At 37.7% G+C, this 72,089-nt stretch overlaps 1 long non-coding RNA gene across 2 annotated transcripts; it reads right to left on the bottom strand.

The window, feature by feature from the left end:
- Positions 1-31,328: 31,328 nt before the first annotated feature.
- On the bottom strand, positions 31,329-52,608 carry LOC122422578. 2 transcript variants are annotated; one of them, XR_006263885.1, is made up of 3 exons: positions 52,555-52,608; positions 50,695-50,783; positions 31,329-31,410 (listed from the first exon to the last, which is right to left on the bottom strand). It is a non-coding gene; the product is annotated as an uncharacterized LOC122422578 (long non-coding RNA). The 2 variants fall into 2 exon arrangements; XR_006263886.1 differs by lacking the exon at positions 31,329-31,410 and adding an exon at positions 50,184-50,406.
- Between the last annotated feature and the right edge of the window lie 19,481 nt (positions 52,609-72,089).

Genomic DNA, 72,089 nt, shown 5'->3' with positions numbered 1-72,089 from the left:
TACTGTCACTTATTAACTGATTAAAGAAACTACTAAGTCTTTCTATATCCCCAAACATTTAGATCTCTAAATTTAACAGTTTTCAGGTTGGGGCAATAATAATAGTAATAATAACAAAATATGTGGCCATTCATATAAGACTTCTCTATAATTGATGTTGAACTTCAATGAGATAATAGAGAACATTTAAACCAATTTTTAAAGACAAAAAAAAACCCTGCTTCTCTCTGAATGGCCTCCAAATCCTGAGAAAATCTCATTTTATGGAATAGACATGCTACCAAAATGTTGTTCATAAACCTTTTATTTTTTCTGAGATAATGTTTCCCCACTAAATGATAATTTCTAACTTGCTTTATCTTTGTCCCAAGTAATTCTTCAATTGTCAGAAATGCCTGACAACTTGGTTTTTAGTTTCTTTGTAAAGCACTTGTTCTGTGGTAAATAAATTCTAATTTTTAAAACAAAAGAACCAATAGATATTACTTTTAAGAAAAAAAGGCTTTGTAGTGAATATTTTTATGGTTATAGTCTCATGTAACAGAATGGCAACTCAAAAGACTACTCATTTTACCTTCCAAACTGTATTAGTTAGACTTGGGTAGTCTATGTTACAATAGTAAATAAATCCTCAAGAATCAGTGGGTTAGTATACCAAAGTTAGTTTATCTAACTATTTACATTCTAATAGGTTTCTATTGAGTACATATGTGTGCATGTTTAGATATGCAGGAAATCACTGAATCACATGCATTTGACTGAACACTAAAACTCTCCTACAAATTCTTGTCTTCCCTTGCCATTCCATTAATTGGAAGCTTCTTGTCCTCTTCCATCTCTTTATCTTTCTCTCTTCCATCACTTGTTGCCTAGGAACAGCACCCCACCTCCAACTTGCCCACTTCTTATTTAACCAGAGGGCTGATTCAAGGTGTATCCACCATAGTAGAACTACTTAAAATGCAGGTGACTTAGAAAAGGAGAAAGATGGAAATCATTAACTACCACTCAACACTCAGTTGCCCACTACTATCACTAAGTCTTCCATCCCAATGCTCAGCTTCCTTCCCATATTCTTACCTACCAGTCAACAAAGGAAGGAAAGACAAGAAATAGAAGCTAAGGGATCTTAAGAGAAGAGAGAGAATGTTTCCTGCTTTCTAACAGTTCCAAGAAGAAATAAGACCTAAGGAACAAATAGCTTCATGGTATATCCAGATAGATACATAGTCCTTCAAATGATCCCTATGCTCCAAGTATAGCAATGAAGCAGCAGTAAGCTTCCAGAACTGAAAGAGTCATACATCTGGGAACACATGTCATTGCTAGAACAATGATAAAATAGTCACTGATGCCACACCCACATGCATACCTGGAGAAGACCCCAAAACTTTGGCATAAACCACAGAGAGCTGGAGGAAACACTAGAAGGCATGGAAATTACCTAACTTCCAGCCCCAACCCACTGCAACAGCAGAAATGAATGAAAATTCAAAATGCAAGTGGAGTTATTTCACAGAAAATTAACAATAACAAACTGGGTTTGTAAACAGATCCATATTTGTTAGAGTCATATGCAATTATTTTGAAATATGTGTATACATGTAAATTATAACAGGAAAGAAAAAGCAAAACTAAAACATGCTAACTTCTAGGGATTATGAATGAATCTTATTGTCAAATGTCCCTTTAATGTAGTTTTAATAAGCCAACAATGCATACTTGCTTAAACTACAAATGACAATATGGTTGTACAGCTCCCAAGATAGGAAGACAATTTTGAGAAATCTATTAAAATATTTAAGATAATGTTAGCCAATATTTAGTAGCCAAAATTAAATTATAGATTGAATACTTGAAAATAAATTAAAAATGTTCCCAAGGATCTGATTGTGTCTATTCTGTTTAGTAAAACTTCCAATGGAACGATCTAAGCAGGCCCTTTTGAAAGTTGCCACCATTATTAAGTTTTAAAAGCTGACTTCCTAATCCTATTTAAATTTATAGTGGTTTTCTTTTATCTTTATATCTACCGGGCTTCCCTTGTGGCTCAGCTGGTAAAGAATCTGCCTGCAATGTGGGAGACCTGGATTCAATCCCTGGGTTGGGAAGATCCCCTGGAGAAGGGAAAGGCTATCCACTCCAGTATTCTGGCCTGGAGAATTCCATGGACTGTATAGTCCATGGGGTCGTGAAGAGTCAGACACAACTGAGTGACTTTCACTTCACCTAATGTCATAATTAATTCATGGCTGAACTAGGAGCTCAAAAAATTTAAATATTTTGTTAACTGTCTACAATTGTTGATCTTATTCTCAGGTGTTTTATATTTTTACCAGTTTTAAAGCATTTTGATTATTCCTACTGGTGGGCTTCCCTGGTGGCTCAGTCGGTAAAAGAATCCGCCTGCAGTGCGGAACACCCAAGTTCAATCCCTGGGTCGGGAAGATCCCCTGGCAGAAGGCATGGCAATCCACTCCAGCATTCTTGCCTGGGGAATCCCACGGACAGAGGAGCCTGATAGGCTGCAGTCCGTGGGGTCAACAAAGAGCTGGACACGACTGAGCGACTCAGCAATGAAGCAATAGGCATTCTAATGAGCAAACATTATAAGTATTTGAGGCATAAACAAAATTAGTGCTGAACTGAGAATGGAACCTTGGTAAAGAGATGGGAGTATAGATCACCTTACCTGTATCCTAAGAAACCTGTATGCAGGTCAAGAAGCAACAGTTAAAATGAATATGGAACAATAAGACTGGTTCAAAATTGGGAAAGGAATATGTCAAAGCTATATATCATCACCCTGCTTATTTAATACAGAGTACATCATGCGAAATGCTGGGCTGAATGAACCACAAGCTGGAATCAACTTTGCCGAGAGAAATATCAATAATCTAAGATATGCAGATGACAGCACTCTAATGGCAGAAAGTGAAGAGGAACTTAAAAAATCTCTTGATGAGGGTGAAAGAGGAGAATTAAAAGCTGGCTTAAAATGGAACATTAAAAAAACTAAGAACATGGCATCTGATCCCATCACTTTATGAAAATAGATGGGGCAAAGTGGAAACAGTGACAGATTTTGTTTTTCTGGGCTCCAAAATCACTATGGACAGTGACTGCAGCCATGAAATTAAGACACTTGCTCCTTGGAAGGGAAACTATGGCAAACCTAGACAGCATATTAAAAAGCAGATGTGAAGAACTGACTTCTTGGAAAAGACCCTGATGCTGGGAAAGATTGAAAGTGGGAGGAGAAGGGGACAACAGAGGATGAGATGGTTGCATGGCATCACCAACACTATGGACATCTGTTTGAGTAAGCTCCGGGAGTTGGTGATAGACAAGGAAGCCTAGCATGCTGCGGTCCATGCGGTCACAAAGAGTCAGGCATGACTGAGCTACTGAACTGAACACATCAGAATTTAAAGACCCTCAAAAAAGGATGCACGTACTTCAATAATTTTGTATTGATTACATGTTGAAATTATAATATTTGTATATATAGAGTTAAATGAAATAACACCATTAAAATGAATTCTACCTACAAAAAAAAAAAAAAGCAGAGACATCACTTTGCCAACAAAGGTCCATATAGTCAAAGCTTTCCAGCAGTCATGTACAGATATGAGAGTTGGACCATAAAGAAGGCTGAGCACTGAAAAACTGATGCTTCCAAATTGTGGTGCTGGAGAAGACACTTGTGTCTCTTAGACTGCAAAGAGATCATACCAGTCAATCCTAAAGGAGATCGACCCTGAATATTCAATAGAAGGACTGATGATGCTAAAGCTCCAACACTTCGGCCACCTGAAGTAAAGAGCTGACTCATTGGAAAAGACCCTGATGCTAGGAAAGGTGGAGGGCAGGAGGAGAAGGGATGACAGGATGAGATGGTTGGATGGCATCACCGACTCAGTGGGATTTGAGTTTGAAAAAGCTTCAGGAGATGGTGAAGAACAGGGAAGCCTGGCACGCTGCAGTCTATGGGGTCGCAGAGAGTTGAATACTGCCTAGCATCTAAACAACAGCACAAAGAATGGGTCCCTGGTAAATATTAACAGTAAAATTTGTATCAGTAAGGAGAACTATTTTATTCCTTGATAAATAGTGAAGAAAAGGTGAAGAAAAAAAAGTATAGCTAGTTGAAGCAGTAATTCAGTTTCCCGACACAAAAACATTGAGAAACCAATGATAAGCATGACTACTTCATGAGTATCTTCTCCTGCAAGGGTCCTTTGAATTTCTCATTAAATATTGCTTCTGGAAAGTGAAGTGAAAGTGAAAGTTTCTCAGTCATGCCCAACTCTTTGGGACCCCATGGACTATACAGTCCATGGAATTCTCTAGGCCAAAATACCAGAGTGGGTAGCCTTTCCCTTCTCCAGGGGATCTTCCCAACCCAGGGATGGGACTCAGGTCTCCCTCATTGCAGGCAGATTCTTTACCACCTGAGCCACATGGGAAGCCCAAGAATACTGGAGTGGTAGCCTATCCCTTCTCCAGCGGATCTTCCTGACCCAGGAATCAAACCGGGGTCTCCTGCATCACAGGCAGATTCTTTACCAACTGAGATATCAGGGAAGTCATGGCTTCTGGAAGTTACATGAAAACTTTAAAGTACTTTCTCTACTGAAAATAGAGGATTTTTCTGCCTGTTGTAAATAATTTTGTTGCAACATATCATTTAGTGAGGCAAGTAAAATGTGGCTCTTGCTGTCATTTAGTGAAGTAAAGGTAGCTATTAAAAGAAAAAGACAGCTTGTAATCTGAATTGCTTCCAGCTGACCAGTCATCCTCTGGGCAGATACTATGCAAATGATACTCCATTTCCTGCATTACTCTGCACTTAATATCAATAGTTTTACCTTTAAAATCTTGACACTGAAAAAAAATTCTAATTAAAAATTGTACAATGCAACTACAAGTAAGGTGAGATATTTCTGCTTAATCCAATAAAATATAGTATTTCATTATAGTTAACATTATTTTTCTGTAATTTTGCAAATTCCAAGGTAAAAACAGTCTTCTAAAGTTTGAAAAAATCTTCATTCTACAAGAAATTGTGTAATAAAATCATAAGCAAAACATTCAATTTGTCAAACATCCTGAATGGTCACTGGTAAGTGCTTTGAAGTCCTTTGAAATCATATGGACCTGGATTTGCATCCTAGTTCTAACACATTTTTATGACCCCGGACAATGTATTGCACTCATTAAACCTTAGTTCCTCATATGTACAGTAGAAATAATAATCCCTAATTCACAAGGTAGTTAAGAAATTTAAAGGAAGTTATAGACTTTTAAGTACTCATCAAGGTGCTTGGAACAGTACATGCCCAAAAAGTGATTATCTATTACTATTCTTATAATGTACACTATGCAGAAGATTCCCTGGAAGAAGTCATGGCAACCCACTCCAAGATTCTTACCCGAAGAATCCCATAAACAGAGGGGCTTGGCAGGCTACAGTTCATAGGGTTGCAAAGAGTTGGATACAACTGAAGCAACTTAGCACACATGCATAAGCATAGTGTCAAAAATCAAGTAAAAGAGGATCATTTTAAGCTTTGAAAAGTCAGGCTTAGTAAAATTCCTTATTCATAGAAGCTTTGAGGTGAAAAGAACAAAAAGTTGGTTTCATTAAAAAAAATTGATTTCATAGCATGGTATGTATAGGAGAAAACCTCTTAGTTCAATGTTGTGTCCTTATTTTACATATTTGGAAAGAAATCATGTTTTGCAATTATATAAAAACTGCTGTCTTTGCTCAAAATCTTGCTTAAAAGATGTCAATCCTACAAAGCAAGCAGAAATTGGAGAGTGGATGAAGACTCTTTTTAGAAGAGCAGCAAAAAAAGAGAAATCCATATCTCCCTGGAGTTTCTCTGAAACACATTCCCAGTTTGTACTGTGCATAAATGACAGAGTTCAAGCAGGACGTGACAGCCTTATTTTGCTGCAAAGTGGGAGTGATAGGTCAAAGTGCAAGGTTGATCAAGCAGATGAAAATTGAAAAGAGAAACTGTAGACATGAGGGAGTTCCAGAGGGGTCAGTCCTAAACTGTATACAAATATCTGCAAAATCTTTGAATGAGTTCTAAATTTTAGAATGTAAGTTGAGATTTCAGGGATCTTGCTGGAAGACTAAAAATTGCTTAGCAAAGGTATCAGTAGTTGACTGTTTCTGGAAAGACAAGATTTGAGTTCAAGTTCAACCAAATTAAATAGGATTCACTTTCCATCAAAACTCAATAAGTGTCAGCCTTACAAATTATGACTATATCCCAAGACCAAGCACTACACTCTTGGATTAAAGGTAAAATGAAAACAAACCATCCTAATGGAGTTTAAATAAATCCTCTACAGGACCAATGTGATTTGCCTGTGATTTAAGTGCTTGAAATTCGACACTCCTAAGAGCAAGAGAACAGTATCAATTGTCCACAATGTATTACCAATGATGTTTAATGTTAGACATGCAAAGTGAAGTGAAGTGAAGTCACTCAGTTGTGTCCGACTCTTTGCAACCCCGTGGACTGTAGCCTACCATACCACGCTCCTCCGTCCATGGGATTCTCCAGGCAAGAATACAGAGGCAGACAAAATTGACCCAAAATCCAAAAAAGGCATCAATAGAAGTATAGCCACAAACAACCAAGATGTTAGAATTAGTATATAAGAACTATATAATATAAACATGATTAAGGAAACTGTAGAAGATGGATGCAATGACTAAAGTGATGAGGAATATCAAGAGAGATTTTAAAATTCTGATTACTAGATGGAACTAGTAACTAGATGGGAATTCTAGAACTAGAAAATATAACATATAAATTATAAAATTTATAGGATTAATGGCAGATTGGACTCTGCAAAAGAAATGAACAGTGACTGTGAAGATGATTGATAACACAGAGGAAAACGGTAAAAACAAATGCTGAATTGAAACTACAAGATAATCAGTTCATTTCACTTCAGGCACTCAGTCGTGTCTGACTCTTTGTGACCTCATGGACTGCAGCACGCCAGGCTTCCCTGTCCATCACCAACTTCTGAAGCCTGCTCAAACTCATGTCCATCGAGTTGGTGATGCCATCCAACCATCTCATCCTCTGTCATTCCCTTCTCCTTCCACCTTCAATCTTTCCCAGCATCGGGGTCTTTTCCAATGAGTCAGTTCTTCATATTAGGTGGCCAAAGTTTTGGAGTTTCAACTTCAGCATCAGTCCTTCCAATGAATATTCGGGACTGATTTCCTTTAGGATGGACTGGTTGGATCTCCTTGCAGTCCAAGGGACCCTCAAGAGTCTTCTCCAACACCACAGTTCAAAAGCATCAATTTTTCAGTGCTCAGCTTTCTTTATAGTCCAACTCCCACACCCATACATGACTACTGGAAAAACCATGGTTTGACTAGATGGACCTTTGTTGGCAAAGTAATGTCTCTGTTTTTTAATATGCTGTCTAGGTTGGTCATAACTTTTCTTCCAAGGAGCAAGTGTATTTTAATTTCATGGCTACAGTCACCATCTGCAGTGATTTTGGAGCCAAAAAAAATAAAGTCTGTCACTCTTTCCATCGTTTCTGCATCTATTTGCTATGAAGTGATGGGGCCAGATGCCATGATCTTAGTTTTCTGAATGTTGAGCTTTAAGCCAGCTTTTTCACTCTCCTCTGTCACTTTCATCAAGAGGCTCTTTAGTTCCTCTTCGCTTTCTGCCATAAGGGTGGTGTCATCTGCATATCTGAGGTTATTGACGTTTCTCCTGGCAATCTAGATTCCAGCTTGTGCTTCATCCAGCCCGACATTTTGCATGATGTACTCTGCATATCTTTAATCCAATTTTCTGTTGATGGGCAGGGCTGTGTTCCCCGCTCCCATTGCTTGACCTGAGGCCAAACTATGGTGGAGGTAATGAAGATAATGGCAACCTCCTTCAAAAGGTCCCACACACACACACTCTGCACTCAGCGCCCCTGATCCTGCAGCAGGCCACAGTCAACCCATGCCTCCGCTGGAGACTCCTGGACTCTCACAGGCAAGTCTAGGTCAGCCTCTTGTTGGGTCACTACTCCTTTCTCCTGGGTCCTGGTGCACACAGGGTTTTGTTTGTGCCCTCCAAGAGTCCGTATCCCAAGTCCTGTGTAAGTTCTGGTGGTTTTATGCGGGAGTTGATGGCAACCTCCTCCAAGAGGGCTTATGCCATACCCAGATCTGCTGCACCCAGAGCCTCTGCCCCTGCAGCAGACCACTGCTGACCCGAACCTCCACAAGGGACACTCAGACACAGTTCTGGTTCAGTCTCTGTGGGTTGGGCATGCATTTTGTGCCCTTCCCAGGTCTGAGCAGCCCAGGTGACCAGGTTCTTGGCGAGCGCACTGTCCCAGGTGGGCCATGCATCTTAAATCACCTCCCCGGTCCTGGCTGCTCGGTTTCCCGGGTGCTCCATGAGAGCACTGTCTCAGGCGTGCCGTATGTCTCCTCTGAACCGCTGATCTCAGGTTGCGACCTTCCTGATGGATATCAACCATCCGAGATCTCAGGAAGACTTGGTTAGCAGCTGGGAGACTGCTCACAGTTTGCTGGAAGATGCCGTCTCTGGGGCTGAGCTTGCAGCAGCCCCTTGCCTTCTGGCTCTGGCTGTCGCACCTCGGCCTCTCTGCCCCTGGCCGGGGAGGGGCAAGTACACGGCCTGCTGCTCTCCTTTGGAATTCTCTTAATCCTTCGTTCTGTGAGCAGGCCAGGCTGCGTGTTAGATTATTAGGATAGAGCCTTTCGCAGGAAAGTTCTATTTCCACAGTTGCTGTTAGGTGTGTATTCTGTGGGGTTTCTTTTTTTTTCTCCTGGTTATGCTGCCCTCTGAGGTTCCAAAACTCCCCACAGACCCACCTGTGAGAGGGTTTTCTACTGTGTGGAAGCTTCTCTTCCTTCACGACTCCCTCCCCAGGACAGGTCTCCGTCCCTAACTCTTCTGTCTCACCTTTTGTCTTTTATATTTTGTCCTACTTCCTTTCAAAGAGAATGGGCTGCCTTTCTGGGCACTTGGTGTCCTCCACCCGTGTTCAGAAGTTGTTTTGTGGAAGTTGATCAGCATTCAAAACAAGACAGGTAGCAGACTGTGGCTCAGATCATGAACCCCTTATTGTCAAATTCAGACTTAAATTGAAGAAAGTAGGGGAAACCACTAGACCATTCAGGTATGACCTAAATCAAATCCCCTATGGTTATACAGTGGAAGTGAGAGATAGAGTCAAGGGATTAGATCTGATAGATAGAGTGCCTGAAGAACTATGGACAGAGGTTTATGATATTGTGCAGGAGACAGGGATCAAGACCATCCCCAAGAAAAAGAAAGGCAAAATGGCTGTCTGAGGAGGCCTTACAAATTGCTGTGAAAAGAAGAGAAGTGAAAGGCAAAGGAGAAAAAGAAATATACAAATATTTGAAGGCAGAGTTCCAAAGAATAGCAAGGAGAGATAAGAAAGCCATCCTCAGCAATCAATGCAAAGAAAGAGAGGAAAACAACAGAATGGGAAAGACTAGAGATCTCTTCAAGAAAATTAGAGATACCAAGGGAACATTTCATGCAAAGATGAGCACAATAAAAGAAAGTAATAGTATGGACCTAACAGAAACAGAAGATATTAAGAAGAGGTGGCAGGAATACTCAGAATATCTGTGTAAAAAAGATCTTCATGACTCAGATAACCACGATGGTGTGATCACTCACCTAGAGCCTGACATCATGAAATGCAAAGTCAAGTGGGCCTTAGGAAGCATCACTAGGAACAAAGCTAGTGGAGGTGATGGAATTCCAGTTGAGCTATTTCACATCCTAAAAGCTGATGCTGTGAAAGTGCTACACTCAATATGCCAACAAATCTGGAAAACTCAGCAGTGGCCACAGGACTGGAAAAGGTCAGTTTTCATTCCAATCTCAAAGAAAGGCAATGCCAAAAAATGTTCAAACTACCACACAATTCCACTCCTCTCACAGGCTAGCAAAGTAATGCTCAAAATTCTCCAAGCCAGTCTTCAACAGTACGTGAACCATGAACTTCCAGATGTTCAAGCTGGATTCAGAAAAGGCAGAGGAAACAGAGATCAGATTGCCAACATCCACTGGATCATCGAAAAAGCAAAAGAGTTTCAGAAAAACTCTACTTCTGCTTTATTGACTACACCAAAACCTTTGACTATGTGGATCACAACACACAGTGTGTGGAAAATTCTTCAAAGGATGAGAGTACCAGACCACCTGATCTGTCTCCTGAGAAATCTTTATGCAGGTCAAGAAGCAACAGTTAACACTGGACATGGAACAACAGACTGGTTCCAAATTGGGAAAGGAGTACATCAACGCTGTATTTTGTCACCCTGCTTATTTAACTTATATGCAGGGTACATCATGCAAAATGCCAAGATGGATGAAGCACAAGCTGGAATCAAGATTGCCAGGAGAAATATCAATAAACTCAGATGCAGATGACACCACCCTTATGGCAGAAAGCAAAAAAGAACTAAAGAGCCTCTTGATGAATGTGAAAGAGGAGAGTGAAAAGGATGGCTTAAAGCTCAACATTCCGAAAATTAAGATCTGGCATCTTAGTTTTGACATCCAGTGATGGCATAAGTGATGGCATCCAGTCCCATCACTTCATGGCAGATAGATGGGGAAACAGTGGAAACAGTGACAAACTTTATTTTGTGGGCTCCAAAATCACTGCAGATGGTGACTGCAACCATGAAATTAAAAGATGCTTGCTCCTTGGAAGAAAAGCTATACCAACCTGGACAGCATATTAAAAAGCAGAGACATTACTTTGCCAACAAAGGTCCACATAGTCAAAGCTATGGTTTTTCCAGTAGTCATGTATGGGTGTGAGAGTTGGACTATAAAGAAAGCTGAGCGCTGAAGAATTGATGCTTTTGAACTGTGGTGTTGGAGAAGACTCTTGAGAGTCCTTTGGACTGCAAGGAGATCCAACCAGTCCATCCTAAAGGAAATCAGTCCTGAATATTCATTAGAAGGACTGATAATGAAGGTGAAACTCCAATACTTTGGCCATCTGATGCAAAGAACCGACTCATTGGAAAGGACCCTGATGCTGGGCAAGATTGAAGGTGGGAGGAGAATGGGACAACAGAGGATGAGATGGTTGGATGGCATCACCGATGCAATGGACACAAGTTTGAGTAGGCTTTGGGAGTTAGTGATGGACAGGGAAGCCTGGCATGCTGCAGTCCATGGAGTTGCAAAGTGTCAGTCACAACTGAGTGGCTGAACTGTACTGAACTCTGCACATAAGTTAAATAAGCAGAGTGACAATATACAGCCTTGATATATTCCTTTTCCTATTTGGAACCAGTCTGTTGTTCCATGTCCAGTTCTAACTGTTGCTTCCCGACCTGCATACAGATTTCTCAAGAGGCAGGCCAAGTGGTCTGGCAGTCCCATCTCTTAAAGAATTTTCCACAGTTTGTTGTGATCCACACAATCAAAGGCTTCAGCATAGTCAGTAAAGCAGAAGTAGATGTTTTTCTAGAACTCTCTTGCTTTTTCGATCATCCAACAGATGTTGGCAATTTGATCTCTTGTTCCTCTGCCTTTTCTAAAACCAGCTTGAACATCTGGAAGTTAATGTTTCACATCCTGTTGCAGCTTGGCTTGGAGAATTTCAGCAGTACTTTGCTAGTGTGTGAGATGAGTACAATTGTGTGATAGTTTGAGCATTCTTTGGCATTGCCTTTCTTTGGGATTGGAATGAAAACTGACCTTTTCCAGTCCTGTGGCCCCTGCTGAGTTTTCCAAATTTGCTGGCATATTGAGTGCAGAACTTTCACAGGATCATCTTTCATCATCTACAAGATAATATGAAGCTGTGTAAGTACCACTGAAGTCCCAGAGGGAGGGAGAAAATGGAAAAATAATATTTGAAGAAATAATGGCCAAGTTTTTCAAGTTAAGAATAAAGGAACCCACAGACTCGATAAGCAAAGTAAATAAAAAGAAAACCACTCTACCTGGTAAGAGGAGAAAAGGAACATATCCTTACATGATAATTCAAACTGCTGCAAGCTGAAGATAAAAAGAACAACCTTAAAAGAAACCAAAGGGGGAAAAATACATTTTGTACAGAGAAACATTGATGAGAATAACAGATGACCTCAAGTAAAAAGAAAAAAAGAATTGAATCCAGAAGACAATGGTACAATAGCTTTAATGGTTTAAAATGGAAAAAAAAAAATTTTGTCAGTATAGAATTCTTTCTGTATCTGGTGAAATATCTTTCACAAAATAAAGTCATCTTCACATAGGTGAAATCTATATAAGATTTGCTGCTGGAAGATCTAAGAAATGCTCAAAGAAGTTCCTCAGGCTGAACAGAAATGATGATAGGTAGAAATTCAAACAGAAAGAAAGGACAAGAACTGAAAATGGTAAATATGCAAGTAAACACAAAATACAAATGTTTCTTTTTTTTATTTCTTTAAAAGACAATATACTGTTTAAAGAAAAAAATTCTTAGCGTGTAGAAACCTGCAAGAGAATATCATTTCCACTCTGACAATAAGAAAAATACAGATGATCTAAAAAACCTTTTTTTGAACCCATGAAGACAGTTGAGAACAAGACAACCAACTGAACTGAATATCAAAGTATGACAAGTTCCTCTGAAAAGAGACTGGACCCACGAACTCTATGGCAGAGCACAGGAGGAAGAAGTAGCTGCCCCAAAAATAAAATAGAATAGGCAAGAACACTAAGAACTTCCTAAGGGCCAAGCGTGGGCTTGTAGTAGTTGAGAATAACCTAAATTATCAAAAAGAAAGTTTGTGCACACTCACTCACAAACTCTTTTCCATGGATCTCTGCTAGTAGTAGGTATGCTTAAGAAAGATTCCGTGTAGGACAGGATACCAGAGAGAACCATTTCCCTCAACGGGGACATCAGGTGGATGATGACCAGCCACCCAGGAGGCAGAGGCACAAAGCAATGCTGCGTCTGTTCCCTGCCTGAAGCAAAATGTGTGGCCCAGAGGCATCATATATTCTTGCCACCACAGCCTCGACTGCTTCTGAGCAATATAAGGAATTCTTATCTTCCACTTCAACGAATCAGAGAAAAATTGATTGCTTCTTGAAGAAGTGAAGAAGCAAAAGCTATCTGTTTCTGTGGAAAAGCACGGAAATCTTCTAGCCCACAATTCTACGCTGATACAAAGCAGAGATCTGCTTCCAATGGGAAAGTGTTAGCTGCTCAGTCATATCCAGCTGTTTGCAACCCCATAGACTGTAGCCCTCCAGGCTCCTCTGTGCATAGAATTCTCCAGGCAAGAATACTGGAGTGGGTTGTCATTCCCTTCTCCAGGGTTCTTGTGGGAAAGAGGAAGAAAATTCTATCCTGCCTCTCCAAAGACATAATACATAGGTTTTTCTGTCACGGGAAGGGAGACCAGGAATGCTGAGAAGGCCTTACTCCTAAGGTCCAAGCATATAGCTCTACCTAAGACTAAGGATGGACAAGAATATCAAGTACTGTTTAAATATCAGGATTGAGGAAAGAGCATAAAGATAAACTATCTGCTACCCCAGCCTCTGTAGTAAGCACAGAATTCATGTGTTCAATCTCTCATCAGAGGGACTGATCATACTTTGGAATTCAGTTCAGTTGGTTGCCTCCTTAGGCCACCACTGGAGAAATTTGTGGCCCAATGTGTCATGAGAACAATAACAAGAAAAAACACTACGTGCAGCTCAACTACTAATTATATTAGACTAAACGTCCACAGTAATGAACTGACAGAAAAAAAGGCTTGCCATTCCAAAGCATGAATATTATTTCTTTTTCTAATTAATTTATTTTTCATTGGGGTATAATTGCTTTACAATGTAGTGTTAGCTGCTGCTATACAACAACATGACTCAGAAACATGTATACACATAATTCCTCCCTCTTAAGCCTCCCTCCCATCTACCCCTATCTGACCCCTGTAGGTCATCACAGATCATTGCCTGAGTTCCCTATGCTATACAGCAGCCTGAAGCATAAATATTATTTCTGTCTGCCTCTGTAGTTCTTCTCCATACAGTGGGTGGGGTTTGATTCAGAATTAAAAGACAGGTCAGTTACTCCAGAGAAATAGAACCAGTAGGACATGTGCCTATGTTTGTAAACAGAGATTTGTTTTAAGTAATTGGCTTTTGTGATTATGGAGATTGGCACATCCAAAATCTGAAGGGTGAGCCAGCAGGCTGGAGACAAGGAAGAGCTGATGGTAAGTTTAAGTCTGAAGGCCATCAGGCTGAAAACTCAGAAATAAGCTCACACTACAGTGTAGGTCTAAAGGGGGTCTACTAGCAGGATTCCCTCTTTCTCAACCGTCAATTCCATTGACACTTACAACTGATTGAATGAGGTCCATCCACATTATGAAGGGCAATCTGCTCTATTCAAAAACCACTAATTTAAATGTCAGTCTCATCCCAAAATACTCCCAACAGAAACATCCAGCATAGTGTTTGACCATATATCTGAGTACCAGGATATTGCTAAGCATTACAATTTGCTTTTTAGTAGAAGCAAGGAAAAAAAAAACAAACCACATTGTAAAAAGGACATTGTCAAGAGATAAAAGAATTAACAGAATCAGAGGTCAAATTGCAAATGACCAATATAAGTGAAATCAATGATATTTTCACAGATCCTAAAGACATTAAAATGATAAGGAAATGTGAACAACTATATCTATAATTTTGATAACACTATAGGGAGGTACTAAGTCACACAGCAGTCTTAATGCTGTGTAATTCCCTTCTGGTGATGGGAAGGGGGATGTTGAGTAAATGTTAACAATAACAGAATCTGCCATATCCAGTAGTAACACTTCTGTTTAAAAAAAAAGCCATAATATATTATCATGTGTGCATAGAGGTTGCAACATTTTTTTTAATTGTAAAAACATTAGAAGTCACCTGGAATAGAGGAATAGCTGAATATATTTTAGTATAACCTGACAATGGAATATTTTGGTTTTTCTCCTGAGCGTTGTGATTTTGCCTACTCAGTTATGTAAGCATCTTTCTAATGTACGGGCATCTCAAGAGTGTACAAGAAACTTCTGACACATTTCCATCCTCCAAATCATGAATAGGTCACACACTCAAACCTAGTACTGAAGAAGTTTCCTTTAAATGTGGAATAATAATAACAACAACAGTAATAATAATTAGTGCAGAGCAATATTGTATCATGATTCATATTCATATCAACTATTAATGCCAATTTTTAAAAAATCTATTTTCACATGAATCTTGTCTCAGCTATAGCTTGAGCTGGAAAGGGTTGATGTCCTGAAAACTCTAACAGGCTTAAAATTTTAAGTTGCCAATCCATCTGCTATTACTTATAATTCTGATGGTCTAGCAGAAAGTTGATTTTAAAAATAGTATTTTCTTCCATCATATTATTTACATCATATGGTTGTATATGTTTTGGAGTTCTCAGACTATGCATTTCACGTAATAATTCAAATCAATAAAAAATAACTGGATACTTACTATGCATTTAGTTTTGTGCTAGAAACTGTAAAAAGTATATTTAAAAGATATTTGCCCTTGAAGAGCTAATATAACATTTCACAAGGATGTTACAAAAAAACACAAATATAATACAATACTATATTAGCTATTTCACTATACCTGACAAGTCAAGGAAAATGAGCTTTGAAATGGTATTTTATTTTCTCTCACTTTGCACTCATTTTGTAGCACTAAGGTCTCCTCTTCTGAATATATGTCAATCTATTACAGTTTACATTATATTAAAATAATCCAAATAAAACTTTTCCTAATGAACTGTAAGCACTCTACACCACTTTATTTCTGCCTTGTTTACATATTGAGTATGCAGTAGAACTGAATAAATACTTATTGCAGTGCAATAAAATTGATGCTGACTCTACTGACTTGAATTACAAAAGGACACCAGAAAGGATGATAGACAGTAGTGTTTCCTCATGCCCCCGCACGTTTTGAATATCCTTCCTCTGTATAAGGAAGTTCCCACTTTTTAACTCCTGCCTTACCAAGGTATTGATAGAAAATACCCGTGCAGTTGGAAGCAGTCCCAAAACTCAATCAGACATTCCAGTAGGAAACCTTAGTGAGCAATGTGAGGAACTACAGAGCGTGGCTTTCTAGTGAGGGTGGAAGCAGCAGCTGTCCAGCTTCAGCCACAAAGCGACTGCAGTGTGTTCCTGGTGCAAAATGGCAGCGGGGAAAATTGTAACATCTAGCAGCAGCGGCGGCGGCAGTTTCCCTTCAGACAATTCTCCAGTGTGGTCTGGGCATTGTTCCTGGCCATTTAGCCTTGAGTCTTGCTCTTCAAATCTCCACTAGCCCTGTGAGCTTCTCATTATCCTTTTAAATGAACTCCTTTTCAGTTTAATTCACCCAGACTCCTTTTCACTTGTTTTCAGTTAAGAGCATTAGCTGATGCAATTCTAAGAATCACTGATACATTATAAATTAAGATTGATATTTTTCTGTATATGTGGGAAGTAGGGGTAATTCTAGTTATGGGAAGGACTACATTGGAAAGAAATTTACATGGTAGGAAATGGACTAGGATAAGTTACAACCAACACTCAAAGATCCATTCCCTGAAATCCTGCCATTCCTGAGATCAGGCAAGTTGATGTGAAGAAATCAGCCTTCCAAACACTCCAGTCTCATGCAGGGAGAAACTAAATGGCTTATTTTTCTTATTTCAACCACTATTCCCAAGACATGCTTTTATGCAGGAACTCAATAGCAAAAATTGAGCAAGGACAGAAACAATAACATTTCTGAGGGTCTATGTGGCCAAACATATCCTATGTGTGCTGGGTTTTTATTTAAATAGTGCGGTGCACGTTTTGTTTTCTCAGCTGCAGTCTGTTGTACTGGAGTAATTTGACTTTCAGTTTATGAGTGATTCTAAAGTACCACTGGAGTGAATCCACTAGCTCTTGCCAATGATGAGGGACAATAATCTTCTGACCAGTGGGTTCTCAAGCCTGGCTGTACATTGCTATATCCATCAGGAGATTTTTTAAAAACACTGAAACCTGGGTCTCATTACTGAAGATTCTAACTTGATGGTTCAGGAGTGTGGCCTGAGCACTAGGATTTCTCTATTTTACCAGATGTTTCTCATGTGAGCCCATGAGCAGAACCACAGATCTAGACCCTGGCTAATCCACAGATTAGACATGTGGTCTGGTCTAAAAATATGTTTTAAATACACCATCTCAGGTATCACTTCTGTACTACTAAATCAGTATCTACATCTTTGAAAGGTCCCAAATGAACTGTGCAAACACCAAATTTTGAGAAGCATTAGCCTAGACTATTTTCACATCATTTGGGCCACTCAATAAGACTCTGTAATCAGTACTGATCAATAAAAATTGTTCTTTCACCTGTCTTTTCATTCCTTTCCCTTCTTCCTTCCTCCTCCATCCTCTCCCACCCCTTCCAGTGTTGTTTGAAGCATCCTGAGCAAACGTTTCTCTTCAGGTTAATAATGTATATGCCTGGGATTTGTTTTAAAAGTCCACCTTTCTCTGGAAATTAACCATTTCATGACTAAACTGACTGTGGCTCAAGATATCGAGTGCACTATGAAGCATAAGTTAATGATAACCACAGTACTGACATGTGAGGAAAACATTATTGATGAAGTACATTTTGCATATAAAGGATTTTTAATTTTGAAATGGAAAAAACTCATATGCAACATTCTGACTTTATTAAATTGACAATAATATGATCATTTGAGATTTTTACAAAATGAAGTAACAAGCCCTTCTGAAATTTGAAAGTAGTTATATTTACAGTGTTCCACAGCAAGGGAAAAAGATCGTGATGCTGGGAAAGATTGAAGGCAGGAGGAGAAGAGAATGACAGAGAATGAGATGGTTGGATGGCATCACTAACTCGATGGACATGAGTTTGAGCAAGCTCTGGAGTTGGTGATGGACAGGGAAGCCTGGCATGCTGCAGTCCATGGGGTCGCAAAGAGTCAGACGAGACAGAGTGACTGAACTGAACTGAACAGCAAGGGAAAACATCATAATAAATTATTTTACATGAAATTGGGTTGGTTTTTTCTGGCTTTTTTTGTTTGTTTTTTCTTTATTTTTATAAAAGGGATAGCTTAGAAAAGAAAGAGAAATTAAGGAAACACAAAAATATATTCTCTATAATTACCATTCATCTGGCTTAAAATATGGTATTTAAACCTGATAATTTCATGAGTCCACGAATACTAGATGAAAGTATCTTAAATCTTTAAATTTTTAGTGTTTTAGCTTACAACATGGAATATAAAAATTCGCCAAGTAGGGAAATTTTATAATCTTGATAACAGTTTTTAAAACCAATAGACACTTTTTGAATGCACAGGTACTATTCCACCAGATTTAAATCAAAAATTCCCTGGTGCTTTTTCTATCTTCCCACCATTTTACAATATCAGGGCTCAGATAAGTTCTTCCCTGCTCAAAGTTTCTGTCACCTCCATACTTCTCCATCCTGAGACTCATACCACATAACAATTATCCCTTTGGTAACTGTCTTCCCCAGGAAATGTTAATTTCAGGAAAGGGAAAAACAGATCTTGCTGTTTATTGTTATATTCTCAGGTAGGATCTCAGTAAATTTGTTGTAAGAATAAAATAATCAACTAACAATGAGTGATCTCCAAATGTGTATTTTAGTCACTAAAGTTATAATAAAATTTCTCTCAGTCTGGAGACAATAATTTATAGGAGCTCTTTTATTAAAAAAGAGTTAGAAACTCTTTTATAAATCTACCCATTTTTAATTATAGATCTCTCTGATAAATGTTAGAAGTAGGAAAAAAGCAACCAGAAAGGAAAAATCATGCTGTGTTTTTCCAATTTGAAGATTGTGCTTCTCAGCACAAAATAAAAATAAGAATTTTCTCTTCTTATAGTCATCTGTGAAAATCACACAACACAGGTCAAGTGGGTATAACCCAGAATATAACTTAAAAGGACTCCTTATTTTGAGTGTCATGAATATTTTATTCAAAATTTTTGACATATTTCATATAAGTCCATTCCAATCTTTTCTGTTTTCCTTGGTTATGGCTTCTCTTACCTGACTACACTCTTTGGTGATGATGATGAGAATGATGACTGTTAATTTTCTGGAATACTCTCTGCAAATTCACATTAGGAATTGTTAGAAGATTTTCCTATTTTTTCTATATCAGAGATTATTTTTTATCCCCTATTCTCTTCCAATAGTAAAAATATTCTTTACATATCAAGCTGCAAGAGTCTAAATTGGAGGCATCATTACCCTTATTGATGTCATTCAATAAGTATTTTTGGATGAACTTAACTAAATTAACATATGGTAGAGACAAAGAGTAAATATCCCTTTATGAGCTTTTAGGCAAGGACAGGAGATTAGATTTTCAATTATACAGCAGCTGCATGGAAATGTCATGAGAGAAATAAATCAAATACCTTGACAAATCAAAGGATACTTGTACCTTCCTCCTCCACTGCTACGAACGTCTTCTCTAGTCACTACTCTGAACTACTATGTCAGTTAAAAATTGCTGCCAAGGAACACAAACCTCGGGCTTCCCAGGTGGTTTAGTGGTAAACAATCCTCCTGCCAATGCAGGAGATGTGGGTTTAGTCTTTGGTTCCGAAAGATCCCCTAGAGAAATGGCAACCCACTCCAGTATTCTTGCCTGGGAAATCCCATGGACAGAGGAGCCTGGCGGCCACAGTCCATGGGGTCAAAAAGAGTCAGACATGACTTAGTGACTAAACAACAGTAATACGAAACCCACCCCAAAAGCTGGTGTAAGTAAATCATGTGTTGTGTTCACTCGCATCCTGAGATGTTCAGAGATAAGTTGGTGGTGATATTAGTTCAACACTTCAAGAATGTCAGCTCTCAAGTCTCTGCATTTTTCTGGGTCCTTCCCTCGTGATAGTTTTGTGGTCATAAGATACACGCTCCATATTTAGAACGCATCCACAGTACATTTAGGAAGAAGGGCAAAAAGACATCTACCCAGAAAATCTGGCTCCTTTGTAAAGAACTTTCCCAGAAGTCTCACTTCCACTTTCAAATCAGTGGCTACAATTGAGTTGTGTGACTATTGTTATCTTCAAAGGCTATGAGGATTGTTTTTTGAATTGAATATACTGCTGCTCTGCCCAAACTATCTGAATTCTTTGAGTATGAAAAAGAAAATGACTTGGGTAGGACATATCGTATCTATATTTTTCACTCTTTCCCTAAAATGAGTCCCCCTTACATGCTGCTTCTACTGAGCCTTCCCCTTGGCTTCATGATTCTCTACTAATATCAACATGCTTGAGAAATATGTGTGTGTGGTGTGTGTGTGGATGTGTGAGAGTGAGAAGAGTATGCCATGTGGGGTGTGTATAGTACAGCTATGGGTGCATGTGAATGAATGAATTACTTTCTGGACCACAGTAACACAAAGTTCATAATACAATGAAAAATAAATAAATCTGGGAGAAATCTTTTTCTTCACAAGAATGTACACCAATGATATTTTATCCCTTAAATTTGTATGCAATGTAAGAAGTAAATGATCAATCCATTCTCTTCCTTTGCTTGTTAAAGAAAGATTATCCAAACTAATCTTGAAAGCTGCAAATGATAGACTCTGACACACAGATTAAGGGTACCTGAAATTATTAGTAAAGCTTAATATCAGGTTAGATATTTAACTTGTTGGTCTGATTTAAAAATCTGATTGTCTGTGTTCTCTTAAACACATAGACATTAGAGGACCACAGAAATCTACAATTAGGCCAAACTTTGAAATCACTGAAGACATTATGAGTCAAATTCATGGAAACCTATTAATAAGGTAGCAATTTTTCTTTAATTAGAAGTGTTAATACATGTCCAAAGACTAGTATGGACATGCTTATCATTATTAAAGAAGTGGTAGAAGTATAAAATAGTGTTGAAATACACAAATACACAAAACAGAAGTCATGTATCTTGATTTTAAATTGATTTATTTAAATCAATTCTCTAGTAATGGTTATATCTGGAAGAAGTCTAAAATTGCCCACCCAAAGTTCTCAGCTCCTCTATATTCAATAAAATACCAAACTAGGTTCTGTTCAGAAGGAATTTTGAATATGTAGTTAAAGTCTCAAGTCAGTTGATCTGAATATGCAAAAATTATTTGGTTGAGAAAGATGATGTAATTGCATAAGCCCTTTACAAGCAGAAGAGAAAGGCAGAAAAAGTAGTCAGATAAACGCAAAGCCTAAGAAATATTCAATACACCACTGCTAGTTTGAAGATGGATGGGGACATATGAGAAGGAACGCAAGTGGCATTTAGGAGCAGAAAGCTACCCACAGCTAGCAACCAGCAAGGAAACATAAACTTCAGTCCTACAGCTTCAAGGAACTGATTCTGCCAACAAGAGGAATAACTTGGAAGCAGATTTTTCTGCAGATCCCCCAAATACAGCCCATCATGACAACATCATGACATCTTGGGAGACCCTAAGAAGAAAATTCAGCATGTTGGCTTTCTTATACACAGAACCATAAACTAATAAATTTGTGTTGCTCTAACTAAGATCATGGCATCTGGTCCCATCACCTCGTGGGAAATAGATGGGGAGACAGTGGAAACAGTGTCAGACTTCCTTTTTTGGGGCTCCAAAATCACTGCGGATGGTGACTGCAGCCATGAAATTAAAAGACACTCCTTGGAAGGAAAGTGATGACCAACCTAGATAGCATATTAAAAAGCAGAGACATTACTTTGCCAACAAAGGTCTGTCTGGTCAAGGCTATGGTTTTTTCCAGTGGTCATGTATGGATGTGAGAGTTGGACTGTGAAGAAAGCTGAGTGCCGAAAAATTGATGATTTTGAACTGTGGTTGGAGAAGACTCTTGAGAGTCCCTTGGACTGCAAGGAGATCCAACCAGTCCATCCTAAAAGAGATCAGCCCTAGGTGTTCATTGAGAGGAGGACTGATGTTGAAGCTGAAACTCCAATACTTTGGCCACCTGATGTGAAGAGTTGACTCATTGGAAAAGACCCTGATGCTGGGAGGGATTGAGGACAGGAGGAGAAGGGGACGACAGAGGATGACATGGCTGGATGGCATCACCGACTCGATGGGCATGAGTTTGAGTAAAACTCCGGGAGTTGGTGATGGACAGGGAGGCCTGGCGTGCTGTGATTCATGGGGTCACAAAGAATCAGACAGGACTGAGTGACTGAACTGAACTGAACTGAAACTGTTTTATATGTGGCAATTTGTTACAAAGTAATAGAAAGCTAATATAGACTTTGGTATGGGGTGCTCCCAGGACAAATACACAGAAAATGGCAGTAGCTCTGGGATTAGGCAATGAGTGGAGGCCAAGAGGAGTTTGAAGAGAATTTTAAGGAGCACTACAGAGGAAGCCTGAGTTGCCATGAACAAACTGTTAGTTGAACCATAGATGTCAATACATGACTGGGGAGGGTTCAGAATGAAGCATGAAACAGATTATTGAAAACTACAGAAAAAGGATCATTATCATATTGTGGCAGAAATATAAACAGAATTTTGTCCTGAATTTATGTGGAAGGCAAACTTTCTTTCTTTCTTTCTTTTAATTTATTTGGCTGCACTGGGTCTTAGTTGCAGCATGTGAGATCTAGTTCCCTGACTAGGGAATGAACCTGTGTCTCCTGAATTGGGAGCACACAGTTCTAGCCACTGGACCACTAGGAAAGTCCCTGGAAAGCAAAATTTCTAAATAATAAACTTAGCTATTTATATGCATAGATTTCCAAGCAAAGTGTTGGAGATGCTGCCTGGATTTTTACTTCCTGTTTATAGTAAAAAGTGAGAAGAAAGAGACAAATTGAAGAAAGAACAGTAAACAAAAAGAAACTAGGACTTGATCTGAGAAATCCTCAGCCTATCGTATGACAAAAACCTGCTAAAATTAATAAATTACTTCTGAAAGTGTAACAGAGAAAAAAAGCTTGTGTGGCTGGGCACCCATTTGCTCAAATCTTGGAAATATCAAAAAGGTCAGAATATTAAGTCATAAGACAGTAAGGATTTGCTTCATAGATCTTCTTAAAATGGGGGATTTTCAGAAAGCTTAAGGGTACTATCCATCAACAATTTCAACAAAAGCCAAAGATGGAGAAGAGATTATCTCAAAATGTGCTGTGAACTTGAGATTTGTCCACAGGATGAATCCCTGTGCCAAGGAAGACCCACAAGATTCTTGAGAAATCTATGTCAACAGAAATACTGCTAGCATAGACCAAAAAAAAAAAAAATTACAAAATGAAAGGAGGTTATTGGACCCCCTGAAATTCTATTGACAGGAATGGGCCAAGAGCCCAGAGAGAGAACTGACAGCTCAGTGGGGAGAGCTGAGAGCCACAGAGATTTGTTCCCAGGCTTTGAAACCTAAATAAGTCTGCCCAGATGGATTTCAAAACTTCTTTGAATTAAAAACTCCCTTTTATTTTCCTTCCCTACCCCCAATTTTGAGCCATAATGTCTGTAGCTATTGTCTTCTTGATGCCCCACCATTTCATGTTTGAAGCAGATTAGGTGTTTATTTGGGCTTCCTTGGTAGTTCAAATGTAAAGAATCTGCCTGCAATGTGGGAGATCCGTGTTCAGTTCCTGGGTTGTGAAGATCCCCTGGAGAAGGAGATGTTTATTTAGTATCACAGATAAATAGATGATAAGAACTGTGCCCAGGAGCCTCATCTGCACTGATTCAGATGCTTTAAATAATGAGATTTTGAATTTTGAGATGATGTTGTGTTGGAATGAGACTTTAGGGAATCTTGAGATGAGATGAATATATCTTACATGCAAAATGGACGTGAATCTTTGTGGTCACCAGTAGACTGGAGTAGATTAAACTATGGTCATTCAAGATGTCCTGTCCTAAAAACCAGGACCAATGAATATGCTATTATAGAACTCCTATGATTACACCATGTTGTGTAGCATGGTTGACCTTAAAATAGGGAGATGAGAATAAATGCTAAATGGACCCAAGATCTAAATGTATCAATAAAAAATAAAACCAGAACATTACCAAAAAGAAATTCCTTTATAATATGCAGTGAAGAAAGCCTAACTATGACTCAAAGGCTGAAAGTAATAAAGAGAAAAAATACTAAATTTAAATGCATTTTTAAAAATGGAGAGATTACACAAAGCCCTAATGTAATCTAATCTAAGCATAAAAGAAAGATTGTCTAGCTGGTGGCCAAGTAGAGAGCTTCCCAGGTGGTGCTAGTGGTAAAGAACTTGCCTGCCAATGCAGGAGACATAAGAGACACAGGTTCGACCCCTGGATTGAGAAGATCCCCTGGAGGAGAGCATAGCAACCCACTCCAGTATCCTTGCCTGGAGAATCCCAGGGACAGAGGAGCCTGATGGGCTACAATCCATAGTGTAGCAGAGTCGGACAAGACTGAAACGACTTAGCACTCACACCAAAGGGAAAGTCAGGAGAATGATTCAACATGCTTTTGATCACTTTAAAGGTGAAATGGGCATGATCCAACGCAGGCAGATAACCTCTAGAAGCTGAGAACCGCCTCCAGCCAGCAGCCCTCACTGTTAACAATCTGAATAAACCTGGAAACAGATCATCTCCCCAACAAAACCACCATATAAAAACCTATGGTAGTTGCCCCTTTAATTTCAACCTTGTGAAACTAGAATAATCAGCTGAGCCCTCCTGGTTTTTTGACTCATATAACAATAAGTTTTGTAATCAAATAATATATGACTGTTGTTTTAAGCCACTAAGTTTGTGGTAATTGTTGAACAGCAGTAGAAAACTAATATCATTTTGAAAACAAAAACAAAAAGCCTTTGTAAAGACTTTTTGGCATCAGAAATCATCTTGCTATGGGAATGCTGTTCATTTTAACCAAAAAGCAGATATATTTTCTTTGATTCAGACTGTGAAAATCATTTGTATATGAATATAGAAGCAAAATATGAATCTTCAAAATTTCCTTTTCAATTTGAAATTTTAAGTATAAAAATGAGAATTCAAATAAATAAATGGGTCAGTGAAGTAGAGCAAAAGTTTTTATTCCTAAACATTCTCTAGTTAATTAACAAATATTTTTGAGCACCTACCATGTAGCAGACTCTTTAGGTATTATTAGTAATGGAAAAATAAACCATGTATAGTTGCTGTCTTCAAGAAGCTCAGAAGACAGATGAACAATAATCCCATAATAATGACCAACATTTATTGGATACAATTTATATGCCATGTGGTATGCTAGGATTTTACCTATTCTTTTCAACAAACAGATGAGTTCATGATACCATAGATGAATATACTAGGCAACACTTACAGTACAAAAGAAACTCATGGCTCGTAAAGGAGGTTTGAGCTGTTAAACTGAAGATTAAGGACTCATAAGACAGATAGGATAAAGAGGAGCATTCAAAGCAAAGAAAACAGTGTGTATTAAGTCTTGAGAGCATGAAATGGTGAGGTTTATTTGTAAAAGTTATAGGTACACTAGCTTGGCATGAGAAAAGATGGTAACATTGAAGATATAGGCAGCAATGGAAGAACTTCTATGCTTAGCTAAGAAATTACAAACTTTTGCTAACTGTTCCAAAAATAGATCTTTTACTCTTTGCCACCTACTTCCTCATTCCTGTGTTGAAAGAGGTTGACCTACCTTGAAGAGAATACAGACAACCAGAAGATAAGTTATTTTAGAAACCCCAGTGAAAAACCACTCGTGAAACTCAGAATGCTTGCATCTCAAAGACTGAGATCAGTTTTTCACTCTCTTCTTTCTCATCTGTATTATTTTTTCCTTCTTTTAAGTAAGTAATTCTAGGACCAAATCATTTAGTTGTATGTATTAGATTTCTAAAACTGTATACTCATTTTGAGCAGTTACCTTAAAAGTTTTACACAGAGAGGTTACACTCTTTACCTAAGTCCTATAACTAGAAGGATGCTTATCCAGAGTCTGGGTTCAAGCATTCGGACTATTTCTTAAGATACTTTTGTAGTTTTCACATAATGATGTTTGACAATTAAGTTTTTATATTTTATTTGTAAAATATTTTAAGTATTTATAAAAATAGGTAAAATTTTTAAGGTAAGTGCTCAAAATGAGTATACAGTTTTAGAAATCTAATACATACAACTAAATGATTTGGTCCTAGAATTACTTACTTAAAAGAAGGAAAAAGTAAAACAGATGAGAAAGAAGAGAGTGAAAAACTGATCTCAGTCTTTGAGTTGCAAGCATTCTGAGGTTCTCTACTCAGTCAGAGTACCTTAGAGTCCTGGGTTGTACAAAGACAACAGACATGTACCTTCTTCACAAAATCTTAGGGAATTTAAGAACATCATGTCCAGGAACACCGTGGAAACAGATTGAGCTCTTCCTAAGTCTGACACAGCAGAAAACTTGCATCCAGATTTTTACAAAAGATTGCCTGGGAGCTATTACAATTTCTCCTCAACTTTCTTCTCTATATACACACACACACACACACACACACACACACGCACACATACACACACACACATATACACCTTCCCATCACTATAGTAATTCATATTTAATAGTGATGATCTATGCTATTTGACAAATGAGTCTTACAATAGTTCCCTTTTTATTTTCCTATCTTTTAAAAAATATGTTATTTCTAATTTAGGTTTCTGCCCATTTATGAGTGAGTTGTTTCTTTCTGTGTATTAATTTTGTAACCCACAACTTTACCAGATTCACTGATGAGTTCTACTAGCTTTCTGATAGAATTATTAGGATCTTCTACGCATAGTGTCATGTCACCTGCAAACAGTGACAATTTAACTTCTTCAATTTGGATGTTCAACATTGCCAGTTATTAGAGAAATCAAATCAAAACTACAATGAGATATCACCTCACACTAGTCAGAATGGCTATCATCAAAAAAAAAAAAATCCACAAATAACAAATGCTGGAGAGGATGTGGAGAAGGGAAACCTCCTGCACTGTTGGTGGGAATGTAAATTGGTATAACCACTATGGAGAACAGTATGGAGGTTCTAAAAAACTAAAAACAGAGCTATCATAGGACCCTGCAATCCCACTCCTGGGCACATATCCAGAGACAAACGTCATCTGAAAAGAAACATGCACCCTACTGTTCATTGCAGCACTGTTTACAATAGCCAAGACATGGAAGCAACCTAACATCCATCAACAGAGAAATGGATAAAAAAAGATGTGGTATAAATATACAATGGAATATTACTCAAGCATAAAAAAGAATGAAATAATGCCATTTGTGGCAACATGGATGGGCCTAGAGAGTGTGACATTGAGTGAAGTAAGTCAGGCAGAGCAGGAGAGGTATCATATGACATGCCATATATGTGGAATCTAAAAAGAAATGATACAAATGGTCTTACTTATAAAACAGAAACAGACTCACAGACTTCAAGAATGAGCTTATGGTTGCAGGGGAAGGATGGTGGGAAAGCATCGTTAAGGAATTTGTGATGGGCTGGTACACATTGCTATATTTAGAATGGATAGTCAATAAGGACCTGCTATATAGCACATGGAACTCTGCTCAATGTTACATGGCAGCCTGGATGGGAGGGCAGCTTAGGAGAGAATGGATGAATGTGTATGTATGGCTGAGTCCCTTTGCTGTTCACCAGAAACTATCACAACATTATTTGTTATTAGCTATACACCAATACAAAATAAAAAGTTTAAATATATATATATATACATATATATATCCTAAAATACAATCAATCACAATCTCAAACTGTTATGGTTTCCAAATGCCCTCCCCTATGACAATGTCAATCATGGAAGACAGTATTTTCAGGGGCAAGGGTTTTACCTCCAGAAAAAAACACTATGTATTTTTTTTAGTTTTCCTATATCTATCACAACAGTTATAACCAGACCCAAGACAAAGGAGAATGCCAACAAGTTATCTTCAAAGGATAAATATTCTCACCCTTTTAACTAAGTGAAGAAAGATGCTGATTATTTAAACAAGATTTTTTAGACTTGGGAAAGTTTACTTGTTTCTTCATAAATTTTTTCTTGGATTTAGAAAAAGAGAAAGGGGAGAATAAAATAACTCCATGAATTTTAAATTGTGGGTAGAAGTCTTTATAAAACTTAAATAGGCATAGGTATTAAGTGGTCAACTTTACCCACTGTGGGCAATTACACTAGTGTTCAAAATACTTGCAGCCTCTCTCTTTATACCCTCCCCCTAAAGGAGGTTGTATATTCCCAGCCTGTTTAAGTCATGCATGGCCATTAGACATACTTTGGTCAAAGAAATATAAGCATAAGAGATGTGTCCTGCCCCTTCCAGGCAGAAACTTCAGGAGCCAAAACACTGTTCACCATGTAACTGGTAATGTTACAAACAGAAACAGCTCCATATCATTTAACCTGGCACAAAGTGATGGGAGCAGAGCCACAGCTGACCTATAATGGAGAAAAACTGTGAGGCAGATGTAAGCTTTTCTTTGAAAGCCACCGAAACGTTAAAGTTATTTGTTATTACAGCCTAACCTAGCCTATCCAAAAATAGGAGGAAATTTCCTATTTGCCTAAAAGAAAGAGGACCCTAAAGAGGGAAACATTGGAAGTATGCTCCCTATCAACAATGCTATATATATATATATGTTATTGGAAGACCTAGCTAGCTCTGTAAGACAAGAATAAGAAGATGGATAATAGATAATAGAGGTGCACATGTGTGTATATATAAATACATAGATAATGTAGGTGTTTATTTATATTATGATATCTATATATATGCTGTAAATATGTGATTTTTGTTATTATGTACACATGTATGAGGGGCTTCCTTCTCTAGTGGCTCTGCTGGGAAAGAATCCACCTGCAATGTGGGAGACCTTGGTTCGATCTCTGGGTTTGAAAGATCCCCTGGTGAAGGGAAAGGCTACCCACTCCAGTATTTTGGCCTGGAGAATTCATGGGCTGTACAGTACTTGGGGTCGCAAAGAGTCAGACACGGCTGAGCGACTTTCACTTTCACAGATGTATGAAACGCAAAGCAAAAGTGCTAGTTCTACAAAAGAACTGACAGCCGAATAACTACAATCAATCAGAGACTTTAGTAGTGTTGCTAGATGCATGGTCAATGTAACAGACAATCAATCATATTCCCATACACCAATAACAGCTAGAAAATGAAATTTTTTAGTTTTTATTTATAACAGCAATAAGAGATCACAGATAGATCAAGGAAAAGATGTCATGAGTAAATGATAAAGTACTATTTGAAAACACTGAAGAAGATCTAAATAAATGGAAGTCTACACCCCCAAATTAATCTATTAAATTATTTAGTTACATCCAAACTCACAAAAGATCAGTTTATTGAAGTTACAAAACTTTTTATCAAATGTGTAAGAGTGAACAAAGACCCAAGAATACTAAATATAATATTGAAGAAAAATAGTAAGATTCAAGATAAAGAAATACAATACTGAAGAAGAATAATAAGGTATGGAGTATCACCCTACTGATCTCTTGGCTTACTATAAAGTGACTGAGACAGTGTGATATTGGCTCAGGGATTTAAGGAAAATAGATCAGAAAGAAGGCCCAAAAGGAGAGAATATATGGGAATTTAAGACATGCTGAAGATGAGGAAAATATTGTTAGGCCTTCAGGATGAGACAAATAAGCCATTAAGAAAAAATTGATAAACTGACTATATTAAAATATAAAACTAATGTATAATACATCAAAAACACTATGAGAAAAAGAGTAAGAGGGAAGGAAAAACGAAGGAAGTGAGAGAGGAAGTCTTGGAAAGGATATTTGCACTACATATAATCAGCAGAAAATCACTAGCCAAAGGTATCAATATAAAAGTATAATGAGAAAAATGAGAAAAGAATACAAAAGAGCAAATTCCTAGGAAAGGAAACCAGAATGGCCAATAAACATTTGAAAATATGATAAAGTATTAGCAATCAGGGAAATTCAAAGCTAAATAAGATACAATCTCACAGTCCTCAAAATGTCAGAAGTTTGAAAACTTGACCATATGAAAAAGCTGGAAGATTTCATGTGTAACTGGGAGGGTAAGTGGTGCCCTATCTTTGGAGAACAATTTGGTCTTATCCAGTGAGGAGAAGATAGGGGCATTCTCTCTGATCCGGCAGCTCCACTCCTAGGTAGATACTCTAGAGACTCACATGAATCACCATGAGAAACACACAAGAAGGGTCATTGCTCTACTGTTAATATTGATGAGACTCTCATCCATAACATGGGGATAAAATTCATACTTACTTCATAGGGTTGTCGAAAGGAATCAGTGAGTTAGAATATTTAAATCCTAACAGTACCTGAAATCATGCAAGTGTGTGATAAGCTTTGAAAAGAAGTGAAAGTATTCGTCTCTCAGTCTTATCTGACTCTTTGCAACCCTATGGACTGTAGCCTGCAAGGCTCCTCTGTTCATGGAAATCCCCAAGCCAGAATACTGAAGCGGGTTGCCATTTCCTTCTCCAGGGGATCTTCCCAACCCAAGGCTCAAACCTGGGTCTCCCGCATTGCAGGCAGATTCTTTTACTGCTTGAGCTCCAAGGGAAGCCCCATGATAAGCATCAGCTGTTGTTAATAAATCCCCTGACATTATTTTGATTCCTAGCATCTATTGCCCTATGCTCAATCCTTGAGGTATTTTCCTTTGTAAGCTTTTTCTCTTCACAACTGCTGGCCTGATTTAATGGGTAGGTCCCTGGGTCCCAGACAAGTCAGCTGGCCATGTAATAAGACTGCAGCTAGGCCTGCTGTGATCTGGGTGGGACTCGCTCATCCTCTCACATCATGTTTATGCTAAACCTTTTCTCCAGAGGTGAGCTGGGCAACTATCCCATTTTACATTCTCCCCAGTGAGGTCTGCCAAAGTTCTTCAAACTATTTTGATCTATGAGATTAATGAATGCTAAATCATGCCAATAGGTATTTCAATTTTACCCCTTAATGGAGTCTTCAAATGTAAGATTCTACTTTAAATAAATGTAAAATGAGAGAGAGAAGAAAGGAAAGGAGGAATGAAGGGGAGAGGAGAGAAGGGAAAGGAAATTGAAAGAAGAACTTCCAACAGCATGTAATTAATAACATAGAGAAATAGTCTTGGCAATTCTATCCAAAATTTCAACATGAGTAAATTTTGTATTCCACTCTTACCTATAGCTTTTTTATGACTCTTGTCCCTGTTTGAATAATTACTCTCATCCCCTCAGAATCATGTTCTTTGAAACTCTCAAACCTGTAAACAAGTCAATGTTTAAGATTAATGGGTACTAACATAACAATGTGTTGTACTTTCCAGATAACACATTGAGATTTCTAAATGGCTCCAAAATAGATATAATCCATTCACCAGGATTCTCTAAAAGTCAATACCTCCAGTGTTAAAAGTTTTATTCACCATAGCCATTGGGTAAGGGAAAAATTCTGGAGGAACAGACTTTTAGGAATCTACCAAACTGCATTAGCTATCTGACTCATTTAGAGGTAAGACTGGCTCTGCAGGTACCCTCCTACCCACCTCCCACCTGTTTCATGTTAAATTAATGCTGCAAAAGAAATTAATTTGGTGACTAAGAATGTATATTCTTAGTGATGACCAACTGATTTATTTTCAAAAATTTACAAAGCATTATAATGTATCAGGCAAGTATTAATCTGCTTAGTCACAAGTCATGATTTGATTTTCATTTTACTCTATTTTTAACTTCCTTCTATTCTCACAGCTGACACTTGCTCCTATGCCATCTCCTGGTCTTTCCTCCCTTCCTCAAAACTGACAGACAGTAAGATATGAGGATGGATGGTGTCCATCGCCTTGGGTAGAGATCGGCAATAGCAGTGTGCTGGAAAACAACCAAGGATTGAGTGAAGTTATGATATATTTATCCAAAATGAACCAAATGCCCCAACATAAAGGTACTTTCTCTGAAGTTAGTTTTGCTAAATCATTGGAGGGTTTTTTATTCTTCTTCCATGGGGGAAGCTACTTGCTGAAAGAATCTGTGTATGTGTTTAGTGATGTGTCTCTACACGTATGAGGACAATGATGTGACAAGGTTCTGTGATCTCGAGTGATACACTATCATAGTATATGGCCATGATTAAATAAAACTAAAAATTTATCTGTATTAAAATTGTCAAAAGGATGAAAACCTCATACAGAATTAAGCAAATGCTGTTTATTTGGACCTTACTCTAGTGGAAAAGTCAGCTACTATGTTGTTCTGGTAGGCTGGAAGGGACTTGAAAGGAGAGTAAATTTTATAGAGCAAAAGGAGGCTATCTTAAGAAATCTTTGGTTGGTCAGTGTTCTATTAAGGTGGGATTTTCTATTGGGTGGGATTTGGCGAAGTAAGATGAGGAGACTTTCCGATTCCCTTTTGGCAGCCTTAGATTGGTTCCCTACACTGGCTCATAACTTAGAGCTTTCCAGGTTGGTAAAGGCCATACGAGTTTTCCTCTTTCAATAAAAGACTGTCTGATGTTTAGAGGTCAAGCAATTCACAAAGGCAAATTATTTTTCTAGTAAACTCACTTTTAATGATTTTTTAAGAAAAATATGTTTATTTCCAATGTGATTTTCACAGATTTTTAGATCAAACATCCTGTGTTGGTTTTTGGTGGTGCTGTAACAAATTGCCACAATCTTAGTGGCTTAACACAAATTTATGGTCTATGGCTCTGTGGGTGAGAAGTCCTACACATGCTTTTCTGGACTAACATCAAGATGCCAGAAGCCTGCAGGACTATCAGAGGTTATAGAAGAGAATCTGCTTTCTTGCCTTTTGCAGGTTTTAGAAGTTGCCTGCATTCCTTGGCTCTGGCCCCTTCTTCTTCTTTAAAGCCACGGCCCATTGAATCTCTCTCATATTGCCTCTATTGTCCACAAGTCTTAAATTTCTTTTTATTTAAACTAATTTTTATGGAAGTATAGTTGCTTTATCATGTTGTGCTAGTTTCTTCTCTCTTACTGTACAGCAAAGTGGATCAGTCACGCATAAACATATATCCGTTCTTTTTTAGATTTCTTCCCCATTTAGGTCACCACAGAGCACTGAGTTCCCTGTGATATACGTTAGGTTCTCATTAGTTATCTATCTGATACATAGTAGTGCATATATGTCAGTCCCAATCTCCCAGTTCACTTTTAATGATTTCTATTACTTTTATCGCCACATACACTTCGTATCTATAAGCTTTTACAAAAATAGTGGTTCTTTCCATTGCTCAGAACTCCTTACTCAAGCACTATATAGAAAGTTTCTGAACAAAATGCCATTAAAAATAGTGCAATAAAATGCTTCCGTTAGGTCCGTACCATTTCTGTCCTTTATTGAGCCCATCTTTGCATAAAACATTCCCTTGGTATCTCTAATTTTCTTTAAGAGATATCTAGTTTTTCCCATTCTATTGTTTCCCTCTATTTCTTTGCACTGATCACTGAGGAAGGCTTTCTTATCTCTCCTTGCTATCCTTTGGAACTTTGCAGTCAGGTAGGTATATCGCTCCTTTTTTCCTTTGCTTTTTGTGTCTCTTCTTTTCTCAGCTATTTGTAAGGCCTCCTCAGACAGCCATTTTGCTTTTTTGCATTTCTTCTTCCTGGGGATGGTCTTGATCCCTGTCTCCTGTACGGTGTCACAAACCTCCATCCATAGTTCTTCAGGCACCCTATCAGATCTAGTCCCTTGAATCTATTTGTCACTTCCACTGTATAATCATAAGGGATTTGATTTAGGTCATACCTGAATGGTCTAGTGGTTTTCCCCATTTTCTTCAATTTAAGTCTGAATTTGGCAATAAGGAATTCATAATCTGAACGATAGAGATCAAATTGCCTACATCTGCTGGATCACCAAAAAAGCAAGAGAGTACCAGAAAAACATCTATTTCTGTTTTATTGATTATGCCAAAGCCTTTGGCTGTGTAGATCACCACAAACTGTGGAAAATTCTGAAAGAGATGGGAATACCAGACCACCTGACCTGCCTCTTGAGAAACCTGTATGCAGGTCAACAAGCAACAGTTAGAACTGGACAGGGAACAAAAGACTGGTTCCAAATCAGGAAAGGAGTATGTCAAGGCTGTATATTGTCACCCTGCTTATTTAACTTATATGTAGAGTACATCATGAGAAACGCTGGACTGGAGGAAGCACAAGCTGGAATCAAGATTGCCGGGAGAAATATCAATAACCTCAGACATGCAGATGACACCACCCTTATGGCAGAAAGTGAAGAAGAACTAAAGAGCAACTTGATGAAAGTGAAAGAAGAGGGTGAAAAATTTGGCTTAAATCTCAACATTCAGAAAACTTAAGATCATGACATCTGGTCCCATCACTTCATGGGAAATAGATGAGGAAACAGTGGCTGCCTTTATTTTCTTGGGCTCCAAAATCACTGCAGATGGTGATTGCAGCCGTGAAATTAAAAGACTATTACTCCTTGGCAGAAAAGTTATGACTGACCTAGACAGCATATTAAAAAACAGAGACATTACTTTGCCAACAAAGGTCCATATAGTCAAGGCTATGGTTTTTCCAGTAGTCATGTATGGGTGTGAGAGTTGGACTATAAAGAAAGCTGAGTGCCAAAGAATTGATGTTTTTGAACTATGGTGTTGGAGAAGACTCTTGAGAGTCCCTTGGGCTGTAAGGAGATCCAACTAGTCCATCCTAAAGGAGATCAGTCCTGAGTGTTCAGTGGAAGGACTGAGGTTGAAGCTGAAACTCCAATACTTTGGCCACCTGATGCAAAGGGCTCATTTGAAAAGACCCTGATGCTGGGAAAGATTGAGGGCAGGAGGAGGAGGGGACGACAGAGGATGAGATGGTTGGATGGCATCACTGACACAATGGACATGAGTTTGGGTAAACTTCAGGAGTTATTGATGGACAGGGAGGCCTGGCGTGCTGCAGTTCATGGGGTCGCAAAGAGTCAGACACGACTGAGCGACTGAACTGAACTGAGCTGAACTGAAAATGCTAATTTTTGGAAAAATGAAATAAAACAATAGTTTTGGTTTAATCATATTATGGATTAATAAGACCACTAAAATATTAGGAAAAACAGATACAGTTCATTATTTTGACTCCTACTGCATGGCATTTGAAAAATAATAATAATCTCGAAACATGGATCTCTGATGAACTCCATTTCTTACCAAGTCCTCAATTTGTTGTTTCTTTGGTTTTTACAGCCAAAGTTCCTGGGTGGTTGTTTTCTTTTGTTTGTTTTCCTTAATTTATCAACAAAGAACAGCATTTTTTTTTTTTTGGCTTTTGTTGAAAATGTATTTTAGCAATTTTTTTAAATTAGTGTTCCTTTTCACATGTCAGGATAACCATAATCCTTTCTACCATTTGTTAGGAAGACTGTTGCAATTTCCATTTCCTTTCTTTAATTGCATCAAATACTCTGATCATCTTATTCTGCATTTTGGTCAGTAGTGTCTTCTTTACGCCCTTCAGCTATGTCTTTTCCCACAACCACTCTAAACCTTTTAACTTTTTACAGTTGTAAATGCTGAATTATTCTTGCCTTTCACCATAAGTCAATTCCTCCTAGACTCTTCAATTATCCCCAGACTCCTACTTTGAACATTTTCCAATTGGATTGCACAAAAGTAGTACAGTTGGTCCAGATTTGCTTTTTAATACTAACAAAGGCACTCTGAGTTTCCACCCCAGATGAGGCTCTTTGCTGAGTACTTTTTATACATCTTCTCATCCAGTCTTCCCAATAATTCTATAAGGTAGGAATTTACAAATAATTCAACTTAGACTCTGTGATTTCAAGAACTAGAAATTTTCATTTCATGCACAGATAGTATCTGGGGTGTGTGTTAGTCACTCAGTCATGTCTCTTTGCGACCCCATGAACTGTTGCCTGCCAGGTTTCTCTGCCAATGGGATTTTCCAGGTAAGAATACTGGACAGGGTTGCCATTTCCTTCTACAAGTAACTGGGGAACCAGTGTATAATCAGTCTGATCCCACAGTCTGTGCCCTGCCTTAAAGCTTCATCAAGCTATTCCTGACAAAATTCAGGCTCCTGGGCCCAGCCCAGATCTTTTGAATTAGTATCTCTGAGGGAATGAATGAGCAATATACATTTTTAACAGCCTCCAGAATGATTCGTAGGCACATACCTTTGAGAGTCACTGAACTGCGAGCCCACATTTTACATGCTCCTGTCTGTATCTCCATCACCAAGCACAGTATCTGGCTAATAGAGAGTAAGTGATGATGAACTGAAATCCATTGTGCCTACCATAAGTAAAGTATATTGGCATTGATTCAGCATCTTTGGCTCTTTAGGAAAAGGTTCTATAAAAGTACTAAGAGAGATTAGTACTTTTACATTTCAGTTGGGTACTCCTAGCACTGGTATTGTGCCAGTTTAGTGAGCACCACCCTCATTTGACTCACACCACAGTAAGGCCTTGCAAAGGCTTCTGTTACTGGGAGATCATCGGAAAGCGGAGAGAATATCACAAGATTGTTCAAGATTTAAAATTATGTAAGCCTAGATTTTTAAAAGGGCTTCCCAGGTGGCTCAGTGGTAAAGAATCTAATTGCCAATGCAGGAAACACAGGTAAGGTGGGTTCAATCCCTGGGTCAGGAAGATCCCCTGGAGAAGGAAATGGCAACCCACTCCAGTATTCTTGCTTGGAAAATTGCATAGACAAAGGAGTCTGGCGGGCTACTCCTCTCTCCTCTGTACATGGGGCCACAAAGAGTCAGACACCACTTAGCAACTGAACACACACCCACAGATTTTTAAAAACCTCTTGTTCAAGATGTCCTATTCTAGCTAATGGTTGCGTACTACTAACTGCTAACAATATCCTGTGGTCTTCCATAGTCTGATAATAAATTGATAGTTAAGAACATTTACTTTAACCCATTAACTGAAGTAACCATCTACTAAAGACATAATTAATTATGTACATAAATAAAATTACATAGCCAGCAAAAGCCTTTGGCTTAAAGTAATGGGAGAGATGATGACTATAAAAGACAGTATTTTAAAGTATGCTTCTTATTAAAGGAAAAACGAGAGTTTTATCTTTGTGGTATTGGGGGCTATACTGCTGTTTCTCTTTAACATTCTGCTTAATGGAAATCAGGAGGTACTAAGTTGATCATCAAGATAATGATAAAATCTTTTCTAGGTAATTTGGAATGGTAGAAAAATCAAACCAAATGAACTCTTAAAGTTTCAGCTCGGTTTATCCACTCAGTGTCCTGCTGGCTAGGTTTCATGAAAGATGGGAAATTGGCACATAAATAAAGTAATATATATTATTATAAATATATAATATTTTCTATTATAACTATAAGTGTATATTTATTTTATAAATATAATAATAAATATATATATGGGATATTCCCTGGTGGCTCAGACAGTAAGGAATCCACCTGCAATGCAATTTATAAATATAATAATAAATATATATATATATATGGGATATTCCCTCAAAAGAGACCTGGGCTCAATCCCTGGATTGGGAAGATCCCCTTGGAGAAGGGAATGGCTACCCACTCCAGTATTCTTGCCTGGAGAATTCAACAGACAGAGGAGACTGGTGGGCTACGGTCCATGGGGGTTGCAAAGAGTCAGACATGACTGAGTGACTAACTCTCTCTCTCTCTCTCTCCCTATCTATCTATATCTATCTATCTATCTATCTATCTATATATTTCTTCCACTGCCTCTTTTCTGCTTTAGGATGAATACAGCAGATGATAAAGAGGGCTAAAGGAGGCTTCATATTCAAGATTATGGCCTCTGAGTAAGAAGCAGCCCAAATATAAGCAGGAATTACTCAATAACAACATGAGGCTCCCTTGACCCCTCTTCTGGAGAAATCACAGTCTTGGTCTTCCTCTTAAAGTCTGTACATTAGGCAGCCGACAATAATCGGTGCTACTCCCTCCAAAGGAGTTATCGCCTTTAGATGTTTTTCTGGTCCAGTTAAACGTCCCCTCTTCCTTACTTGCACACGTAGTGAAGAAGACATTGAGCTCTTTCTCCTTACCTCATTTTCACTAGCACAATGTGTACGAGAGGATCATTTATGCAAGTCTCTTTCAAATTAATGATCCAAAATTTAAATTTAAAATTCTACCTGGAATTTAAATCATTGTAATTTCATCTCACATCTAATTGACTACGATAATCACAGAACTTACTAAATTACTCTCAGAGAGTTTATACTCTATTGAAGGTTGAGAGTACCCCAGCTTATCTGAAGCCCCCTTAATCAGTGGCTGCTGCTGCTGCTGCTAAGTCGCTTCAGTCATGTCCAACTCTGTGCGACCCCATAGACCAGGCTGCTCCATCCCTGGGATTCTGCAGGCAAGAACACTGGAGTGGGTTGCCATGTCCTTCTCCAATGCATGAAAATGAGAAGTGAAAGTGAAGTTGCTCAGTCGTGTCCAATTCTTAGTGACCCCATGGACTGCAGTCCACCATGCTCCTCCGTCCATGGGATTTTCCAGGCAAGAGTACTGGACTGGGGTGCTGTTGCCTTCTCCGCTTAATCAGTGGAGACAGTTTATATTCATTCTCTTGAACTTTCTCAACAGTTTCACACTCACAAAAATTCTCCAAAGGTTTATGTGGCTATTTCCCCGCTGGCCCTTTCCTTCCTAGTTAGATCACAGGCCACATGTGGTTCTAAGAGTTGTTTTTTTTCCCCCATCACTTCTTCAAGATGCTTCAGAAGCTGCAAGTAACTTTTACCTGCTTCTCTGTGCTGTAGTCACTACCAGCTGCTTTGCTGATTCATTTCTTTGAATCCTTTAGCTCCCAGGATTTGACCAAAGTGTTATTAGTCCATTGTCATGGGATGAGACACAATTAAGGTGCATCCATGTGCTGAGGGAAAAGGAGTGAAGAAGTGTCTGAGGCTGAATAGTCCTAAAACTTAAGGCAACCACCGGGCAAAACTCCTCAAATGCAAGCTTTCCGGGCATCAGATATATGCAACATGGCTGCTAAATACTACAGAAATTAAATTAAATCATCAGAGTAAGGACAGACAGATCAAAAAAATAAAAAACCTGCCGAACAAAGCTCAGATACCACAGAGGAGACATCATAAATCAGAGATGAAGAGGAGACAAGGCTGAGGTACTTGAGTTTGGGGAAATATACAATTTGTTGTTTAGTCACTCAGTTGTGTCTGACATTTTGTGACCTTATAGACTGTAGCCCACCAGCCTCCTCTGTCCATGGGATTCTCCAGGCAAGAATACTGGAGTGGGTTGCCATTTCCTTCTCCAAATATACAATTGAGATACTCATTGAGTATAAATTACACATGGATTCAAGATTATATTTAGTCATTAAACATATATTTTAATCTATGGAAAGGAAAAGGTTTTATAAAGTAAAAGCAATGAAAATAATTCAAAAGTTTAAGGTTTTTGAATAACCCAAAATTTAAAACTTTGCAACATTAAATAATAAATAAAATACTTTGCCAAGACAACAAAAAGTCCATGATTACAAATAAGAAAAAAAAAAACTGAGCCCTCATTGATAAATGAACAAAGGTGTGTGCTAAGTCACTTTAGTTGTGTCCAACTCTTTTGCACCCCTAAGAACTGTAGACCACCAGGCTCCTCTGTCCATGGGATTCTTCAGGCAAGAATACTGGAATGGATTGCCATGCCTTCCTCCAGGGGATCTTCCTGACCAAGGGACGGAATGCATGTCTCTTAGTCTCCTGCATTTCCAGGCAGGTTCTTTACTCTAGCACCACCTGGAAAGCCCAATAAATGAACAAAGGTAATGGATGGACTGGATGAAGAGCTGACTCATGAAGACCAATGAAGAGGGTCACAAAGAGTCGGACACAACTGAGCAACTGAATTGAACTGAACTGAATGGATGGACAATGTATAAAGAAAATTACAAATGAATAATGAATATTCAAAAAATGAAAAAAAAAAAACAATTAAAATGTAATACTACCTTATTTTAACCCACCAAATAAGGAAAAAGATTATACTCAAGAGCTTGTATATTTTTAAGAGCTTAATAATGTGAGCATGCTCATAAGTGCTGATAAAAATGACAACTAGTAGAGCCTTTCTGAAAATAACTTGGCAACGTAGTTCCATGACTAATAGTTTATCATAAGAAATAAAGTACAAGACAAATGTTTATGTACAAAAGGATCTAATATTATTTATAACAAAAATTACTGTTGCTGTTCAGTCGCTAAGTTACATCTGACTCTTTGCAACCCCATAAACTGCAGCACACCAGGTTTCTCTATCCTTCACCATCTCCCAGAGCTTGCTCAAACTCATGTCCAGTGAGTCGATGATACCATCCAATCATCTCATCTTTGCTCTCTTCTCCTGCCCTCAATCTTTCCCAACATTAGGGTCTTTTTCAATAAGTCGGCTCTTCACATTAGGTGGCCAAAGTATTGAAGTTTTCAGCTTCAGCATCAGTCCTGCCAGCGAATATTTAGACTTGATTCTTTAGGATTGCCTGGTGTGATCTTGCAGTCCAAAGGACTCTCAAGAGTCTTTTCCAACACCACAGTTCAAAAACATCAGTTCTTCAGTGCTCAGCCTTCTTCATGATCCAACTGTCACATCCATACATGACCAGTGGAAAATCATAGCTTTGACTACATGGACCTTTGTCAGCAAAGTGAAGTCTCTGCTTTTTAATGTGCTTCCTAGGCTTGTCATTGCTTTTCTTCCAAGGAGTGAGCATCTTTTAATTTCATGGCTGCAGTCACCATCTGCAGTGATTTTGGAGCCCAAGAAAATAAGGTCTGTCACTGTTTCCCTTTTTTCCACATCTATTTGCCATGAAGTGAGGGGACCAGATGCCATGATCTTAGTTTTTTGAACTTTGAGTTTTAAGCCGGCTTTTTCATTCTTCTCATTTAGCCTCATCAAAAGGCTATTTAGTTCCTTTTCACTTTCTGCCATTAGAGTGGCATCATCTGCATATTTGAGGTTGTTGATATTTCTCCCAACAGTCTTGATGCCAGATTGTGATTCATTCAGTCCAGCATTTCACATGATGTACTCTACATAGAAGTTACATAAGCAGGGTGACAATATACAGTCTTGACGTACTCCTTCCCCAATTTTGAACAAGTCTGTTGTTCCATGTCTGGTTCTAACTGTTGTATCTTGACCTGCATACAGGTTTCTCAGGAGGCAGGTAAGGTGGTCTGTTATTTCACAGTTTGTTGTTTCAGGCAGTAAAGAATCTGCCTGTAATGAGGGAGACCTGGGTTCGATCCCTGGGTTGGGAAGATCCCCTGGAGAAGGGAATGGCAACCCACTCCAGTATTCTTGCCTGGGAAATCCCATGGACAGAGGAGCCTGGTGGGCTACAGTCCATAGGGTCACAAAGAGTCAGACACAACTGAGCAACTTTCACTCACTCACATTCACACAGCCAAAGGCTTTTGCATAGTCAATGAAGCAGAAGTAGATGTTTTTCTAGAATTCCCTTGCTTTTCCTATGATCGAACAAAATTTGAAAACAACTAAAAAGTCTAACAATAGAGGAAAATTAAACAAATTATGATACATCTATAATGGAATATTACATAGCCAATACAACAATGTCTAGAAGACTTAAATGAAATGCTTATATTATGATGGTGATGTAGAAAAATCACAAAATTGCTTGTAAAATATGAACTCAACTCTATTTTTAAAGAACTATTTTTAAAAGTTAAAAGGAAGTAAACCAACATGTTAACTGGCCATCTCTGGGCAATGGAATTATGTGTGATTTATTTTTCCAATTCTTTATCCTGATTAGTACTTTCCACATTTTTCCACTAAAAAAAAAAAAGCCAGGATATAGCCACATGCCAAATAAGGAAAAAATTTTGCTATGTTTTTTAGGTCAATAATAATGTATTTGAGAAAAAATGAGTAAGGTACAAATTTTAGCTTAGTTTGGTCTTAGAAGTCTGCTTTAATAGTGAAAGCTGTAAAGACTATTTCAGACATACAGTGTAAAACATACACATCAAACACATTAGTTATTGGCTAATAAAAGAGCAAGAGTAGGAATAAAAGGGAATGAATAAAATATAAAAATAAACTATTCTAATGAAGACATAAAACAGCTTCTTTCAATCATTAGCAAATATGTCCCAGACTTGACTGTGTAAACTAAATTGCAATTTTAAGATTGTGTGTATGTTTAGGTTTCATTATTTACTTTCCAAGGGTTAATATCTACCTTGTAAAGTTAGATTTGTAAACTTTATACAATGAAGTATAAAAACAATGCCATATTTCATCTACAGCATAAAAGAGTTTCCAAAGTGGTTTCTGCCATGAAATTTTTGTGTGTCTTCCTTTCATTTTTAGCCTTGAAAAGCGGTGGATCTACTTATAGAACTTTATCTGAACTAATAATATTTTTCTTCCTAAAAGACATAACAGCTCACTAGAAAAGATTCTCAAAAGAAAACAGTCTCACAATAACTATGCTCTAAAGAAGTACTAAGAGAAACAGGACATTTTGAATGTCATTCAGACAACTGCATGATTGTCATTCATTCAACATTTCATTCGAACTCTGTATCTTTGTGCATATTCTTTCCAAAAACATGTCTGATATGTAAACTAAAAATCCAAATCAGTGAATACTGAGCCACAGGTTTGGTAAGAATTTTTGTTATATACAAATTAGGAAAGTAGCTTATCATATTTGACATTAAAACAATATAAAAGTTTAAAAATAAAGGAATAAACTATTTGTGAACAGAATACTACTGCTTTATGGTAGGTATTAAGTACATCCAGAATAATTTAAACCAGGTAAGAAGTCAAGAATGTTGGTTTTATTTTATTTTTTCCAAGATTATGTGGTCTGTACCATTTACTGTATGTACTGAAAATGCTAGTTTAGAGATTGTCTTAGATACTGCTTTTTGTATCATATGTTATTTTACTCTCTTTTTTCATGAAAAACATTTTCTAGGGACTTGCATATATGGCCTTTTTTTCCTTTGTACATTGAGCTTCATCACAGCTCTTCTAAATATAGTCTCTTATCCCTTCTGAGTAAATCAGGGATCAAGAATAAAATATTTAATTCCTTTAGCTGCTCCCCATTGTCTATAGGATAATGTTCAAATTCTTTCTTTCTTCCATTTAAAGTCATGGACCTTGTTTTCTTTTACTTTCCTGCGTATCTTTTCACTCAGGTAGAAAAGCCTCACTCATTCAACTCTCCATTTTGTTCATATTCAGATCTGTATCATCCTTCAGTAGAAGATTGTGGTGATGGTCCAAGTGTAAGGTGATAGAATAAATAAAAGGAATGAGACAGAATAGACACTCAGAAGTTGTTTGAAGGTAGAAACCACTTAAATTTCTTTCTTGCAAAGTCCTAAGTTACAAAGGCAAAGAATACGAAGGGAGAGGATAAGGAAATCTGAAAAATGAAAATAACACTGTCTTGTACTGTTGTTTGAAGACTTCAGTTTAAAATCTCCTTAGAGTGAAAATATTTTTTTATATTTTTTCTTTATATACTTACACGTTTTTCATAGCTGTAGGCATTCAACAACACTTGCTGAATGAATGAACATCAATTTTTCCTTGATTGCCACTTTATTACTATTTCGTTTTGTCTAAAAAATATATATGAATGTTCACATTTATAATAAAATATTTTATTTGTGACAATTTGAATGGAAAAAGTTGAGATGCCTGATAATATCAAGCACTAGAGATGGTCAAACACAACACTTGTATTAGGGCTAGGGTAAGTTGAAACAACCACCATGGGAAACAGTTGGGCATAATTTTATAAAGACAGAACGTGTATAGCCCATAACCTAGAATTTCCACTCTTAGAGAAATTTTTACATAAACACGAGAGAAGCTCTCACACATGTCTTCCAAAAAGCTCACAGTGGCAATGTTTACAGTAATAAAATAGAATTAGAAAAATCCAATGGTCATCTAAAAGAAGCTAGATAAACTGTAGTGTGCTCACACAAGGAAAAATAAAATAATATATAGATACATAAACTACAATTTGCAACAATATAGATGGCCTATTACATACAATAATTACAGTATGATGTTATAGCTCAAAACAAGCAAAAATAATACTATTTCATCTAGGCATAGTACACTTTTAAAAATTTCAGACAGAATGACATATCTCTGCTGAGTCTCAGGGTAGAGCGAAGAGGACGGAAGCAGCTGGTTCAGTTGTAAAACATTGGTAGCATTTTTTAAAATTCAATGATGAGTTCTTTGGTGTCCATTGTATAATTATACTTTAGAATTCACATGTAAGTTATATCTATTCTTGTTATGTAGCAAGTACCATATTTTTTAACTGATAAAAAATGTTCAAAAATGGCATCCTAAAAAGATTTTGTTTTTAGGAAAAAACTTGTTGCAGTTAAACATGAACATAATTTGAAGGGCCTACCCTAGTGAAATGGCAATGTAATAACAACCAACAGCAACATCTGACAGTGTGAGACTTGGGATTATAATGAATTTACTGGCTTCATAACTTGTTTTTACTTCATTAACTTATTTGCTCCATCAAAGTACTCTAAACAATAAACTTAGTTTTTCCAACATATGGGAAGAATTAGATGGAAAAATCTTTTATTCACATTGTCATGCCCAGAACAATCTCTTTGTTCAAGAAGAACACTGGCTTTTCCTCGAATCTATCAGGAAAAAGGAGGAGGGGAAAAGTTATGACAAACATCAGTTCAAGTAATTTTGTTCAGTTTTTCTATGCATTTTTGCAGCAACTTTGTTACAAAGAGCTTTTCCAGAACTTTATGTTGTCTGATTGTGATACAAAATCTTTACATTCTGATTTAATATGAAGTTTATTAGAAACTGCAGTGTACCTTGAAAATCTTGAGCCTATACTTTCCTGTTTTCTACCAAGAGATTTTTTCACTATTCCTTCATCTCCTTAGCTGTTCTAGCATACTACCATCATACCTGCCAGTCTTTTTTTCCCTCTCCCTTAGGAAATTGTTCTAGTCCAGAAATAATGTTTGCACTATAAGGTCACATCAAAAGTAAAGCATACCCTTGAATAACAACACAACACTTCTAATGGAAATGATTGTTATATCTAGGAATTTTAAATGTCCACTTTTCTATTACAAGAATAAGTTTTGTTTCCCCATGTTTTGGGGTATTGTGTCTTAATTTTTTATTCTTGAAAGTAAAAGATATGACTGAATGACTGAACAAAAGTTTTTCAAGCAATACAAATCCACTACAATGACTAGGAATTAGAAGAAACCCAGGAAAGTTTGCTTCATTTGCATCTCTAAATTTTTTACTTACTCGCTGTAGGAGAGAAATCAATAAGAGGATTGCATGGAAATTAAGAAACCAAGGGTTAGAAATTTCTGAATCTCCTAAATGTCTTGAAGAGTTCCATTCCTTCTTATTTCTTATGCACAGTAGAAATTTACAGATGCAAATTAAAGAGATACTAACCCCATAAACGTTAACAAGTGCCAAATCAATAAATACTTCCTGAACAGAATAGTAGATTAAAAATAAAAGTCTGCACCCCATGCCATAATGTGTTTGAGAATCAGAAGTCTTGTTTTAAGGCATCCTTCCACACCCAGAATCTCTGACCAATGGTCATACAGCCTCCAGTGACAGGCAAAGCATCACCATTAGCATCACCATTAAGGGGGCCCATTCCATCACTGGACAGCCTTGTTAGAAAATTCCCACATTAAATTGTAATTTATAGCTTTATAATTTTCCTACTTTTGCTTTTTACCAACCTATTATAATAACAAACCTGTCCTCATGTTTCAATAAAGGTTTCAAATTAATGACTATTTAAAATGCCCTCTTTCTCGCTTTCCTTCCACTGTAACATTCCCCTTAGGAATGTTTTTTTCAACAAAGTTCTCATTTTGTTCTCCTGCATAGCATTTTTTCAATGTAACTCTAAAAATATGATACCCAGAGCAGATATACTATTTTGGGTGTAAATTATCTTACACCACAGACTCTAGACTTGTATTATTACAACCAAACCTAATACTAGCTTTTAGTAATTCAGTAATTATTCACTCAGCAAACGTTTACCAAGTAGCTAAGTGCCATGCTTTAGGCTAGGCCTTGGGGATTCAAAATCAAATAGTCTCTGCCCTCAGATAACTGCATTATACTATAAGCACATGGGAACTTTATGATCAGTTAGAACCCTACTTCTTTTTCATTGGTATTTCTACAAGCAAATCACCATCTTTGTCTATTAATAAAGTAAAGAAATTTTTCTCCAGCACTGATGAAGCTCTGACTTCAATCACAGCATTCCCTTTAAGAATGATAATTTTTAATTCTGATTCCCTTCTCTGTATATTCTATTTATTATTCCTTTAAACTTTTAAATCAACTATTAGGGAAAAAATCACTCTTTCCCCTTCTTAAGTGGCTTTTATAAAAATGAGTAGCTTGGAGTCAAGGACAGACGCCTATTTCTACCTCTCTGCTCTATGTAAATCACCAGGCAACACACCTTGGGTACAATGTTTTTAACAGATCAGAATGTATCAGTTCTGTCATCAAGCATATCAAGTGCTCTCCTCAAGTTATGCTGTGCCCATGCTTTCCTGATTTATCATATTAGCAACTCTAATACAGAAGGATATAAAATAAATTATGCCTTGTTTCCAATGAACTTATTTTGAAGCCTTATGATGTCACAATTCTCTAAAATTCTCCAAAGTGCTCACAGTTTTTTTTTTTGTTTCTGCATTCTAAACTTTTGCTAGAGACTATGTTCTTAAATTTTATTCTCAAGATTTAGGAAACTTCTATTTTTTAAGTATATATGCTGACATATTTATTAAAGCATAAAGATATAACAAAAATAATTCACAATAATACATATAGTTGAGTCACATGGAAAACATTAAAACTTAGTAAACATTATTAAAGTTATATATAAGAATAGCATATTAAATTGAGACTGAAAAAGATACTTTCAAATGGATACATTGTGCCAAAAAAAGAGTCTGACAGAAACCAATATATTAGAAAGAGATAGATAATAAAGTTGAATTTGCTCAGGGTGTCACTAGACAGAGCTGGATTCTAAATCCTTATACTGGATTTAAACATCTCTTTTTATCTTCTGGAAATTTAACAATGAGCTGTCTACAGTTTTCTGTCACTTTTCATCTCCCACCCCTTCCCAGCCACGACCCCCCATAAGAAAACTGTGTACTTGCAGAAGGTCAGTAACACCAGGAGAAGACATGGACTTGTGGTGGGAACAGAAATGTCTGAGAAGAGGACACCTCCGCAGCCTGCACAGCCGAGATTGTCCAGCTTTTCTTTCGGGTCCCAGCTTCTTTAAGAGAAAACTTAGTAGCCCAATAACCAAAGCACATACAACTGAAGTTTCTCTGATTGAAGGAACAGAACCCCTCTTCCAGAACCTTGTCTCTCATACTTTCATATGCATATGAATCTCACTTGAGAATTTTCCTAAACTGCAGTTCCCAAATCAGTATGTCAGTGGTGGGGGTCCAAGATACTGTTTTCTAACAAAGTCCAAGGTGATGCCTATGTTCTGACCCATAGAGCAAGACCCTGGGCCATCTTCACAGTATTCCCAAGTTTCCTCCAAAGAATTATACTTCATGTAGCTCTAGTATTTCCACCTGTTTTCTCATAACTCCCACTGTGTATGGTAGGCACAACTATGCTCCCACCAATGACATGTCCTAATATTTAGAACTTGTGAATATGTTAGGTTTACAGGGCAAAGGGGAATTAAGTCTGCAAATGAAATTAATGTTGCTAATCAGCTGATCTTAAAATAAGGAGGTTATCCTGGTAGATCCAATGTAATTGCAAAGTCCTTAAAAATGGAAGAGTAAGTCAGAGGAAGAGAGAGACCTGAGTCTTGAAAAACTGTCATGGTGATACAGCATTGCTGCCTTTGAAAATGGAGAAAGGGGGCCAGGAGCCAAGGAATGTGAACAATCTCTAGAAGCTAAAAAAGGCAAGGAAGCAGATTTTTCCCTAGAGCTTCCAAAAAGGAACATAGCCCAGCTAATACCTGGATTTTAGCCCAGCAACTGGTGTCAGACTTCTACCCTACAGAATTGTAAGGTAATAAATTTTATGCTGTTGTAAGCCCCTAAATTTGTGATTATTTGTTACAGAAGCAATAGAAAAACCAATATACATGTCTCATGATGTTTTTCACTGAGTAACTAAAGAGTCAACTCTAATGATCTGTTATAATATCATGGCTCGCTCTCTCTTTTAAAAACAAGTAGAAAATACTTGAGTGACACTTTTTCCCTCAATTGCTACTTCATTGTAAGCTATGAGTTACATGTTCACTGCAGAGTTCTCTCTATAGAAGTCAATGATTCCTGCATATAACAATACAGTATACTTTATTGTACTAACTCAGCATCTGGATTTTTTTTAGCCCAATTGTTTTGCTGGTTTTAGAGTAAAATTTACTACTCATACTAATTGCCTTGACTCTGACTTTAAATATAACATTTCATTGTTTTTTAGTGTTCAAAAATGTGTCACCATTACTGGTTTAAAAAAAAAAATTTGAAAACCCATAAAATGATTTTTGTTAGTATTCTTCTTCATGGAATTTAGAGACATTTGCTGCATTTACCACCAAATTAGTTTAAATATCAGCATAATAAGTTTTCCATGATTCTAAGCTAGTTAGAATTTTGGTTGAAAAGAACCAGTACAAGTATAGAAATTGAAAGCATCAGGAATTGGGCCTCTTATGTGAACAATCTTTAGCTGCCCAGAGATGGGGGTGGGAGTGTCAGATGACAGTTACCATTTTTTAGCAATAATGTATTTTCACTTAAGGTATGTACTTTTTTTAGACATAATACTATTGCACAGTTAATAGACTACAATATAATGCAAACATAACTTTTATATGCACTGGGAAACCAAAATATTAATGATTCACTTTATTGCAATGGTCTGAAACTGAACCCACAATATCTCTGAGGTGTGTCTGTACGTGAGTGAGGAGCCCACGAGGTCACAAATTCTCTATAAATAATTCTGACTCCAATCTAACTAAATTGAAGACATTGACACTGTTTTCCTCCAGATCTCTTGAGCCCTAGTTTAAATATCCTGCTCCTCCTGTTAAACTACATTTCAACCAGTATTTTAAAATAGGCAGTATTTTGACAAGTGCCTGTATGTTACTGCCTCAAGAGCAAATTATTAGTTAAACAAGCAATTAGATCAAATACAGCAGTCAAGAAACACAATCAACTAAGTATTTGCTAAACAATTTTGCCTGAGGTTGAACAAATATATACGCCAGCTGACATGTTTCATTCTGTCCTCCTAGATAAAAACTGGTACTTTTGACCTGATATTTTTGTGCTATTAACTGTGATCAAAGCATCTTATGACAAATTGTACATGGATCACTGGAAAAAAGAAAGTCTGCTGAAAACTAGTTAGATCAATTCAAGGGGAGAAAGATTTATTTATTTTAAGCATAAAATTAATAATGTTGAAAGGTTTCGTGTTTTCCGAGTTTATTACATCTGTAGTGAAAACAACATGTTTAACACCACGTATTGAATTTTGTTACTTTCTGTGATCTCATGTTGCCTTTTTTTCTATAGGGCAATACAATTAATATTTTATCTGTTCTTTTTTCTTTTTTTTTTTCATTTAAAACAAAAAATTTATCATTAGTCTTTTTCAACCTGTGACTTCATTTTTTCTTGTTAAGTAACAAAATTTTAACTAGTTAAGTGTCATTTCCAATTTAATCGTGAAAGCAACCAGAAAAGCATAACCAAACTCATCTAAAGATTTGGATTGCAAAGTTTTCTTTTCCATGAAGGGAAAGCTAAGTAAGGTAAGTGGCTACGTGTAACTCGAACTGTGAAACACCTTCTCTAGATAAATAAATGCTTATTTATACATAGCTACAGAAAACTGACGCATATGAAGAAAGAATCAGAAGTACTCTCAACAATGAATTTCTTTAATTTTTGATACAGGTCAAGCTCTTCATCTTTGAGAAATAGTTTGTACAGAGAAGTGTCCCAAATTCTTCCAACAGTGCAGTTCTAGCTGCTCCAAGTAATACATCTTGTCCTTTGTACATGAGAAAGTGTTTAGTAAAACCAGATGGCCAACTGTTTTCCTGTCCCGAAGCACTTAAAACTGGCAAGAAGACATTTGAGGTCAAAAACCTTACAGATCATAATGACATGAACAGACACTTGAAAACTCTGTTTCATCCATAATTAGATTATTTCCATTATTCTCCACCCAACTCTTATTAAATCACAGTTTGTTATCTGAAAAATATTATTCTAACACACATAGAGCTCAAATCTCCTCCGTCTCCACCTTTGTGAAGTCTGTACAAGACCTACACCATCATTTGAAGCACTCAGGAATCAGTGAGGAATTAAAACTAGTTTTCAACTCAGCATTTAATCAACCTACCTTTATTACTGGATATCCTGAAGGTTATCCATGAATATTTAACTCAGAGAGGTCCACCCATGTGACAGGACCCAGCTTGATTGTAAAATCTATATGCAAAGACAAATGGATATTTTAAGCCAGGGCTTCTCAAAGGAATCGCTTAGTAATCTTATTAATAAAATGACTCTGACTCAGCAGGTCTAAAACAGGGCCTGAAGACATGCATTTCTAATAAGCTCTCAACTGATACCAGTGCTTCTGGAATGTGGCACATTTTGCATAACAAATTTCCTGGGCTAGACAATGTTCAGAATTCTACTGCTGCATTTCTCCCAACTTTTCCCATGATCTCTTCCCAGCCTACTTATTCTCTTCTCCATGACCCACTTTTACGACACCACATCCCAACACCCCTTTTATTAGCTATTGGTGCAGCCGTTCAGGTTGTCACTCTATCTCTCCAGCTCCACGTATTTCTTCTTAGTGGAGGAAACATTTCATCTTATCTCTTAGAGTCTCTTGCCTTTAGATTCTGTTCCTTCACTTTGACATCACCTCCAGAGCTTCTTGTCCAGATAACAAGAGTGAAGAGAAAGAATAAGAGAAGACCCTCATGTACCAAAAGGAAGGATAAGTTAAGAAAGACGCCTTTGGAGAATCTGAAATCCATTTAAGAGTTAATCAGATAATTAAACCTAAAAAATTTGGCATCAGAGAAAGCTTACATGTGATCAACCAGTGATTAGAGAAAGGAAAGTAATCCCAACAGACTAAATTAGGGGACTTTATCAGAAATAGGAGGGATAAACTCTGCTTTAAAATTTGTATAGGAATTAGATTGGTGAAGTGGTGTGAGGATAACATTCAAAGGAGAGAAAACAGTGTTAGCAAAGGTGCAAGGGTGGAAAAGATTTGAGGATAAAAAGCAAAAGATTTGGGGAGATCAGTGAGTATACCCATCAGAGAGATACAAAAAGTTAATATCAAGTTACTGAATGCCAAGTTAAAAAAAATTAATTCTATTCATTGGTTATGGAAGGCACTGAGGTTATAGCTCAGAGTGACGTGACTAGAATAATCTCCCCATGTTGCCAGGGACAGTCCTAGTTTACACCACTGACTAGATGTAATTATTATAATTATTCATATCCTCCCTTTCATTGTTCAAAGTGATCCAGTTTGAACAGTAAATTACATAGTTTCCCTAGACATAATGAAATTAGTATTTCACTCAAAGGGATTAGAATAGTGGTATACGGTGTATAGGCCCAAAACGTGTGGTTCACAAGTGGAGGACTGTACAGAATGCTAAAAGAGTATATTTTCTTGGTGCGGTTATGCTGATTGTTACATGCAGATCAAAATTTTATTGTAGTCACATATTCCATGTCTTGGATTTGTAAAATATAGATAAATTAACCAAAGTGTGTTAGTCTCTCAGTCGTGTCCAACTCTTTGGAACCCCATGGACTCTAGCCCACCAGGCTCCTCTGTCCATGGAATGCTCCAGGCAAGAATACTGGAGTAAGTTGCCATCCCCTCCTCCAGGAGATCTTCCCGACCCAAGGATCAAACCTGGATCTCCCACATTGCAGACAGATTCTTTACCATCTGAGCCACAAGGGAAACCCCAAATTAACAAAGTACCATGTCAATTTATAGATTCCGTTTATTTCATGAACTTTCAAAACTTGTGTTTTGAATTTTTCAAACTACAAAATTCAGAACGAGAAGATCAATGAAATGTTGTACAGAAGTAACCTCTGAATTAGAACATATTAGAACATATCGAGAAAAATTAAGAAGGCAATGGTAGTTTGGGAAACATGCATGAAAAGAAATAAGTCGAATGAAGAATCAACAGGCCTTAGAACTTACCTGGTTACAAAAGGCCAGAGACAGAAGAACATGAAGGACAATTTTGAGTTTTAGGCTTAGATGCCTGACAATAAGAAACATAAAAGGGATTAAGAGAAAGTAGGAGGAGAGTTTAGAAGATGAGTTGATGGCATGATCTTCAAAGGGACATATCAAATAGGCACTTTAATTTTTTCCTAGGAACTGGATCCTTCCCATTCATTTTTCACTTATAAAAGTCATATTTAAATTGTCTGTTATCACTTACATACCTTTTGATCTAGAGAAAGCTCAGTAAAATGATCCCTCCTGCTTCTGTGGAAATATCAGATTTCTGGTTTATAGGCCCAACATCAGAGACACGGAGGGGCAAAATATTTATGTGATTAACTTGACATTGCTTTTTGAAAATAAAATCATCAATACCAGGAAAATTATGAATTTCAAGGAATGGTTCACAGTATGTCATCTTAGATATAAAAGCCATGTCTGAATTCTGTATAAGAAAGTAATTTTCATTAAAAATCGTAAATGGAAAAGAAAAATGGCTTGATGTACATAGGCAAGGATTAGTCTGTGTTCTTTTTTACCTAGATTCAGTTTACATCAGCAATATATTCTTGCTTCTTCTCTCTTCTTCCATTTCCTAAGCCAGATATAATTGGGGCTTGTTATTACCTGAACAAGAAGCATATGAGGGAGTGAGTGAGTAAAGTGTTGGAACGAGTGCTTTAAATCTGTCTTTCTGTTCATTTGTCTACCCTTATGGCTCTTGTCAGTTCCCTAAGTCCAGACTGATGAGACTTCAAATCCTCTAACCTGGGCCATATGTTTCCTCTTGAGTCCGACCAGACACCTGACATCCATACTTAAGTCCACCCTCACCCTTGTTTTCCATCCTAGCTTCTAATGGCACTTCAAACAAAATCTTTTGTACTCTTGGATGCTTCTGGCCTTCTTACCAGCCGAATCTTAATGTTAAAGCAGGAAAAATAGCTTAGAGAGCACACACTCAAAATAGATGAGGAAACTAAGCCCAGATAGTTTAATTAGTCAAAATCATACAACAAATTTCTGGCAGAATTGAGTCTGAAGTCAAATGTTGTGTCTTCTAGTTCAAGGATTTGTTTACCACAAAAACCTTTTTCCTTAGCTGTGGTCTCAGCACTGAGACCAAATTTAACAATAATTGTATTTTGACCTTTACCATTTATATATATATTTCATCCTATCATCTGTATCTTCTTAGTAAGCTTCATTTACAAGATATTGGTAATTCATTTTCACCTGAGATACTCCTATCGTAAAATATAATAGCTACTAAAGCAAATCACTAAAATCAAATTAAATTCAAGCAACAGAGAAATAATATATTACCAATTTGAAAGGACATGGGAAACCTAAATGATGCTCAGTAACTATTAGAATGAAAAATCAGATATGGCTCAAATACACTGTCAGCTTACTAATGTTCTTGGAGAACTGCTACCATCAAGGAAAAGTTTCATGGGGGTTTTACAAGAAGTCAGAACTTTAAAATTTCCCGGAAGCACAGAACAAATTCAGTTGTAAAATACTGATTCAGAACTGTTTTCAAAGAATAATTCCCTACTCTAAGTTGCCAACGCTGATGCTCTAACAAGCTGAAACCCATTCTGTGTACAGACTTCAATTCCATGTAGAGATAAATTAAACAAGCAGCAACACAAATGCTATAACCCAACCATGATCACTGCTACCAAAAAAGAAAAACGAAAATCATAGAATTCCAGAGTCTCAAATGTACATCTTGTTCCAGCAATAACCCACATGAATTTTGTCCTTTCCCACTGAAAACCAAAACACTAATTTAAGTGCTTCAAAGCTAGTATGGTTTTTGTGCAAAAGACTTATTGGAAGCCTGACAGGGAAATAAATCAAGAGATGGTGGGAAAAAAAAATGTTTTGCACAAAAGAGTAAGAATTTAGAATCCAGGTCAATGTATTCTTTTCCTCACCTTTTTTTACTTTCCGTAGTGAGTCCCAGAGGAGAAGACTAGGCATAAATAACGAGACAGGAAGAATGAAAATTTGAACATCTAATCTCTCAAAGCCTCAGTAGAAATAAATCAATAGAAAAGAAAGATAAAAGCTGAGGCTTGCTTGATCTCCCAGTTACTCTCAGGAGTGGGTGCTGGGTTTTGCTAAAAACTCTTTTATGTGTGCATCTTTAAATAGAGAAAATAGAAATAAAAATAACAAGGCTTCTTATAAAATGCTTTTATAAAATTAATAAAATCAACTTCAATCAGAAGAATTATTAGTTTGCTTTCTTTTTTTTTTTTTTTGCATTGAGGAATATACTATATAGACTTCTGAGTTAATGAAAGGTAAGAAGATATTTCACATTTATGTCCAACATCAGGAATTATTATATCTCTGTTGGATGTTTTCTCCATCAGTAAATTAGAGTGGCGTGGATGATCTTTTTTCTGACAGTTTTAATCCTGCAAATATTCATAGTAATGGCAAAAATCCCAGGTGTAGATGAATCTCCCTTGCTACCCTTCTGAAAAAAAATCTCAGGATGAAAAGTAACCCAATTCATTGAAAATCTATTGTGTTCCTGGTTTTGATGCTGAGGGCATTAAATACAATATTTATAGCAACCCTAGGAAGTAAATATTATTGACCTTCTGTTAGAGACTATCAAGACTCAACTGAGCCAATGAGGAGTATGAGAATTCAAACCTAAGTGTTTCTGACTCCAAAACCCATTCTCTCACCATGGCACTGTGCTGCTGCTAGTAACTGCAGGTAATCAAACAAGTATGTGAATTAGACAATGATTTATTCCATTTACTGAAAAGACCATATAAGCTCATTTAATTGCGTTGGCCGATAACTACAGAAAAACTACTTGCGTAATAACTTTAATAGGTAGGCTACTCTGAGACAGCACCATGATTATTTTTTCCTTAAAACATCACTGATGACATACAAGTAATAAATTCTTCTAAGTAACTTAGCAAAATCCCCATGCTATTCAGTATGTATTTGTGAAATGCATTTAATTGCTCTCTTATTTCCCCCTATATTTCCTTATTAGAATGAATGGTTGGTGATAAGATGATTTCACAGATGAGATTCCAAAGAACTGTTACAAGATGAAACTTGAAGTTGATTTCTACTAAGAGATGTGTTTGCTCCAACCTTCAGTTTTGCACAAGCGTGTAAGAAACAGCCAACCAGAAACTCAAATACAGCCTGTGATCAAGGATCAGTGTGTGTCTCTTCACGACACTCTCAGCACATAGAGAGAACTAAGTCATGTTGACCTGATTGAAATCAAGCTGTCATCAAGTGAACTGTCTGGATAGAACGATCTATGAACTCTTGATGGCCTCTCCAAAAACCCAAGAGTTCTCTGTATGCATTAGTTCCAAATATAGTCATATATTGAGTTACCAAAAACCTCAGACATGCATGAAAATGTTAGAGAAGGGCTTCAAATCTACTTTCAATCCAGAATCACTTTCTGACTTACAGGAAGAGGATGGCAGTGTTGGTTACTCGTTTATCTTACTGAGAAGGCAATAATCCACATAACATTCAATAATCAGAATCTCTTAAAATAAGATATTCCTCTCCTTTAAGACTCTGAACTTTACTTTCTTCAAAAAGAAGTGTTTGGTGTTAGATTCCTCTTGCTCAAAGGCACGTTACTGCTGAGTGAAATAACAAAGCTATATTATTTAAGCATGGCAGCCTGCTAGGCAGCACATTTCTGAGCGGTTATCACAGACTATACTTCAGGTGGCTCTTGTAAGGCCCAAGGTCAAAAGCAAAATGACTCACAACAACTGCGTAAGTCAACTAGAGATTATTTTGTTTGGCTTTCATATTGCTGTTGTAAAATGGAATTAATATAGACTAATAAAGAAAAAAATCTAGTAGGTACTTTCTCCTCATGTTCACAATGTTTGGTTTAATGTACCACAAGGTAGAAACCATGAACATAATTCTCCAGCTTAAACAGAAATTCTGTAGCTTGAACTTGGTCTCTGGCCACATACTAAGTAAATTAGCCATTGATACCAAGAATACTGTCAAAATCACTAATGTGACAAGTGGATTCGCCACTAATGAGGCAAAAAGACCACGTGTGCAGTGAGGCAATGGAGAAGGACATGGCAACCCACTCCAGTACTCTTGCCTGGAGAATCCCACGGACAGAGGAGCCTGGCAGGCTACAGTCCACGGGGTCGAAAAGAGTCAGACGTGACTGAGTGACTAAGCACAGCAGTGAGGCAAAGAAAGGAAAAGTGTTTTTCATACATTCAGAAGAAAAACGTTAGCTTCTGAGGACTTTTAGAAAAGATTTATCATCAATTTCCAAAGGGTAGTTTTGAGTTACCTGCTTGGGTATCTCCAGAAAGCTACCCATGAAAACTACACCTATTGCCAAGGAACCTTCTACCTGTTCTACCTGGAATTTAGTAAATTTCAACACAAAACATGAGAAAGCTTAGTTATAAACTAAAAATATATACTAATAATAATAATAAGTACCATTTTATGAGTACATGTTATGTTTCAAGAACTTATCATTCATTACCTCATTCAGTCACTTACCTCTGTTTTAGAAAAACTCCACTTTAGAGATGAGAAAACTAGAGTTTTGACATCAAATAATGTCTTAAATCACTTGAATATTATCTCCATCAGGGCCTATATTGTATAATTTACTAATGTATCCTCAGGGTTTCTCAGGTGGCGCTAGTAGTAAAAGACCCACCTGCCAATGCAGGAGACATAAGAGATGTGGGTTCAATCCCCGGGTCAGGCCGGGAAGATCCCCTGGAGGAGGGAATGGCAATCCATTCCAGCACTCCTGCCTGGAAAAGCCCATGGACAGAGGAGCCTGGTGGGCTACAGTCCATAGGGTCACAAAGAGTCGAACACGACTGAAACAACTCAGCACGCATGCACGCACCTTCAGCTCTAGAAAGAGTGCCAGCCACACATATGTGTATGATCAATAATTGTTGATGGATGGTCTGAACAATTCCAGAGTTGAAGGCACTCTTTCCTATGCGCCATGCTACTTCTCCAGACACGTAGGAAGATAAGGAAGGAAGGCAGGAAAAAAAGAAAGAAGGAAAGAAAGCAAGAAGAAAAAAGTATTATTTTCTTAGTAGGGAAAAACTTCTATATTTTTAACTGTTTAAAGCAATGGGAAAATTTTTAATTAAAATGGTTTACAATATTCTGTTAGTTTCAGGTGTACTACATAGTACTTGATATTTGCACACACCATGAGATGATCACCATAATAAGTCTAGGAACCATCTGTTTCCACACAAAGTATTACAATATCACTGACCATATGCCTTATGCTGTGTGTTATTGAAATACATCCCATAGTTTCTTACCTTTGTAACTGATAGTTTGCTCCTCTTAACCCCCTTCACCTATCTCTCCCCACCACATCACGTCCCTTCTGGCAGCCACTTGTTTGTTTTCTGTATCTGTGAGTCTGATTTTGCTTTGCTTGTTTGTCTTGTTCTTTAGATTCCACATATAAGAGAAATCATAGGATATTTATCTCTCTCTGTCTGACTTATTTCATTAGCTTAATACTCTCTAGATCCTTTCATGAGGTCCCCCGGATGGCAAGGTCCCGAATTTTTATGGCGCTAGCAGTAAAGAACCTGCCCGGCAATGCCGAAGACAAAAAAGCGCAGGTTCAGTCCCTGGGTTGGGAGGATCCCCTGGAGGAGGGCATGGCAAGTCACTCCAGTTTTCTTGCCTGGATAATCCCACGGACAGAGGAGCCTGGTGGGCCACAGTCCACAGGGTCACAGAGTCAGACACGACTGAAGCGACTTAGACCCAACACAATATTCCAAAATTAACTTTCCACAGAGAAAACTCGATTTCATTGCGGCTCTCTTTCATGGCTACATCTAATCAAGGACCCATGCTTATCGATTTTTCTTTAAAATTTCTTCTTGTGTCAATCTCTGTCTTCTACAACCACCTAGTCAAAGCCTTTTTCAAGTTTTGCCTGAATTAGTGTGTGTTGGGGGGCTTCCCTGGTGACCCAGACAATAAAGAATCCACCTGCAATGTGGGAGACCTGGTTTCAATCCCTGGGTTGAGAAGACCCCCTGAAGGAGGGCATGGCAACCCACTCCAGTATTTTGCCTGGAGAATCCCCATGGACAGAGGAGTCTGGCAGGCTACAGTCCATGGGGCCGCGAAGAGTTGGACATGACTGAGCGACTAAGCATAGCCCGGCACAGCACCTAGAAAATTCTGAATTAGTATGATAGCTTTCAAGTTGTGAGTCTGCTTTCTTTCACAGTTAAATATGTGATTTAAGGCATTTCTTTTCTTCATTTGCTTAAAGCAATTTCAGGATTCATCTTTTTCAATAGATGTGGTCTCAACTCTGTTGAGAGTCCATTTTCCTCAAGTCTACCACAGGTTCATCCCATGAAACAAAGCACTGACTACCTTTCCATATTATCCTTTCAAGGATGTTTCTACAGAAAATAGAAATAACATTTCTTCCCCTGGAGCAAAGGGTAGGCATGCTACTTTCTAGTGTAAAATATTCAGGTCCCCTAAACTTATGAATCCTCTTTTGTAATGAAACATACTACGTGTAAAGGTGTCATTTGGCCCTCTTTGCATCACCCTATGGGAATAACAGCTCAAGGAACCAGCACCCAAAATACTGATATTTCTATGAGTAATAGCTGATATTCTATAAGTAATAGCTATTTTTTTAGCAATATTCTGATATTTCTATGAATAATAAGTTGTCCTTCATCTCTAACTAAGGAATTTCATGTCTTACGCCAGCATCCTTGAATCTGTAGCAGATTAAGATTTTAGTTAGCAAATAGAATAAAATTTCAGATTCTTCACTGTTCTTGAGAATTAAAGTCATCTGGGGAGACATTTAAAAACACCATATCCAGTTGCCATCAAATCAATTAACTCAAAATCTCTGGAAATGAGCCCTAGATTTTGTCTTGTTTAAAACTCTTAAAGTAATTCCAATATGCAGCCACATTACAGTGATCTAATGGATAGAATTTGCATTCAATGTCTTCTAAAATCTAACTCAAGTTTGCCTTTTCAAACTCATTTTCCAAGTAGAAAATAGGACACAAATAAAAGAGGAGACTAAGCTAGGAAAAGAGAGACATCGTCACAGGAGAAAACTGAAATATGGAAGAAAGGCTAAACAAATACAATGGGGAGATTCTGAGGGCAGGAAGAGAAACACATAAAAAAGAAAGAGATGCACCCAGTATTGTTTGCTGCTAAAGAAGTCATTAGAAAAGGAAGAGATATCTGATGATTACTAGAGCCCAACAACAAGTGAAAGAGGAAGACAGAAGTAAAATCTCAGAAAAGAACAAAAGGAATGATTCCCCGAAGGAGGCCAGGATCCTGGAAACTATTAAGAAGTGGTTTCTTAAGCTACAAATACTGACTCCATCATAAATGTAATTGGGAAACAAACTCTTGAGGACAACAATACTACATTGTTAAGAACATAAAAATCTGCACAGATTTGAGAGGAGAACATAGGGATTATCACAGTAAAATACTCCAAGAATTATTAGGTGAGTTTCAGAGCAGTACAGTGCCCTGAAAGCGCATGCCAGAAATATGGGTGAAATTACGACCCCAGGGGATGGCAAAGCCAAGAAGGAGCACATTAAAGCCGAGCCAGGCAGGACCAAAGCAGATGAAGTCTGAGTTAGATGTTGTTCTGATGGAAGAGTAGCTCCTGGGTAGGATTAATCAAGCCAGAACATATTGGGGAATAAATATTTGGCAAGCAAGGTTTTGGCAGTCCTGGAATCTCACTATACCAATACTAGTGTCTACAAATAACCTGGATGAATAGGGTAGAAATAGAAAGAATAAATTAAAAAGGAAAAAGTGATCAGATCAAGCAAACAGTATTAGAAAAAGAAAAAAAAACACTTAAGAAATTGATTAAAAATTCAGTTGAGATTCTCTGAAGATGCAACCAAACAGGAGAGATAAGTGAAACTAGAGACAAATATTCTACAACTACAGAAAAAGATTCATGGGAAAATAATGTCACGCAAGATCTGGAACATTTAAAAACTAAGTACAATGTCCTAAAGAATAGGCCCTGAGAGGTACAGGTTTCAGAATTATCAGAAGGGTCTTCAGTTGAGAAATCTATTAAAAGTGATTCGCAGGCAGGTACCAGGCAAATCTTTCCTAGCAACAGGTCTCTGGAATCAGGGAGTTCATATTAAAAGGAAAGAACAGGTACAGGTCTGAAAATGCCTGCTGACAAGACATCCATGACTGTAGCTCTGGACAGAGTCCACACTCATTAAGCTCTGGAGTACCAGAAGCACATGATTCAAAAAGAAAACAAAAATTGAAAGAGTTTATATGCTCAGAAGGTAAAGAAAAATACCTCAAATGAGAACCATGGGTCAAGGTTGCCACCATAATAGCTTCTAAGCTTGGAGAAAAAAATACAGAGTACATGAATACTTGGGTATGTGTGTGTGCCAAGTCGCTCTGTTAGGTCCAACTCTTTGCAACCTCATGGACTATATAGCCTGCTAGGCTCCTCTGTCCATGGAATTCTCCAGGCAAGAATACTGTGTGGGTCACCATGCCCTCCTCCAGGGGATCTTCCCAACCCAGGGATCAAACCCGCTTTTAAGTCTCCTGCATTGGCAGATGGGTTCTCTTCCACCAGCACCACCTGGGAAGCCCACGTGGATACATTCCACTCCCCAATTCTGGCCATGGGATTGTGACAAAATTACAGTTTTATCTCATGCTAGAAGAGACCTTAGGCTTTCATATTTCCCATTTAAGGATCTGAAAGAACGAATGGTGGACAGGAACTGCAGCAAGTCCAAACAGAGTAAAATCTAACTTTCTCCTCTCAAATACTACTTGGACTTTGGCAACACTATGTGAAAGGCCCTGGAGACACACTTTTACTTGGGATTATGCTCTAGAAGATGGGAGCTGGCCCATTTTCTAAATTGGGTGAGTGAGGGCTTGGTGCTCAGATGAGTTTTTATTTTGTTAACTATTTGAACACTTTTTTAAAGACAAGGATATGGAGACTTAACTCTTACAACTCTTACATGTTTTTTGGTGAAGAAAACCTAGCCACAGATGCTAAAGAAAACCTGACTCAACCCAGGAACCAGAGAGAGAATAAAAAATTGAGGGAGACTTAAGGTCCTTTGATTTCACACTAACCTCAGCAATATAATTTGACCCATGACTTTATGTCTTCAGAATCTCCCTGGAAATGTTATACAGAGAAGGCAATTATATTCAAATTTGGGACATCTGTGTTGATAACACTCTCTATAGTTCCCAGAGTATCTTTTATTTTATTTTTTTACTTTTTAGCTATGTTGCACAGCATCCAGAATCTTAGCTCCCCAACCGGGGATCAAACCTGCACCCCCAGCAGTGGAAGCATGGAATGTTAACCACCAGACTGCCAGCGAAGTCTCGACCATAGTCTTAATGGTTAAGACATTAAAACTTAATCATTTTTAACCCAGTGGGTTAAAAACAACAAAAACAGTAACTCCATGGAATGTGGCAAATAGAGAATGGGGAGAACTCAGGATACCCGACTGACACATTTGGGAAGGAGAACCAGACAAGGAGAGCTGAGATCCTTCCCCTGCTTGCCTCCTTTTTGGGAACAATTTAGTTACAGAGAGTACACATTATCCTCTCTCTTTAACACAACTGAACCATTACATCTCTGCCCCGGGGGAGGAGGCCTGCCAGAGTCCAGACAGGCCTGTGGGTTGGAAAGTCTGGATATTTACGGGATTCAATATTTATGGGGTTCAGTATCTTTGCTACATACCCAAGATGAGTGTCCCAGCAGCTCTGGCAATAATACAACATTTAGATTCTCCCTGGCTAGACTTCTTTGTCTGTCCCAACTGAATCAGAGTTAAGAGGAAAGACTCAGATGGAGGTTACGCACTTCTTCTCTCCAAACCCTAGATCTCTCTGATTCTAAATGTTGAACCAGCACCATAATGCCTCACACCAGACAGCTCTGGTACTCATCTGACCCAAGTAGATATTTGAATGTGACCCCTAAAACAGCATAATCACAGCAGCAATAAGGAAAAGTTATTGTATAAGCATGGATAAGATTTAGTGATAGGTTGGTAGCAGTTTATTATAATTATGATTGGATAAAATTGTATAAGCTTCCCAGGTGACGCTAGTAGTAAAGAATCAGCTGGCAAATACAGGAGACACAGGTTCGATCCCTGGGTTGGGAAGATTCCATGGAAGAAGGCATGGCAACCTGCTCCAGTATTCTTGCCTGGAGGATACCAAGGATAGAGGAGCCTGGCCAGCTGCAATCCATGGGGTCACAGTGAGTCAGAAAAGACTAAATAAGAAGTAGCAGCAAAATTGTGTAAATAAGATATGTGAATGTGACCCCTGGAACAGCATAATCACAGCAGCAGTAAGGAAAAGTTTACTGTGTAACCATGGATGGGTTCAGTGATAGGTCGGTACCAGTTGGACCCAACCAAACTCCTGCCTGGCAGCACCACTATCAGCGTCAGTGGCACATGACTATGGACAGAGAATGCAAGCTTTCTGATTCAAGCCCTTTACTTACATTCATCAAAGAACATAAAAAGGAGATCTAAATGCATGGTCCACAAAAACAGAGTAGAATTCCTGTTTCCTCCTTAATTCTCTCACTCCCCCCAAGGTTTCCAGAAACTCTCAGTCACTAAATTCCCAATTTTTTAACCCAGAGATTTTTCTTTCTGCCTCCTCTTGTGTCTGGTTCTTCTTCTCTATCCTGATGCAGGCCTTCCCGTGTGCTCCGTGGTAAGGAATCTGCCTGCAAATGCTGGAGACTCAGGTTCAATCCCTGGGCTGGGAAGATCCCCTGGAGGAGGAAATGGCAACCCTGTCCAGTATTCTTGCCTGGGAAATCTCATGGATAGAGGAGCCTGGAGGACTCTAGTCCATGGGATAGCAAGAGTCAGGCATGACTGAGTGACTAAACAACATCTGATGCTCCTGAAATTTTTCAACAGACTTTGACATCCTGAAGGATGCCATCGTAAATGTCCATGACTTTTCTCCTTAAGAATCAGCCCACCAATTTTATCCTTTCCATATCTGCTCCTGTCCTCATTACTTGGCATCACAAACAACCTAAAAACCCTTTCTGGAAATGCCAGGATCTCTTTGGGAAGTGGTTGAGGGGAAGAGACTAAGTGAGCAAGCGAGAATCCTCTTCAGGGGAAATTAAAGAGGTATAACTTAAAACACACAATTTTGCTGCAACTTCTTAGTCACTCAGTCGTGTCCAGCTCTTTGCAACCCTATGGACTGTAGCCCACCAGCCTCCTCTGTCCACAGGAGACAGAGGTAAGAATACTGGAGTGGGTTGCTATGTCCTCCTTCAGGGGGTGTTCTCAACTCAGGGATCGAACCCACGTCTCTTGCGTCTCCTGCATTGGCAAGCAGATTCTTTACTACTAGCACCACCTGGGAAACTTATACAATTTTATCCAATCATAATTGCAATAACAAACATAATTAAAATTTATTATATGCAAGGACCACTATTACATGGACTACTTCTCTTGATGTACCAGTTCTTTGAGACAATCGTTAATACTATTTCTGTTTTAGAGAGAAGGGTACTAAGTCTTAAGGGTACTAAGGATACTAAGGTTTGGGTATTAAGCACTGCCCAGTGTCATAAAGCTAGAAAAAAGAGAAGCCAAAACTGGAAGCTGGGTCTGCTGACCTGGGGACCCTTGACCGTCTCATATCTTGCGTAATCCCTGACAGCTTTTCTCTTCTCTTTCCATTACCTTCCCCATGAATTCCAATTTTTTCAACATTTTTCAGTGCAAAATAATAGGATTCTGAAAGTGTTTGGAGCAACATAACAGCATATGGAAGCACTGACATGGTGCCAGCACGTTGTCTGCCCTGGAGTAACACTTGCTCATTAGACATAATGTGTGTCTCAGTTGCTCAGTCCTGTCCAACTCTCTGCGACCCCATGGACTATAACCTGCCAGGCTCCTCTGTCCATGGATTTCCCCAGGCAAGAATACTGGAGTGGAGTGCCTTTCCCTTCTTCAGAGGGTCTTCTAAACCCAGGGATGGAACTCTGATCTCCTGCATTGCAGGCACTCTTAACGTCTGAGCCACCAGGGAAGTCTTTGACTTATAATATCTGAAGCAAAATCAAATACCTCCATCCAGTTCTTAGACTCCAAATCAGTCGCCTCCGGTTTTCTTTCTACTATAAAGTATATAATTTCCCACATCCTTCTATCCCAAGGTCATGACATCAATCTGGAGTCCACTCTCACAGAATCTGTTGTTGGTGTCTCCTACTGATTTTTTTTTTTAAGAAAGCCCTTCTTATCAATCTTTTCAGGACCACCATCATGCCTAGTCTAGACTCCCATCAATTTAGATCAGAAAGCACCATGGTAGCACCCTAAGTGGATTCCTGTTTCTAGTATCCCGGTTACAACAGACTTGACACATTACATATCAGCTTTACACCAACACTTCAATGGCTCACCATCGCCTTTAGACTAAATTTCTCACCATTTTGTCACAATCTGGCACCTACATCTCAAATCTAATACCCTACTGATCAAAGACTCAGCTACAAGCTGCCTTGCTCATATTTCACTGATGGTATGCTTACATTTCTTTCTCCTAAGTGAAATGCAAATTACCATTAATAAACAAAAATAGGTTTATCCTCACTCACAATTAGAGATACATTAGTTAAAACAATGAAACACAATTTTAATCCAGCAGATAGACAAAGACAAAATTAAAAGATTGATAACATTCAGTGTTAATAAGGAGGTGGGGAAAAAGTCACTCTAATTCACTGACAACACAAATTACTTCAATGTTTGGAGGCTATTACTAGCCTCAAAACTTAAGGGCATTCACAAAATGCCCTTAAAGGGCACTCTCTCAAAAACTTAAAAGGCATGTTATAACTCTAAGAACTTGTGCTATAAATCTAACACAATTAGATTATATGCCTATATATACATATAATATATACATATATTTGATATATATATATATACACAAACACACGAGAAAGTGAACTTGAAGTCACTCAGTCATGTCTGACTCTTTGTGACCCCATGGACTGGAGCCTACCAGGCTCCTCCATCCATGGAATTTTCTAGGCAAGAGTACTGGAGTGGGTTGCCATTTCCTTCTCCAAGGGGATCTTCCTGACCCAGGGTTTGAACCCAGCTCTCCTGCATTGCAGGCAGACACTTTACCATCTGAGCCACCTGGGAAGCCCGCACAAACATACATATATATAAATTTGCTTACTATTAAAAATATTACATAGGAAACAATCCAAAGGTCAAATAACAAATAAGTGACCAGTTAAATGGGGTATCTCTGGTAGCTCAGCTGGTAAAGAATCTGTCTGCAATGCAGGAGACCCTGGTTCAATGCATGGATTGAAAAGATCCCCTGGAGAAGGGATAGGCTACCCAATCCAGTATTCTTGCCTGGAAAATTCCATAGACAGAGGAGCCTGGCAGACTACAGTCCATGGGGTCACAAAGAGTTGGACCCAACTAAGTGACTTTCACTTCACTCACCAACTAAATAAATTGTGATGCATCTACACAACGGTACACTGCACTTTTGGAAACTAACAAATACATATAATTGACCTATATGTGCTAATATGAGAAAATATTTATGATACGTTGTTAAGTAAAAAGAAAAAGTTGCTGCAATAACATCAATGAATCCCAAGGGAATTATGCCACATTAAAAAAAATCTCAAAAGTTTACAAACTATACAATTCTATTTACAGAACATTCATGAAATAACAAAATTATAGAGATGAGCGGGTTAGTGATTGCCAGGGATGAGAAACTGAGGTTGCAAGTGTAACAGGACAAGGGAGCCTGTGGTGACAGAAGAGTTCTGTATCTATTTCTGGTGGTAACTGCAAGAGCATTTGTGATTGAATTGCACTGAAGTACACATGCAAACACACTCACACGTAAATGGTTGTATATATAGCTAGTAAAGTCTGAATAAACTCTGCGGACTGTACCAATATCTATTTTCTGGTTTTGACACTGTATTATAGATGGTAACATAGGGGAGGAGTAGGTGACGCGTGCATGGGACCTTCACCTACATATCTGTGCCATTTCTTGTGGATATATAATTATGCCAAAATATAAAAAGTTTTTATAAATATACAGGTACTCTTTTCTGTGTTCACATAAAATATCATATAGTAGTGAGTATAACAGCTGGGCAAGTATTACCATAGTGGAAGGCTGAATATTGTTAGTACATTGAGAGAGATCATATTTTGTGTAAAGACCATTAGAATTGTAGAGCATACTAATATAATCTTCCAATCACTTAATAAATATTTTTGTAAACAAAAATAAAAAGAACAAGTTGCAAATAGATGAGTGGTTATATCTCATTGGTGTAAAATATATGAATATTTATGTATAAAAATATCAGGGAATACCCTCAGCTAGCTCTTCATACTGGCTGCCTCTAGGCAATGTGTGAGGAAGAGCTGGGAATAAGAAGGGGGAATGTTTTTTATGTTATCCACTTCTGTATCATTTAACTTTCTTTTGTATTATCATGTATTTCTTCTATGATTTGCATATCATGTATTTCTTCTATTGATCAGGAGGATAACAGTTAGGAAGAAACTTAAAGGGAAAAGTAAGGGAAAGAAGGAATTTCTTCCTTTGAACCTTTGTTCATCCCATTTCTTCAAGGCTCAACAGAGGGCCTGAGGTCTCAACAGAACTCTGAACTCCAGAAGTATTTTAGATATTGTCTACACTATGGATTTGGGATTTAGAAAAGTCTTGCTGAAAATACTAGACCCTGAAATAGGTGGGTTCTCAAGAAATGTTTATCATGGTAATAGTGATACTTCATATTTCTCAAAAATGGATTGCTCACAAATTATCTGCACCACATTATCTACCATAGAGAGAAGAACAAAGAAGATGCTAATTTGAAAAACATGGACGTTACTTAAGCAATGAGTTTTAAATTAAGTTTTAGTCTTAAACTTCTGAGTCTATTAGTCATTCAAAAGAAAACAAATAGCAATCTTAAAGAATTATTCAGGTGTAATAAAGAAACATTTTAGGGTTATTTGAACACTGCTACTTCTTTTAGAAAAACAATGCTGTTTTAAAAATTAAAACTCAGATTAACACCTAAAAAGGGATGCTTGTCCAGCCAAACCAGTCTAGTGCTCACCAATCCACTACCTTACCATTTCTTGCAAAAGCCTGCCCTGCACTCTTGTGGTAGCTTCTGTCCTATGCAACAAACAGAGGAAAATTAATCCAAACTATATAAGCCATGCATTCAGACGTCCTGTATCTTTCACTGATGTTAGGGAAGAGATGGGACTGGCTTAATGTCAGTAGCAGTACACACCTCCAAGAGCTAGTCTGAAGTACTTGAATGTAGACCAGTTTGCATTCTATATCAATAGTTGTATGCTTGATAATGTCACGTGATGATCTTTGGATACTTATCATTCACTTGAAAAAGCTAAAGAAATGGATAAGATATATTAAATTTTTCTTCACTGAGGGCTAGAAATTAATTTTATAATAATACCAAGAAAAAATGTATATATACCTGCATTTTAGTATACTCCAAACAGTTATTATATACATGCCACTATCTCAAAGATATGACAAAATGTCATCTCAGTTATTAAATTAGAGTATATAGATAGAGAAGATTTGGTTTTATTCAGATGCAACATAAAATCAAGAAAAGCTTTAGGGACTTTCTGTTGATTTTCCAACAACAAAAGAAGCTGTGTTTTGTGCACCATCTAGAGGAACTATGTAAAATTTATAATGAACATAGTATTGGTAATAGAAACTGAGTGAACAATGTCATCTTTGAAATTATACATAGATAATATTTTCATCTACCCAAGATGATTTTCAGGTATTCTTACTGAAATATGACTTCCAATCTTATCGAGATGAAGTAGATGCCAGTTGAAGTCTAGCATACTTATTTTTGCAGTTACTAAGAATGTTTTCTTGAACATAATTTAAACTAATTTCCCTTACATGTGTGTGTGCTCCATTGCTCGGTCATGTCCAACTCTTTGCGACCCCCTGGACTGTAGCTCGCTGGGCTCCTCCGTCCATGGGATTATTCAGGCAAGAATACGGGAGTAGGTTGCCATTTCCTACTCCAAGGGATCTTCCCACCTCAGGAATCAAACCTGCATCTCCTGCATCTTGTGCATTGGCAGATTCTTTACCCCTGAACCACTTAGGCAAATTCCTAGTTTCCCTTAGTAAATTGGAAAGCTGACAGCTACATTTTCTTCTAACATTAAACCAAAGTCTATTTATTTCAGATTAAATGTAACACTTATGTTACCAACAAAAAGTTTAAAATACAAGGAAAAACCTTTCTCTTTTTTATTCTCCATATAAAAAAAAAAAATCTGTATTACTGATGGGGAAACTGAAATGTAGATTATAAAAACTTCCAAACCTAAATATTTTATTACCAAAAAAGAGACAGAAAAATAATTTAATTTCATCACCAAATGTTTTTATCAAGTATCTTTTTGGGCCTCATAGCTTCTACATAGCAGAGTATGTTAAATTAATTAAAATTTAAATAATAAATTAAACAATAAATTGTTTAATTATAATATTTATATAAATTAAGTATATTATATTAATATATTTAATATACTAAATGTATGTTTAGATATATTTGATTGATTAAATATATATTAAATATAATATTTATATAAAATAAATTATAAATAATTTAATTACAAATTATAGATTTATTATAAATTAATAAATTAAAATTAATTAAAAATTAATGTTACATTACCTTCTATGAGTAAACATTTTAAATATTCACCTGTGTCTTTCTGGCATATATTCAACTTATTTTCTAGGAAAAATTAATATTACTTATAAACACAATTTTTTAATGAGCATAAGCTCCTTACTCTTACTATGCTATACTGAAAATACTTTATACAAGTATTTGTATAAAATACTTTATACAAGACTAAAACTCTATGTCTTCATCTCTTCTCACTATATACTCTCTCCCTAATTAATCTCATTCAAAACTAAAGCCTCAGTTAATAGTTATATGCCACTCACTTCAGATTAATATCTGTAGTATAGATCTTGGGCTTCCCTGGTGGTTCAGACAATAAAGAATCTGCCCGCAATGTGGGAGACCCAGGCTCAATCTCTGGGTCAGGAAAATCCCCTGGAGAAGGAAATGTTAACCATTCCAGTATTCTTGCCTGGAGATTTCCATGGACGGAGGAGTCTGGCAGGCTACATTCACAGAGTCGCAGAATCGGACACAACTGAGCGACTAACACTTTCACTTTTTCTTTCAATACAGATCTTATATAATACATCTACACACTCAAAAACCAACTCAGCGATATTCCATTGTAAAAATGTACCACATCTTTATCCATTCCACTGTGGATGGTTGCTTCCATGTCCTAGCTATTGAAAATAGTGCTGCAGTGAACACTGAGGTGCATTTGTCTTTTTGAACAATCATGTTCTCTGGATATATGCCTAGGAGTGGATTGTTGGATCACGTTAGCTCTATTTTTAGTTTTGTAGGGAACCTCCATCTTGTTCTCCATAGTGACTGTGCAAGAGAGTTCCCTTTTCTCCACACCCTCCCCAGCATTTATTGTTAGCAAATAGCTAGTAGGGACCTAGATGGGGGGATGGATGGGAGGGGCGGGCCAGGAGGGAGGAGATATGTGTATCCATATAGACGATTCACCCTGTTGTAGAGCAGAAAGTAACACTGCATTGTAAAGCAACTATACCCCAATTTTAAAAAAAAAGCCAACTCAGCAGCTCTCTTTGTATATCTCAAGGACACTTCAACTCAACATGTTCGGAACCATCATGTTCTTTCCTCACAAGTCTGCTTCTTATGCAGCTTCCATTTATTTAGGCTATGACAACATGAAACTTGAAAGTCATCCTTAAAAACTGCCTCTTCCCTGCCCTTCAAGTCTACCCCACTGTCCAGACCACTAAATAACTCAACTCCTGTCCATTTCCACTTCTGCAGTCCTAGTTCGAGCAACCAACACTTCTGAACCGGGCAACTGTTGTAACATCCAAATTTGTCTCCCTTTGTAAATAACTTTTGCCTTTTCTAGAACATACTTCCTCCTACCGCATTTTAATCTAACCACCTCATTCTCAGCTATTCCTCAGAATTTAACTCAAATTCACTTTCTCAGGGAACCCGCCCTTTAAGTTCAGGCCACATTCTGGCTCTTATCTGCCTGCTTTGGCATCCTTACGAGCATAGAAAAAGTCTCTGGTTCTGCTTATCATTATATTTTCAGTGCATGGAATAGAGTTAGTAAGCACTCAATAATATTTCTTCAATGAACAAATAGATGAATGACAAAGGCTACTTTTGTCTTCATTCAAAAAAAAAATCAAGATGAAAGATATATATTTATGTATCTCCTCTCTTTCCCAAGACTCAGTAAAAATAACACAGAGGTATACTTGAAAATGATATACGTGAACAATGAAAAAGAGTATCGAAAGTAGTGCACTCACCAAATGATTGCAACAAATTCTGGGGGGGGAAGCAAATGGTGATGAACTAGTGAGTCATAAAGTAAAGCAAATGAAGATGCTATAAGTATGCACACACAGTGGGCTGCCGTAGAAACCCAATCTACCCAGTGGAATCTAGATGACTGAGTACACTGAAGTTTCAACTAGTGGAAAGTAGAAGTGAGGCCTGGCCAAAAAGCGAAGAGATTCATTGAAAGTCTTTAGAGAAAACATGTTATGTCCCCGCACACCCTCCTCTCTCACCAAGCATCTTTCTCAAGAGGTCCAATGACCTAGCACTCACACTCATCCCAAAAGTGGGTAAGAGAGAGGAAGAAGAGAATGAAAGAAAGAAGGAGGGAAGAAAGGAAAGGAGAGGGAGGGAGGAAGGGAGGAAAAGAGAAACAATGAAAGGGAAGAAGGGAAATAAAGAGGGGGAGGGAGGGTGAGCGCGTGCAAGAAAGGAAGAAGTCAAGTAACCACTCCTCTCCATAAAAATTGAATACAATGCTTGAGAAGAAGTAGGGCAGCTTGTGTGGGAGTTGCAACTCTGACATTTGAGTCCCAAATTATAACCTGCCGCTCCCCACCCACACACTTTAAAACAAAGCTTGTCAGGGCAGTTTTTGCCTTTGACAAAAACTCACTCAGCTGGTATAAATGAACAAGCAAGAACCAGCAAATATCTGAAGGAAAAAAACCTGTACTATGAATGAGAAAGATCAAAATAAGCAAAAAATGACTCTGGGAAAAACAGGCAATTTATCAACAAGGGGATTAAAAAAAAAAAAAAAACAACGTATTGCATCCTAAGAAATATTCGCTAAGAT

Source organism: Cervus canadensis, chromosome 20, assembly GCF_019320065.1.
Source record: "Cervus canadensis isolate Bull #8, Minnesota chromosome 20, ASM1932006v1, whole genome shotgun sequence".
Taxonomy (NCBI): Eukaryota; Metazoa; Chordata; class Mammalia; order Artiodactyla; family Cervidae; genus Cervus; species Cervus canadensis.
This window is presented reverse-complemented; position numbering and strand designations above follow the sequence as displayed.